At 36.9% G+C, this 72,089-nt stretch overlaps 1 protein-coding gene across 1 annotated transcript; it reads right to left on the reverse strand.

Annotated features, from left to right (window-relative positions):
- Positions 1-26,635: 26,635 nt before the first annotated feature.
- Positions 26,636-29,787, reverse strand: LOC149139225 (uncharacterized). The gene is made up of 2 exons (XM_089450649.1): positions 28,863-29,787; positions 26,636-26,880 (listed from the first exon to the last, which is right to left on the reverse strand). The coding sequence occupies exons 1-2, from the start codon at positions 29,785-29,787 to the stop codon at positions 26,636-26,638; spliced, it is 1,170 nt and encodes a 389-aa protein (XP_089306775.1).
- Between the last annotated feature and the right edge of the window lie 42,302 nt (positions 29,788-72,089).

Below are 72,089 nucleotides of genomic sequence, written 5' to 3' on the forward strand. Positions count from 1 at the left end.
GCATAAGTCTAGTAACTACAAGTCATACTAGCAATACATCACTAACCTCTGCTAGTCATGTTGGAGATGAGCCTTCAGCCACCGCAAGTCATGTTGGGGACATAAGTCTAGTCACTGCAAGTCATACTAGCAATGCATCACCAACCTCTGCTAGTCATGTTAGAGATGATCTTTCAGTCACTACAAGTCATGCTAGGGGCATAAGTCTAGTCACTGCAAGTCACACTTGGGCATAAGTCTAGTCACTGCAATTCATACTAGCAAAGAGTCACTAAGCTCTGTGACGCATGTTAGGGACTTTCCACCAACCACTGTCAGTTATGCTGGTAGAATGGATGTTGATCAGAAACCTACACGTAGAAGTTTCAAACCTAAGTTCCCTTGTAGGATATGGAAGGGGGACTATCTCACTCTTTTGTGCCCTGGTATTCCAGAGGTACAAAGGATATGGTCCAAGTCTGAAGGTTCTTCTACTCCTAAATCTGTTATGGTTTCTCAATAGTCTCATCAACCATTGGTTGATAATGTGTTGAGCCAGTGCAATCTCTGGCTGATTACACTCCTCTCTTGGGGGGTGAAGTGCCTAAAAACAAAGTCTATTTGATTTCAAGTACAAAGTATTTTGGCATAGGGGACACTCCAGTTTCTTCGAATGTTCCCCCTCCAAGTTCTAGGAGTGTCTTCTTTGATTGGGATAGTCTTGTCGAGCCTCGTCTTCCTTCCGCTAAACCTTTCCAAATAAAGGTTAGATTTAATTCCACAAACGTGTATCGATGTATGGTGCATGAAGGATCCTCTACAAGTATTATATCCTCCTTGACTTGGAAAGCTTTGGGTTCTCCAAAGTTGTTGATAGCTGATAGTCAGCTATTAGCCTATGATATAATACTTGGTGAATCTATGGGTGTTCTTCCTCAATTTCCTATTACTTTAGGTGGGAAGACTGTTTTTATCGATATGATGGTGGTTGATTGCCCTTTAGAATTTAATATGCTACTTGGGCATGATTTTGTCTATCCTATGAGTGTTGTGGTGTCTTCACTCTTTCGAGTGATGTGTTTTCCTCATAACATGAATATTATCACTATTCATCAGCATGCATTTGATAATCACCAATCTAAATCGAATTTACTATAGAATACCCCTTTGTTTCTTCCAAGTGTTTAAGTAAACTCTACCCTAACATAAGTGAATTACGTGGCATTGAATCCTCAATGTTCAATTTCTTTGGAGAAGGATCCGTTGAGCCATTATTTTACTTCTTGGGACTTGGTCCTAGCAGTTAACCGAGTGATTTCTCCTATGGGGACATGGGACCCCTTAATTTCCTCTTTTGATCCTTATAGTTCTCATGATTTCTTGTAGTTTAATTTTCATTCAGAGGAATAAGTTTTTGAAGCCATGAGTGTTAACTACCAAAGGTATCCTTGGGATGCACCCCGTGAGGGGGTTTTCTTGAAGAACCATTATGCGTAAGCCGTAAGGTTGTGCGGTTCCTTGTACTATATTGTACATATAAGGTACACATTTTCAAGTATTGTATTCTATAACACAATATTTTATATGAAGTTTATATATTGGGTGTATGAAGTTCTTGTCTAGTGTTCCTATTAATGTCTATAGATCTTGGAATAATTCTCCTTTGGAAAATTTTATGGTTGATCTACTCTAACAGGTATTAGTTCTTGAAACTAGCATATAGGTTAGGTTTTCCACTTGCATTGTGAATTTATCAGTTTCCTTTCCCATTTTGGCCTTAGGATTGACCTTGCTAAGATATGATGCAAAACCTTCTCATTGCTTAGAAGCGTCATGATTTGTGTGGTAGAGCCTACCTTATCATCGGTGCCATAATTATACCTTGTTGTCACTTGGCACCCATTCTAAACTTTTGTTTTTAGGCTCGGCAGTCCTCTTTAGTTGCACCATGACTTATGCATTGAAGCTTTATTCTCTTACTTCTTCACTTTTTTTTCTGGCTTTATACCCTAGAGACTCCTTTGTGTTGAGTTGTACTATTGCATTGCGTGTTGACCATTTGTACCTTTTTGCCTTAAGGCGACTTCACTTTGACTTGTGTTTAAGCCACCTTTTGGCCATGTCTTCTACAAAATCAACCTTGCAATGACTTAGCCTCTGCAATTTGACATACCATTTTACCCGTGGAAAGAACATTCCTTTGAGTGTCATTGACCAGTTTCACCACCTTGCATTGAGCATAGGAATGTTCCCCTCCCAGGAACTAGAGCATCTACCTTTTCAATGCTCATTCTTTCCATTGTTCTATGGCATTATTTTATTCCTTTTTAGGCTTCATAAATATGAAAAATACAAAAAAATATATATTCCAAAAAAAAAGAGCGGGAATGGGACATTATTTCCATATTTGATGGCAACTCTAGTCAGTTGTGTCTCCCTTGAGTAAAGAACTCAAAAACTAAGTCTTTCCTCCATTGGGATGGGCTTTAGTTTGACTTAGGAGAGCCTTAACCTTGTTATTGAGTCAGTACTCCTCTAATTGGTTATCTCTTCCAATCATATGGAGAGTTTTCTTGTGCCTCCTGCATGACAAACTTATACAAAGTTATTATATGCTACCATGAAGTCACAGTTGAATCGTGCTTTTGTTCAAGAGAAGTAAACCTGAGTCGACCTCTCTGCGATGTCTCTTGACCTAATTTTCTATCAGCCATCCCTAGTTGTTAGAGTCATGTTCATTGTCACATCAGCTATTTGGTCCTTTGGTCGTGCCGGTTTGAGAAAACCTCCATTGACTTCTTGCTGGAGGTTCTTACTCTTATCGACTATGACAAATTGTTGTGAGAGTGGATCTATAGTCACACCTTGGCCCTATTTTATTTATTGATAGGTCACCTTGTGCTTAGCATCGACCAATATCATGGGCCTTTGACTGAGTGGTTTCCCTTCTGTTCGACATCAGCTTTTATTCTCAGACATTGGATTCATGCAGTACCTTGGTTTCCATTTGACCTTCTTGGTCGATTCCTCGCCTATATGTTAGCTTTCATTATTCGTTGGTTCAGAGGGTTTCTATCGTGTGCTAGCTAAATCTTGTGTATGTCGAAAATGTGACTCAGTTGGGTTACTACATCTTTATTCATTCAATTCCTTCCACATTATTGGCATATAGGTTACACTCGCTCTATATTGATGAAGGATGCCTTAATGCCTTCATTCTAGTGGACCTTTTCCCATCGACTTTAGCTCATTGCTCTGGGAACAAGATCTAGAGACCATTTGGCAGTACCTTAGGGTTTGCAGTCATTAGTGGCAGACTCCTTCGCTATTGAAAGTGGGAAAACATCTTGTCTCCTGATTGATAGATATTTCCAAGTGTTTGACTACAACTCATTTATTCACACTTGTTAGATTGTACTGGGTACCTTGGCTCTCATCATCATTATTAGTGAGTAGTCTCGTGTTTTTTAACTGTATACATCAATGACTGGCAATCAAAATATTTCTCACATGGTCGACATCACAACATTTATTCCCATTGTGTAGAAATGTACCACGCGGTCAGTGAAGACTTCGGGTTTGCATCAGCATTTCTTGGTTCACTTGTTAGTTACTCCTGTTGCTGCTAGTTGAGACCATCTACCTTATATGACGTAGTTCATTACAAAAACATCCTATATGTTGGCACCCGAGTTGTAGTGTAGTACCATTTATTCCACCATTTGACTTGGTACTTTTTGGATCAGCTTTATGAATTCAGTGATCATCTTCATACTTTAGCATCATTGATTAGCTCTTTATATGTGATATTTAGACATGTACTTACTTGGATAAGATCGGATGATCCATTATGTATTTTCAGTTCCTTTATACTTGTATGCATATCGGATCCACTTTTGTACTTGACATGCAAACATGATTTACTATCTTTGAGCATGGGTATGCCCACCTCAAACAACAGTTTCTTTCTGATCTCTTTCATTGGCTTGGCCGGCTGAATTCTGGTGAACTCCTTCTCGGCCTCGACATGATTCCTTCTATACACTTAATACATTTCGGCCATCATGTACCCCTTCTGATCTCATATATTAGGAGACATCTGTTATAGCACCATTTATGATCCGAATTGGATCCTTAAACACTCTTAAAGATCCCTGAACTCTGTAAAACTCATCTGTAAGTTTCAAAGTATTATGGATGTCGAAGCTTATTAGAAATAACCTCTGAACAATGGAAATTTGTGGTCAGCACGGAAGAACGAGGACCCTCGTTCAAAGCACGCAGATCGTTGGCCCATGGTGGCCTTGCACTGGCACAAATTGACAAAGGGGAGGTCAAATCCAAAAACAGAGGCAGTTTCTGATATGCGGTTAGGGCTAAAGTGCTAATCGCATATCACAGGGCATCACCCTCAGTGAAGGAAAGCCCCCAAGCGCTTGGTCATGAGGAAAAGCATTAAACCATACAGAAATCGCTGATTCCGTTAGAAGGCGCGTCCCGCGCTAAAACTAACAGGATATCGGAAGGGCTTCAAGTAGTAAGCGGGTTCGACTGAGTCTCGCACGATGCCATACACTGAGTGACACACATCTAGTGGATGAGAGAGAAAACCGCTCACATCATGTAGGTAAAGGTCATGCTACTTACCCGCATGATATGGACGAATACCATAGGATCTGGAGGCTGTAGATCAATGATGGAGAAATGATCTAATGGATGACCAAATTCGATGGGGAAATAAGCTGAGTCATATAAGACTTGAGGCTCGGCATGACCGATGAGTTGGTAGGGGAATCAATTTCATAGGCAATCTTGGAGCAATGGAAATAACGACCATTCAAAGAGAATTGACACTCAGGTCATGTGGAAACAAGTGGCCACCTCTCTGTGAAGCGTTACACAGTGATGATGATGCAAAGCAGGGGAATTCCAGTGGACAGAGGCAGGAGATCCAGAAAGCCGGGAAGCGGAAATGAACAGTCAAGGAGCAGATTGGCTGTAAGCCATGAACAAACAGAGAGCAAAGGAGCTGGAGAAGAGGTAGAAAGAGAGAGAAGCAAATTTCAAAGAACAGAGAAGTTGAGCTGACCTGCAGAGTAAAGGTAGCATCGAGCAAACAGAGACAGAGAGAGTCCGAGAGTCCTTGAACTCCAGAGAAGGCTCGAGAGGTTCAAGCAACTATTCTGTGTATACTTGTTAGGTATTGAGTAGCAAATTGGACTCATACCACTAAGACCAGTTGAGGTTGAGATTTAGTAAGGGGAGTATATGTACTCTAGAGACTTGGGGAATCCAAGTACAATCCTACTGATCATCATCTATTAAGTGAGACTCAAATTAAGATCCTTGTCATAAAACTTTCCTTTAAGACACAATAGAAAGGCCACCATTGAAGGCTGGACCAGGAGACGTAGCCCAGGAGGATTGGGTGAACTGCTTATTAAATTTGTTGTGTTTATGTGTTTTCTTACTGTGTTCTCTTACTGTTTCAGTGTCTATGTATTTCGCAATCTTATCGATCCGTTGCATAAAATAACATAGGCACACCCCAACATTTGAGTCTGTAATACCTTCATTAATTCTTTGAGATCATATATGAGTGATTTCAGATCAAGTGGTATCAGAGCTCTAGGTTGTTAAGGTTACAAAAGCTTTTGCTAGATTTTGTTGTTGAATGCTAACTAAGATCAAAGCTTAAATTAGGAGAAGGAGAGTTGGTTGAAACTAACCCAGAAATTGGAAGAGTCTATCCTCAGAAGAAAATGTTAGAAGAAAGTCCCTTGGGACCAGACCCCAAATTTATAGATAGTTTCCTAGCCATGAGGTCCATGGTAGAGGAAATGTATAGGGACTTTAGGAAGCATAAAGATGAAGATTCATCAAGCTCCAAACAAGATAAAGGAGAAGAAGAGTCTCTCCTCCATGACCACTCAAAAGGCAAAGGGAAAGAAGAAAGCTTTCTCACACCTCCTAATAGCCCTGGACATAAAAATAAGACATCTTTTATTAAATTAGATGTTAAATTTGATTTACCAATATATGATGGAGAGTTGAATGAAGAGAAGCTGGCTAATTGGATCAGACAGATTGATCTTTATTGCAGAGTGCAGAGTATCGACTCAGACAAGAGTAGGATTCAGCTGGCCAGCCTATGCCTCAAAAGCACTGCCTTGGTATGGTGGGAAGGCAGGACACAAGTAGACATGAAGAAACATGGTAATATTCTTTCTTTCTAGAGTGAATTTGTTTCGGAAATCAAAAAGCAGCTCTATCCACTAGCTTACATGCAACAAGCCATGACGAGCTGGAAAACTGTTTGCCAATTGAAAGGGAAAAGTGTACAAGGTTACACCCAAGAATTTAGGAAAAGAGCATTGATTCTAGGAATTTCATTAGACTCACCTGAGACTGTTGAATTACATAGGTGGTCTACATAGCTACATGAGGCACATTATCCTCATGTTTAATCCCACTAGTATAGATGAGGTATCTGTTCAAGCTACGCATCTAGAAGCTAGAGGAAAGAATGGGAACCCAGAAGTTGGGGGATCATCCAAGCCCATTGCAAACAAGAATAAGGAGAAAAGAAAATAGAAATGGAAAGAGAGGAAGGCCAATACTACACAGAAAATCAAGTCTTCGTACACTCACTATAAGAAGGATGGGCATGATGATGAGCACTATTGGATCTTGCATCGGAGATGAGACCTAAGAAGTTCGAGGGCAAGAAGAAGAAGACTATTGCAGCTATTTAGAAAGATTTGGGGTCGAACTTAGGAGCTGAAACAACCATTGCAGCCACATGTATAAAAGGTAAAAATTCTGAAGCATCTACTAGTAATTTTGCACAATCTACTAATAATGAAGAAAATGAGAGAAAAAGACATGATCTTTTCCATATTCTAGTTATTTTCAAACATCAAAAGATTGATACTTTGTTTGATATTGGATCACAAGTAAATTTAATTTCTGAAGCAATTGTAAAGAAGTTGGGATTACTGACTAAACTTCACAAGAAACCATAACCATTAGGTTGGTTAGGTGATAAAGCACAACTACAAGTGACTAGACAATGTAAACTTAAGTTTTCTTTTGGGTCAGCATTTGTAGATGAGGTTGAGTTAGATACAGTTCCTTTGGATATATGTGAAATTGTTTTAGGAAGTCCCTACTTGTATGATAGAAAAACTATTTTCTATAGAGTAGAGAACAAGTATCTCCTCGTTAAATATGGAATCGAATATATTGTAAGAGCTCATAAGCTCAATAATAATTATACTCTCATAAACTCAGGGCAGATGAAATGAATTGTAAAGTCATGCAAACAATTTTTACCGATGGTTGTAAAGGAAAAGAAACCTGATAAAACCAATGTATTTGAGGGCTATGATGCTAGAAAGCAAGCTAATTTAGAAAAAGTTGTTTCAGAATATGATATCTTGTTTCAAGAACCTAAAGGTTTGCCACCCAAAAAGAAAATAGTGCATGATATTAATTTGCAGCAAGATGCTCCGTTGCCTAATATCAGAATGTACAAATTTTCCACTTTAGAGAATGCAAAAATCAAGAAACAGGTGCAGGAGTTGCTTGAGAAGGGGTTCATCAGACCTAGCACATCACCATGTGGGTCTGCAATCGTTTTGGTGAAAAAGAAAGATGGCTTGTGGATAATGTGCATTGATTACTGAGCACTGAATAAGATAACAATCAAAAATCGTTATCGCCTTCCTCGCATAGATGATCTATTAGATCAGTTAAAGGAAGCTGTTTATTTTTCCAAGTTAGACTTGCACAGTGGATATCATCAGTTCGGAGTTGCAAAACAAGATGCATGGAAGACTGCTTTCAAAACAAAGTAGGGATTGTATGAGTGGTTGGTTACGCCTTTTGGCTTAACTAATGCTCCTACTACTTTCATGAGAATAATGAATGATGTACTCAGGCCTTTTCTTGATGATTTTTTAATTGTATATCTGGATGACATTCTTATATTTAGCAAAATGTGGGAAGAACATTTAAAGCATGTTAAGCAGACACTAGATGTTTTGAAAAGAGAAAAACTTTATGTTAAACTCTCAAAATGTGAATTTGGCAAAACATCTTTGAATTATTTGGGACATATAGTAGGGGGTGTTGAATTGAAGATAGATCCCTCTAAGGTGGCAGTCATTGTAAACTGGCCTAAACCCAAATCTGCTACAGAAGTTAGAAGCTTCTTAGGAGCAGCACAATATTAGAGAAAGTCCATTTCTAACTTTTCCTTAATTGCAACTCCCTTACATGCTTTAACAGGATTGAACAAGGTGTTTTAGTGGGGAGGAAAACAACAAAAAGACTTTGACACCTTGAAAGAAAATATTAGTACAACACCAGTACTAGCACTACCCAATCTTCAAATACCATTTGAAATCCAAATAGATGCCAATGATTATGCCATGGGAGCAGTGTTGATACAACACAATAAACCCATGTGCTATCATTCTGAGACATTTAATTCTGCGGTACTTAACTATCCCACATGTGATAAAGAATTGTATGCATTAGTATAGAGTGTGAAAAAGTGGAAACATTATTTAATGGGCAAGGAGACAGTTATAAATAATGATCATCAACCACTCCAATATCTACACTCCCAAGCTAAGTTGCAGCAATCAAGACACTATAGATGGATGGGTTTTCTACAACAGTTTCATTTAGTCATCATATATAAAAAGGGCATACACAATAAAGTTGCAGATATGTTATCTAGACCAATTATAAACACATCTACTATACTTAAGCATAACTCAGTATTGCATGAGAGCTACAATGAACAATATGCTCAAGATATAGATTTTAAAGATGTATATGCAACTTTAAGTCAAGGAAAACGAGTGGAAGAATTGGATTATCACATTAAGGACCAACTCTTATATCATTGTGGGAAGCTATGCATTCCACAAACTAAAAGAGTAAAGATGATTTGAGAACCACACACTTCCCTAATATCAGGTCACTTTGGGGTAAGTAAAACGGTTGCACAACTACAAAGATTCTGCTATTGACAAAAAATGAATGAGACAATTTCTAGATATGTAAGAGGGTGTACCATGTGTGCTAAAAGTAAGCCCAGCAATAGAAAACTAGGCTTGTACACTCCACTACCAGTTTCTTCTCATCCCTGGGAAAGTATTTCCATGGACTTTGTTGGAGGACTGCCTAAATCTAGGAAAGGTCATGACTATTTATATGTCGTTGTGGATAGGTTCAGCAAAATGTGTGTTTTGATACCTTGGAACAAATAGATTACAGCTGAACAAACTACAAAGTTGTTCTTTTAGCATGTATGGGTTCATTTTGGATTACCCACTTCCATCATATCTGATCGAGACGCCCGATTTGTTGGGAAGTTTTGGTCGAGTCTGTGGGAACTCATGGACACCAAACTGAAGAAAAGCCCAAACTTTCAGGCACAAACAAATGGCTAGACAAAAGTGGTCAACATGACAATGATCTAGTTGCTTAGAGGCTATTGTAGCAAGCATCCCAAACTTTGGGATGAACATTTGTGTTATGTGCAGCATGCTTACAACCGAGCAAAACATTCTTCTACACATAGATCTCCTTTTGAGACCTGTTTTGGTTTCACACCAAGGTCTCCCTTGGATTTTGTCTTTGGTAAATACATAGTAGTTGGTGGACACAGTGATGTGGACAAGGCAACCAAGTTCATTGAAAAAATCCAAGAGATTCACCAAGAAATATAGGAACAACTGTAAAAGAGCCAAGCCAAATACAAGGCAAGGCATGACAAGCATCAGATGGAGCATAGTTTCCAAGTTGGTGATCAAGTCTGGCTATATATCAGTAAAGATAGAATGCAAGGTGAAGGTAAAAAGCTAAAGCCGATAAGGTATGGACCTTTCAAGATACTTGAGAAAAATGGTGAGAATGCTTTTCGCCTTGATTTACTAGCTTACATGCACATCTACTCAGTTGTTAATGCAGACATCTTGAGACTATTTGAGCCTTCATTAATTGAAGATCCCGAAGAGTAGAGACAATTGCCTTATATTGATGATCTTTTACCTGAATATCTCAATGAATTGCAGGAAGACACAGTTCTGGACATGAAGGTGAGGACGATGCACAGGGGAGATGTTGAGTACCTCAGGATTGGACTCAAGGGTTCAAACCAAGCAGTGCAAATTTGATAGAGATTGGACGAGTGAGCCAGCTATACCCTCACTTAGTCGATGCTTGAAAACAAAATTTTTGGTGGTCCAAAAGCTTTTTCAGTTGGGATAAGAACTCCCAACTTGGATAAGAACTCCCAACTTACCCTACTTCTATATATATTCCCATCCTTCTATATGGTTGGGGGTTGGATTTTTGAGTGATTCTGCCCTTATGTTGCTATAGTGAGTGGTTATCATCTGATGCATTTAGGGTGATTGGAGGTACATATTATGACAAGGATAGGACAAGTCAACAAATTGGAGGAGCTATTATACAATATCAATTGATACTTATGGTTGTAATCTCCTTCCATTTATATTAATGCAAAGAATTCATTATTTTGCTATATGTGATGTTGTTATTTCACTTATTTCAATACCAGGTTAATCTATTGAATGAAGCATTTAGATGATCCTGCATATATTTTGTAGTTTCTTGGCTTATTTTATCTGACTATGTAGGTTCTAATTTTTGAAATAGGAGATGGAATGGTAGCTTCCAAGCTTAAGAAGTAGCAAAGTGTGCGAAGGATTCCAAGTAAGCCTCGCCCTTCATCTATTTACTTTAAGGGAAAGCATTGGGTTCCTTGTCTCACTGTTGTTCTAAGCTAGCCATTGACCTAGGGGAGATACTTTTGTCTGCAATCATAAATATCATATAACAAATTTGCAACTCTGTTGGGAAGAAGAGTATTCCCTTGTTGGTTTCCTTGTCCATTGTGTTTGATTACCTCTTTGATAGAAATTTTGTGTATCATCCAACCAAGAAAAAACCTAGGAAGTGATTTCATTGAGTTGTTTTTGCATTATTTGTCTCAAAATCCTCTTTCCCAAGCCCAATGCTCCCCTAGTACCTCTGATAGAGCATTGCACCTCACCCAGACCCACTTTGAACTAACATTACAATGCACTGGTGCCTCTTCTGCACCAGTGTTGGTTCCTGTTTTTACATAAATTTGTGTGTGAAATTGGAATTCCCTATTGTGAAATTTCATATTTGTGCTTTCATTTAAAAAAAAAAAAACCCTGTTGCACACACTAGGGTCTTGGGTTGAAAACCCCAATAGAGTAGAGGGCAAACAACGACAAGAAATGCACAGATAAAAAATTTAAATGCTTATACTACTGAACTGGGAAGAAGTGACCTTACTCGAAGGTCCTACGTTTAGGCAGATCTCGTAGGGTTCAAACCCTCTACTTCCTCTGATGCCTTTGAAACCTATAAATTATCCAAGCAAAGCCTATACAACAACAGTAATAGAAATCCTATTATATATATATATATATATATATATATATATATATATATATATATATATATATATATATATGTTAGAAAATATAAAAAAATGGACGATTACACATTAATATAAGATTTTAAAACAAATCACAACATGTATCAATGCATAAACACAATAAATATCAAGAACATAACAACATTTCTTTATTGACATAAGCTACAAGAAATGTAGAAAACTACAACCTGAGTCTTCTCCATCTCCAAGCAGAACCGTCCTTCGGATCCATCCTATCCGGGCCTCAGCAATCTTCCTCCAACAACATACACAAGGATATCATAAGAGGGGTGAAGGATATCTCAAAAGAGGAAACAAGAGTTTCCTAAAGCTTGGGGAGTGAAGGAGGTACAGGGATTTCTTCAGATTGGATCAGGGATAAATCAACTATATATCAATATCTCCTCTCTCCTATTCTTAGGCCTTCCCATAGAGGTTTATTTATACTTCTCCAAATTTGTTTTTTCATTTGGGAAACAGTTGGGCCATGGGCTATAGTAGGTGAGTAATAGGTAAAACTCATAAACGCTGCCCAAAATTAAGGAGATTTATTATTTTTAAGTGTTTTAACACATATACTTGGGTTGGGTATATGCTGACCTGCGTGTACACACTTTTAACACAGGGAAAAATACCGTATAGGAAATAAAACATTGTTTTTTAGATTTTGGACCAAGTCTGGAAAGGAAGGGTTTCCCTAGGCCATAACGAGAGCATCAAATATACCAAGAGTGGTGAATGGTGCTATAACAATTCCCCCCCCAATCATTGCGGGGAGGGGGGAGTCTAAATTGTGTATAAGTGTTAATTTCCTTTTAGTGGCATCTCTTTTGATTTTTGGAATTTTCACCCAATTTTAGTTTGAGTCCTCTGTTCATGAAATATGAGATTACATTTGATTTCATTGGAATCTTCTTGTGTTTGTTTTGACTAATTCTCTTTCATAGATCACATTTGCATAGCTAGAATTCTCATTTTCACAGTTGGAAATGTAATTGTGCATAGATTACATTGGAATAGTTTTCAGGGGAATCGTGCATAGATTGCATTGCATGGCTTGGCATATTTTAATCCTTTGAATTGAATTGGAATAGTGAAATTGAAATTTCTAGTTAGGAACCTCTTGTTGGTTGCATATTTGATTGTTGAATCATTTTTTGCACCTCTTCCCTATGCTAGGTAGCTTTCATCAAAATTGAAAAGAGTTATTTTTTTCATATTAGTTGCATCATAGGTGTGCTCAAGTGACATCGAGTTTTGAGCCTTGAAACTAAAACATAATTGAAGATAAACTTTAAAATTCATCTCAGTTAACCTAAGGAGCACTTGAAACTTAATGACACACCTAGAGTTCTAGGCTAGAGACGTGTTTTGGTCGTTAAACATAGGAGCTTTCATTGTTTTCCAGTGTTGTATCCCAGGGGTGAAATCTCATTCCATGTATGTAAGTGTATAGGATCATCCTCCATGTACCTTCAGGTATATTGGATGGTGCTCCATGCATGATAAGTGTATCGAAATGCTCTGAATGAATGGTTACACATTAGACAACATTATTACAGACTGTACTCTCACATACCATTGAGTATATTTTGGGATTCCCCTATAGGTTTTTATCCATCCATAGGTAACTGATTCAACCACCTTGTATATCGTGATACACCGAAAACAACATTCGGGCAAACTGTTTGCACATACTTAAGTCCTTGGTTCGCTAGGGTGTATATTGCAGTTCATGTTGGCATTCTAAACCTTTATGCCTAGTTAGCCCTATGTTTTGTCTGTGTTTCTAATTTCTAAAATCAATTAGTTTACCACAAAAAAACATCCTCCCTATGGAAAAACTCGTTAATGGATCTTAGGTTGAGATTAATGGAAACAATTCCGAAGTCTACCAATTAAGGGAACCCCTCTGATGGGAATCATGACCCTTTTTGTTCTTTAAGAAATATTGGTGCTCCCTTTACGGGAACGTTGTCCCTCCCCAGATTTACCATTAGTTTACCAATTTGGTTGTTTTCAACCTGTATGGTTCTGAATGTACAAACTACTTCTCAACCGAGTTCTCCTCCACCTCAACAACATCAACTTCATGTTGATGCTAAAGACGACCCTTTTCCTTCTTCACATATTATTTATTCATCTATTTCTTCCTCTTCGCTTGGTGAAAGTCTTGATTCTAGTAACTAAGAAGCTAGGAAGAATAAGAAAAGGACAAAAAAGAAGAAGCAAAATAAGCAAGGGGGGAACTAAGCAACCATTTCTATAGATGCAAATAGTATAGGAAAATCTTCCAATCAGCCTTGTAAAGTTAAATTCCCTTGCATGTTATGTAAGGGTGAATACCTTCTAAGATATTGTCTTGGTGATCTCAAGTTATTATAAGTGGGGTCCATAGGCTCACATCAGCCTTTGTCATCAACTTCTCGAGATCATGCTAGTGAAAAACCTTCAACTAGTGATAGTAAGGTCCATGGGAAAAAGGGTGAAGTCAAATTTACCTGTAAGTTATGTGAAGGGAATAATCCTATTCACCTTTTTCTTTATATGGATAAAGCCTAAAAAGTGTTGGAAAACCTTACAACATCTCAGCCTTGTCTTCTAGCTAGATATCAAAATATTTCTCCCAATCCTTCACTAGTTGATGAAGTGGTTGATCAAAATCCAAATCTAGTAAATCTTGCTCTCTCTGAATGTGAATCATAAGAATCCATTCATGACCAACCATTAGTTGATAAAATGTTTGACTCGATTCCACCTTTAGTTGATCGTACCATGTTGTAGAGAGTGAATTTCATATTGCTTAAGTTCTTCTTGTTTCTTCAGATTCCAAAGAATTGGGGGGCAGTGCTCCAGTTCAATTGGAACAAGACGGAAATCCTCTCGGTCACAAAGTACTGGATAGTAGTTCTCCCATCCCTATAGCACAAGGGGTAACTCTATCATTCCCACAATACCCCCTCCAAGTAGCATGGTCACTTCCTTTGATTTGGGTCGAATGACAAGATATTGTATTTCTCCTTATGTGCCCTTCTAGATCATGGTATAGGCTTATAATGTGGTCATACCTAGCACAATCATAGATGAAGGTGCATCTTAAGTATTATGTCCTCAACTACTTAGCAAGATTTAGGTTCTCCATAGCTTATACCTATTACCTAGAATCTGTTGGCTTTTAACAAAGGAACCAGTCAATCGTTAGTGATTCTTCCTAAGCTTCCTATTAATTTTGGAGGAAAACATATCTATATCGATGTGATGGTATTCCAAGGCCCTTTGTATTTTAATTTAATCCTTAGGCGTAACTATGTTTATGTCATTAGATCTCTTGTCTCTTCACTCTTTCATGTGATGTGTTTCCTGCATGAAGGAAGTATTGTGACCATTGACTAACTTTCATTCATTGGTACTAATTTGAATCCCAATAAACCAACATCCTTAAATGGTCCTTATATGCAAGTGGTATCCCCCAGCACTTGTTAATTATGTGGAAACTTCATCCATGTGTGTATCTACTGATGATTTGGTAGGTGATATAGTGCATCATTTACTAGAGCAATTGGAGTCTGATCTGTCCATTGGATCCTTTGATCCATTCCAAGAGAATTATTCTCCCATATAATGAAAACCTTTTGGAATCCATGGCCTCTTCGTGATCATGATTAAGGTGTAGAGTAAGGTTCCTTTTCTTGTGTTAAGCTCGTTAAAAAATGAAACGAGCTCTTATGAGGATAGTTGTTTTACTATGTCAATCTCATTAAAAAGTTAAATAGGTTCATATCAGTATAGTTATTTTCCTGTGTCAAGCTCATTAAAAACTAAAACCAATCCCCTTTCAATTAGAGTCTTTGATTATATATCGTAAAATCCCAATAGATTCTTTCACTTGATCTCGTAAATGACCCTTCATTCCATCCACCTATTAGTACCCGACAGTCTACTTAGGTGCATGAAATGAAGCTTGGGTGGCATGTACCTCGAATTGATTCATTATGCTGGGGGTATGCAAGATTATTACAAGCATATTTTTTCTTTGTTTCAAGCTTGTGTAAAAATGAAACCAATTTCAAACATAGTTTCCCATGTTTCAAGGTTTTGTAAAACTAAAACCATTCCCATTTTACCCCTCGTGATTTCCATTTTTATCAACCTGTTGTTTCCCATATGAGCCTCGTTTTTCTCATTCCAATGTCACCATATGCTTCACTGATCATACGCTTTCACTCGATTTTTACCCTTTCCTTAGGAATAACTATGATGAGTGGTATTATTAGCCTACCTCTTAACCTTTGTGTGTTTTAATAAGTTCCATCATGATCGGAACCAATTGCTACCGTTTATATCACTCGTTCCTCCAGGTGGAATCCTCTTAAATCTCTTTTCAAACTCCCAAAATATGAAAATATAGTCAAGCACTTGTCTTTTCAAACCTGTAAAAGTAAATGAAAAGATGTATACTAAGTATAAGTTTAACCCTTTTCCAGATTGAGATTGACTAATTACAAAAAGGGAATACCTTAGTCGAACATGGCAAGAGCTTCTCTTGGGTATTGTTTTCTACCTTTTTTGTACCGAAGGGACTACCTATGAAAAGCAACATCTGGAATTTTCTTTTTCATATTTCTTTCAAACTCTCTAACATGAAAAATATGTCGAGTTTTACCTTCGTTGGACTTGTAAAAACATCAAACAATCATGGACTCGTCGATCATGACGAGATCAGACCACTCCTTGTTAGGGTTCATTAAATATATTCAGAGGGATTCATTTGAAGCATGAAATTATAGATCAAGCATGTTTTATCCTCCTCAAGCTTGTTAAAAAATAAAGACGTACTGACTAGTATGGTTGTGGAAATTGGTAAAACAAGGTATTCCTTTTTGCTAATGGCAGTGAGTCACTCTTGAACATGACACTCTTCCACTTCATCTCTGTGGCTGTTGGGTTGGTGTTGTGGTAAAACACAACCCCCCCATTTTTTTTTATTTATCTACTTCAATAATGGGGACCCTTTCTATTAATTTTTTGGCTCAACACCTTCTATGATTTTTATTAAGTTAATTATCCTGCAATTTTGTTATTTTTCATTCTTGTCGGATTTCCATTTTGATTGTTTCATTGAATCCAATTTATCACAAGCTTTCCAATGATACTTGTTTTGCTCCTTTTGGTCAACTAGTTTATAAATGGTATACCTTTGAAGTTTGATAATTTGTGTCACCTGGGTTAAAAAATGCATCAAATATACAAAATTTCATTTTTATAATTAATTTAGTTCAAAAATGCATTTATTGTAAATATTAATGTTTAGTTGATTTTCTATTAATCTTTAAATTTTTCTCTAATGATCTTGCTAAATAACTAAGCCAAATTGTAGTTCATTTTTAAGATTATTAATTACTAAGAGTGACTATAGTTTATAACAGGAAATCCAACTATAAATAGGCCCCAATTTACTTCAATATTCATCCCATAATCTCACCAATTCACAATTAATTTGGATCCCAAATGAAAAATATGAATTTTATTTTAATAAAAAATATAAATTTTATTTTAATAAAATATCGGGTCCTTCGCATTGCAAATATTTCACAATGAATTAGTTTTAAAAGCCCGATATGTTTATTCTTGCGATTGCGAAAAGTAAAAAAAAGAAAAGAAAGTCTTATGATAAATTTTGGAATTCGATTTTGAAATTCGAATTCATTCACACGTATGAATTAATATGGGATGTTAGATTAATTTAATATTAATTTAAATATTTAATATTTAATATTAAATTTTGAATTAATAAAGTTAATTAATATATAATATATGATTAATTAAATTAAATTAAATTAGTTGTATATATTAGTTAATTAATAATTAAGTTAAAATTAAATATTAAATAATTAAAATCTAATTTAGGATTAAAATTTAATTAACAAATTTTATTTTTTTAGCCCAAAAGTTCCAGAGTTCCAGTTTTTTTGACTTATCAACTTTGGAGACTTATAAATTGAATTTTACTTGACCAAATGAGGCCCAGGATGGCTCATTAAAAAGATAAAATCAAATAGAATATTTTTGAGGAGGCTTCACTAACAAATTTGATCATTTATTGGGTATAAAAAAAGGCAGAAGATCAAGCTCTGAATTTAAAAAAAAATCAATTTTATGAGTTTTATTTTCTGCATTTTCATTTGCCCAAACCTCTTCTGAATGCAAATCCATTTTTCAATGATATTCTTGTCCAATTAAATAATCACAGGCATTAATAGAAATCTTGGATTTACTTTTCAATTATTTATTTAATTGAATTTGATTAGATTTGTTTTAATTCCACATTTGGCATTTTGATTTTATTTTGGCATTTTAATTTTATTTCGATTTGCTTTTGTAGGAAAATAGTTGAAATATGAGGAGAAGAATATCTCAATCAATGAGAATGCTCCAACAATTGGATAATGGAATTTTAAGTAAATGAAAATTGATTGAGCAGATCTCTTCTTCAACAAACTTTCTTGTTAAGAATTCCTTCACAAATATTATAAGTAGTAGATTGCAAAATGTAATAAGGGCTCCTCTCTTCTGCAATTCTGGAATTCTAAAAGCACTTCTGTAATAGAGATTTAGAGTTGTAGGTGGGAGGAGAGGAATTTTAGGTCTAGAGATTATTGAGGTTTTTCTTTTACATTCTAAGTTATGTATAATGAATGAGTTTGCACTATTGTAGCTCTGCTTTTGAAAATAGAAGCTTATGTGCTATAAAAGACTGATGGAGACTGGACCTAGAGAATGGATTCAATAAAATTGGTATTTCAAATACTATTATTTTAAATACTTGTTTCATTTTATGATGACAGGAATGTGTCAATTTACTTCCATATTTGTGCATTTTTGTCGATATGGGTAATTTCTCTCAATTTTACGTTATTATGTATCTCTACTCTTATGGATTAAATTCTAATTTCTGAGTAACTATTTACTCTGAAATCTATCGTATAAAAAACCAATTCATCTAATAGTGATATGTTCTGAACTTCTTCCACATATTATTATTTAATTTCAAGTTACTGATTAAATGAACAATATCATTTTCCAAACTTCTTCCTGAGTGTTGTTGATTGATTATTTCAGTTAAGAGGTCTCAATAGGATGTGTTTCGGGATTCATAATGTTATTTAATTAAATTACTTCGTTAGCTTGAGATTCATTATAAATCAAACATATTTAAGTCCCAATTATTTAAAATTATCTTGCTCTTAATTGGGTTAGATCTATATCTACCTGATTGAGATAGGATTAAGATAGTTCATTTTTCTTACATCTTAGAATAATTTTGCATATCGATTAATTTCTACATTTTAATAAGTCCTCTTCACAAAAAGAAAAAACTTTAGAGTGGTTTAGTTGTACCATCAAAGCAGCTTAAGGGTAATTCTTCTTGCCTAATCAGTGTGAAGAATTGATCCAATGTCCCTTGCTATTAGCAATTAAAGGCATATTTAAAGCCAATAGAAATTGGGAAAAGGTAACTAGACCTACTTGAACCAGTTGGAGCCACTACTCCAAACAGAAAAGGAGCTACTTTAAGGTCCGGACCAGATGGTCATCCCCCAATGTTGAGGTAGACATTTTTGGCCTTCAACATTTTTGGCGCTAGAAGGAGGGCCTGAAACTTGTTGTCCATTGGATTCTTTTGAATTTTAACATTTTATTTAATCATGACGGCTCCTATTAAACTTCTAATTTGTAGTTGTATCCATGGACGTGCTTGTTTCAATACTCGACCTAAAGTGGCAAGACTCGTCTCTCAGTTAAAGCTTAATGGTAAGTGAAATTCTTCTACTTTTAATCATGTCTTTCAATTTATTCAAAATTTTTCTAATTCTACTTTTCGAGAAATTGATGAAGATATTTTATGTAGAATTTTTACTCTTACATTCTTGGCAAAATCCAGAAGCTAGTGTAAATCTCTTCCAGTTGCCTCTATTCATAGTTGGGATCAATTTGTTATAATTTTTATTTGTTGAGTTGACGGCTATTATTATGAAAAGGTATGTGATGAAATTGAATATCTAGGAAGGTTTGAAAATGAGTATGTTATTGATTTTAATATTTGATTTCATTTGAATTGTTTAAAATTTAAAGTGGGAGATAAACCTCTCGAAGAAGAATCATTAGATTGGCTTGAATATATTTTTTCTCTTCCTCCCATTCATAATCCTTATGAAATTAGTTCAAGCTTTGTTCCATCCCCTTTCAACATAAATAAGAATTCCAATATGGATGTGCAAATAAATTATGATGAAGTGGTCTCACAAAGCTTGGAAAATATTTCTATCCAAATGCAAGAAGACAACAACAACAATTTTGGAGAAAGAGCTGCCTTGAAATCTGAAAATTACTCTGCATTGAATTCAGAAAATAAGATCACAAATCAACAAGTACAAGGAGCAATCAAATTAAACAATAACACACAAAATGTAGTGCAAATTTCTGAATTCTTTCATGATGAAAAAATGCCAAATTCAGAACAGCAAAGAAACCTTCTTCAAGAAATCATGAGTACACAAAGGAATGATCTAGAATCTAAAATTTATAATGAACAGAATGTACAAGAGTTCTCAAACAGAGAAACTTTTGAATTTAGTATTTCTGATTCTCATTTTCCCCTTTATCCTGATATCTTTACCGATGGTAATATTTCCCCTCTTGGTATTAATGATATTTCAAAAAATACAGAGGCTGATCTAAATGAAATGCCAATTAGTTTTTATCAAGATAGAGAAACAATAATTGATCATTATTTTGGCATTAATAAACATGTACTTTATATTACTTCTTGTTTTTATATATTGGATGAGATCGAAGGGAATTCTAATAAATATCATGAAGTCATTTCTGATAATTATTCTGACAATGAAGATGTTGATTTGTATTCTTCTCAAGTTAATCCTCATGAGAAAATTTAAAACACATATGGGAATGAAGAATGCTTTAATTAAGAAATTATTCCAACTAATCATCATTCTCAAGGAGTAAATCATCTTCATGATTTCAACATCCAAGAAATCATTCCAATTTCTGATTCATATCATGATCAAGCTCTCATTCCTATTTATGTTCATAATTCTCTTTCTAATTCACAAGATGGAATTGGCAATCATTTAAATTCTATTATTCTAGCCAATCCTTGTGAACATTTTTTTATTTCAAAACAATCCTAATTGTGTTGTAACATTAGTTGTACCAATAGTGATTTTATGTTATTTTTGTTTCCTCACTTATTTTGTTTAAAATCAAATTTAACTTCTGATTTTATTTTTCAAATTTTTGATACTTTATGCTGGCGTATTGAACGTTGCACTATCAAACACTCAATTGATGCATTGCCCTGTTGGGAAATTGAAGTTTCATATTAAATCATGAACATAAAAAGCTATCAATATTTGAATTTCAATCGATGCTAAATTTTTATCAAAAGCTTCTATCTTCTCAAAGGCAATATCAACACGAGAGTGTATTTTTACAATCTGACCGACAATCTAATTCAATTAATAATATTCCATTGTATCTAACAGATTTCCATCCATTTTTCATTAACTCATTTGAAAAATATTTGGAAAGTTTTCCTTCATGGAAGATTGTTAATAGTTTAACACTTACACATAACACTAACAATTTTTTTCAGGCCTGTGAATCTAAAAGCTCATATCCACAATCTGGCTTGTTATCTTCTCTTTTTAATCTCTTCCAATCATTAATGGAAATCCATTCAGATTTCTATGATCCAATTGAAATCCAGTTGGAAAGGGAATTTCAAAAGAAGGAGATTTTAAATAAGTTGCTAACAATAACTATACATTCTACTTTCATATTTAGCTTTCTTACTTTAATTAGATTTGTATTTCTATTACTAATGTTTGAACTGTACATATATGCAGGAATTAAAATGAGAGAGTGGTTACATTGGAAATATGACTATACCTAGTCATTTTCATGTATATAGTTAGGATAGGAGTAGAATTAATGTAGTTAGTTTGCTTATATAGTTAATTTATTTTTAACAATTATACATATAAAAATAAAGCAAACAATCAACCCTTCTCATATCATATACATGTTTAGAGAAATATTTTCCTCTCATCGGAAACTTTTTTATTTTTTCTTCCCATCTTTAAATCAAAAATTTCTTGCAGCAATACCTCTACCCATGACTACATCTCTGCCTATTTCGAATAATGTCTTGACTAAATTTAATTGAGTATGCACTTGGCACACATAAGCTCAAAGCCACTTTTCTTTATTTTTGACACTTCCTTCTAAGATTCCCTTCTTAGATTGTTATGTTGAAAATTTCAATGATGCAAAAGCTTCCTAATATCATTGTCACGAAAAATATATGATTGTCTAAGCTCGCAAGCTTAATGCCAATTCGATTATTATTAATCAGTCTTACTTTTTGTTGTAAACACATGAAGTTCATGTTATCTTCCTCGGAATTTGTTAAAATGACCTTAAGGGTGTCCATTTTGCTGTGTGCACACATTCGAATGTGTGTTGATATTATTTCATAGTCAGTGGCTTTATTCTATTTTGATCTTTAGTTTATTATTTGATGTTGTAATATGCACCCTACTTATTTACTAAAGACATTATTGAACAACCACCTTAACAGTAAAAAATTTATTTAATTTAATTCGGAATGAGCAAAGGTAATAATTACTGTTGCAATTCAAAGGGGAGCATATTTTCGTTTACATTTCTGGTGAATTCTATGAATTTTAGATTTCCTGAACATGAATAACTGATTTTCTTTAAGATGATTGCACACTCTAATTTAGAATAAATAATGAGATGATTTTGAACAAAATATGAATTTTAAGAAATCCATGGAAGAAATTTAAGATTCATGAGATAAAATTTACAAACAATTTTCTTCCAGGTACAAATTCATCAGTTCATTTTCATCTGTTGTTGGCTTTTCCTTTTCATTAGTTTTTTTTCTTATTCTTGTTATGTTTCTTTTGCAAGTTTTCATTCATTTTCGAAACTTGAAGTAAGTAGCAAACCCATTTTAAATCTGCAAAAGGTTCAGGGACATTTTATTTGTTATTCATTAGAATTTGAGCATTCTTTAATTTTTCTTTCATTCATTAAAATATCCAATAGGCCTTTAAAACGTTATCGCAAAATCCATATTGGAATATTGAAACTTGACTTTCATATCACTTAAACTACGATGACTATACATTTGTGATATTCCCTTCCCTCTCATCTTCATCAATTCTTTCCTTTTAATATTACATCATCCATATCAAACTATTTGTATCGCAATATTCCATCGAAAGCAACTCTTAGCATTTATTGATAAAATATTGTTGATACACGACCTTTGATGTTCTTTTACACTCATTCTCTCACAAAATTCCACATTTATCATATCGTATATTGCATTTTGCATTTCACATATTCGATAGTTGACTTTTCTAATATTGCTATGTTCACACAATTCCAGACCCAATATAAAATTTAAATAAAGTTCATTAAAAATATTGTGTCTATTCAATCACAATAATGGTAGGGGCATAGGTTTAAAAGTCCCAATGTTCCGGATCCAATACGATATTAAATTCACATAATAAATTTATCAGGTCCATTCTTCATTGCACATAGGCATATCAACAATGTTACATCATGTACTTAAATTTGCTGATCATGATTTCTTTTGAGATCCAAAGTCGGTCCCACCAATTTTCCACATCATCCATCGCATCCCAGTAGTCGCAGGATAATATCGGCATTTCCAACATGGCCATTTCCCAATGTCCCAATATGCCGATATCGCAATTGCTTCATTGTAATTTTTATTATATATGCTCATATCACAATTCTGAATCTGCGATGTGTGATGTGCGAAGTCTGATGTGTGAGATGACTATTCCCCGATCCCCAATATAATAATTCTTTAATATTGTTGTTGCTCCATCACATAACATATTTTCACATAGCATATGTCCATATCACAAATTTTCCACTGCAACAAATATATCGCATTGTAAAACTCAAATGAAGCCTTATCTTAAGATTTTATGACATGATAGACTCTGCTACATTCCCCTTTGCCATTAGCATTCAATCATTATATCCCACATCGGCAAAGGTAAAAATCATGGATTGAAATTTAAGTATGTCAAAGAAACTTGCGATGCGAAACATTCGCTGAGGCATTGCGTTGTATAAAATATTTTAAGGCAATCTTTGGTAATCACTATGGTATTAAAGAAATTGATAGGAAATTTGCAACAAGGTTAGATCATTTTTATTTCTCTTATATTTCAATTTTAGATATACCACTCCATATTTAATATGAAATTGAAGACCTTCCCATCTATACATATAAATTTCATTATCTTGGATTTGGTCTTAATTCTAGACAATTTATGGAAATGTAATTGACAGGAAACTTACAATATTATTCGTTGCACTTCATTAATAATCATAATTTCATTCTTATTTCTAATGGATTTGTTTTACTTTTGATTCCCTGAACACAAAGCATTATCTCCTTATAGTTTACTGCTTGCTTTTCTTTAAATAAAACAAATAATGATTTTGGGTTATAATATTACGGTTACTTCAACTTCTTCAAGCTTTTGATTTTAATTCAAAGAAGAAGTTAGCTAGTATTAGAGAAGATGATACCTCAGAGGTAAGATTAAATGCAATTCTCCAATGGTAAGTTTCATATACCTACTTTCATTTATTTTCATTACTTTACTTTAGTTTCATTTTTTAAATTCTGCTAATATAAAAATCTTTTTTGCAGCTCTTCATAAAAGCTTTCAATCCTCCATCATATCAGATTTTGAAGCCCTATACTCTTTTCTTGGTTTGCTTTCAAGAAGAAGCGATAATTTTCGTCGAAAAAGGTACACTAGGAAGTTTCTGAACCTTTAATTTGTTTCTTTAAGCGTTCCTTTTATTAGAAAATGATTGAGATGATGCTTTGAAACAAGAAGATTGACACCAATTTTTTTTTTTTCATTGTGGCTGAATTTTATCATCACTGCCATCTGAAGCCTAAAACGCTTATAACCCTGCAAGGTAAAATTTATCTGAATCTCAACATAAGAAGGAATGGTTACATGATTGTTTTCCTTTTTTTGTTGAGACATTGGTATAAACATTCTTGTTGGAGTTTATCTTTTAAAAACTTGGATTTTCCATTCTGTTCTTACCTTTTTTATTTTTATTTTTGTATATTGATTTCATTTATCAATTCAGATTAGGAATTCTTTTCCTTTTATTTTCCAGTTTTGATTTTGGTGACTCTACCATAATTTATACGAAAGGCATTTTTGTTACCTAACAATGGTCAATATACATAGAAAAAGAATGTTAATAATCTACTATTGGTTTTTTCTTAAATCTATTAACAAAGTTTGTTTTTCTTATTATAAAGGTAGACATACATAGGGAAGAGATTACAAAATAAGAGAAGTTGACAAAGTATCATAAAATCTGAGAAATTTCTTTTCTCATCAAAATTGTAATTATTTTGAGATTTCAATATTTTATTAAGATCTTTCAAAATTCCATTATTAGTCAAGAAAAGTTATTTTTAACCAAGTAAAGACACTTTATAGCAAACACCCTTAACTCTGAAATTGCCATTCTTAACTCTTAAGGAGTAAATAATTCTCCCTGTCCAAAAATCTTGTTTTTCTAGAGTGTAATCCAAAAATATATTTAAACTTGAAAGATAAGAGGTCTCATCATGAGCCTGCTTACCATGATCACAGGGGAAAAATAAGTTGACATTACCAACACTGCTAAACAAATTAGAGTAATGGATTATGATTGTATACAATTATAAGACAGGGGGTCTCATCACAAGCTAGCTTATTCAATACAATTATAACCAGTGAATGGCATTGTCAACTATTTGGCTACCAAACCAGGACAATGGCTTTTAAGAACTAAAAATAAAAACAAAGACAATGAAAATAAACATATATAAATGGATTTATCTCTAGGTCAATAATTCTTAACTAGATGGGATTCTTAATCATTGATGATTAAAAGGTAACACTATCGAGGCTATAGATGTTTGCTGGCAGCAGTGGCTCTACCTGTGACAAATGAGTATATTTTAAAAGCTAAGTTGTAAAGTGACCTCTGCTTTATCCTTACAACTAATTAGAGACTGATATAGAGTTATGAGATATTTTGGTGTATGATGAATTTTAAGAAAAATTACAGTTAGATGATTCTTGTTTTTATTCAGACTAATGAACCTAGTCAAACATTTCAAAAATAATTCTCTCTTCTTTAATTAATTTTACTTTAATTTTAGGAAAATATCATTCATATAAAACATAGATAACTAGTTCTTCTCTCATGTGTAGTCATTGTTGTGGTAAAATATAACCCGCACCCCCCCCCCCCCCCCCCCCCCAATTTTTTTATTTATGTACTTCAATAATGGGGACCCTTTCTATTAATTTTTTGATTGTTTCATTGAATCCGATTTTTCACAAGCTTTCCAACAATACTTGTTTCGCTCCATTTGGTCAACTAGTTTATAAATGGTATACCTTTGAAGTTTGATCATTTCTGTCGCCTGGGTTAAAAAATGCATCAAATGTACAATTTTTTTTTTTATAATTGATTTAGTTCAAAAATGCATTTATTGTCAATATTAATTTTAGTTGATTTTTATCAATTTTTTATTTTTTCTCTAATGATCTTGCTAAATAACTAAGCAACCTTGTAGTTCATTTTTAGGATTATTATTATTATTTTTTTTTTTACAAATTCGGCTGCTAGATGTATTCAAAAAAAGATAGGGAGACTAAGCTCCAACATTACAAGAGTAGAGCTCATAGAATGAGCTTGCAGCTGTATTACATTGAAGCATTCCACTGAAATGCTTTCATATTCAACTTGAAGGGCTCTAACACAGGTGTAAATTTGGACAAACTGAAACAGAAGCAAACAGACTTTACAAAACATCTAATCTATACTTATGTGACTGATCTGTCGAGCAGTGGAGTCCTTCGGGTGGCTGTCAGCTTTTGCAATCTTTATGCTAGTGGAACTGGTACTTGGGGCATTGATCTTATCCATCATATACTTGAGAATATCAACAGATTCCTAAATATGCTCACAGGTATTTGTTAGAGCATTAAATTTCTCCTGCAGAGAAGAGATACGATGAAGGAAGAGGTTGAGATCGGCTTCATATTTGGCTGTGATTATCCTGGTAGCAGCCTCAATTTTCTCATCCAAGAGGCACTGATGCGTTCTGACTTTCTCAAGCTCTGCTTGCAAGTCACGACAATGGAGACACTCTTCACTGCGGTCCATCCAAAAAACTTCAAATCTGGCCTGAAGCGACACTGAAAGAAGGCTCCAACAAGTTGTACAAGTGACAAAGGGAACCAAAAGGAGGATCATAATAGCAGGGAAGAGAGCTGATGGAGGGCTCAGAAACTTGGTGGCAGGGCTAAAAGAAATTCCAGATGCTAAGACAGAGGATAATGCTGAGCGAAAGGAGGCGTGATTGAGCAAAAAAAGAATGCAATGAGGCATGCTGGCGATCCTTATCAGCGCAAAAAAGGAGGATCGGGCAGGGAGGAGCCTATGTAATGGAGCGAAGACAATAATAGATATCATAAACCTACTGCTAACCATGGGAACGAGAGTAGAGGGATCAATGAGCATGGAGAGGGGGGCTTGCGGATGAAGGGGGAGCTTCCCAGAATAAATAGCAGGCGAGCAGAGGCCCATAAAGTACCGGATCACGTGAAAGGAGCTTGGGCATTCATGGATTTCATAGTAGTAGCATGGATTTAGAGGTACAGCAGGATCTGCAATGAGATATGAGGAGATTTTCGGCGGTTTACGACAGAGGGCCTCGGGATTCCTGTGGATTTGGTCGGGGTACACTTTGGTAGAAACGCAGATCATTTGACATGAGAAATTTAAACCAATCATGAAAATCAAGGAAGGAATTGGTGTAAGTCTTCATTGTTACAGAGAATGCTTCCTTTGGACTGAGTGCAAGCTTGGTTGGCCCGTTTGTTAGCTTCTCAGTTGATAGAATGAAGAATGTGATAGAATTGAAATTCCTGATCATGGTTTATCAAGACTTTGCATCTACTAATGGTTTGCTGCAAGAAAATATTGGAAGCTTCCCTCTTGCTAGTAATTAAATTAATAATGATAGAAGAGTCGCTGAAGATGAAAGCTTTTTTGATTCCGTGAACCTGTAGCTGAAGAATACCTTGATAGAGGGCCAGAACCTCAGCTCTGTTGTTTGAGAGGATCCCCAATCCCTATTCAAAGGAGACTAAGGGCTCACCAATGGGATTGTAGATAACGCCCCCTGCTCCCGCTGCTCCCGGGTTTGATTTGGAGGCACCGTCAAAGAACAAGGAGTGGGTGTTACTTGAGCGAAGCCAATTGTTGAAGTCGTCCTGCTTTAATCGAATTTTCCATCTGTGACTGTTAGCACTGCCCAGATTGCTGTAGGATTTCACTGCTGGGGGGATGCTAATCTTGTCTATTAAGTTTCTTATGAAATATTTTTCCTCAGCCCATAGACTAGTTATGTCAATTTTTTTTGTGATCTTGGAAGAAATAGTTTCGATCGCTAGACTTTTTTCCTTAATACAAAGGTTCCTGATTGGGGTCTCTTTGTCTCTAAAAATCATGTTGTTCTGAGCGATCCAGATCCTCTATAAAAGAGAAAAAGGGAGGGCATCCCACACTCTCTTAGCAGGGTTATGTTTCATGGATTGCCAGGGGTAATTTATTTTCCAATTGTTTAGAGCTTCTCCAATGGATTGTTGAGGATTCCAGATGGGAGGCGCGGAAGGATTAATGATGCTCCAACAAGAAATTGCGAAAGGGCATGAGATAAATAGTTGCTGAATAGACTCCTCTTCTTCTCAGCAATTAGGACATCTGGAAGGTCCAACAATGCCTCTTTTTTTAAGATTCTCTGCAGTGAGAGTTTTTTCTTTCAAAGGAGTCCACATGAAGAATTTTACCTTAGGAATTGCTTTTGCTTTCCACAATGTTTTCCAATGTATCCATGTTGGCACTGGGTGTTCCTTGCTGCATAAATAATCATAGCCTGCTTGTATTGAATAGCTGGTGCCTGTGGGGTCCAATCTAAATTCATCCTTGTCATTTTTCAGAGTGGGAGCAATGTTGTGCAGATGTTTACGAAAGTTGTCAAAGTTTCCTTTGAGGCGTTGAGGGATGGGAGGAAAATTCCATCGCATCCAAGCATGGGTTATTGCATCCCATTGAGAAATTTGGTCTAAATTGCATATCCCTTTACTTTGGAGGAAGAGTATTATTGAATCCATACCTGGGAGACTGTTGATTGGCGGATTTCCCATGATTTTATCATTGCCGATGTTGACTTTCCTACCTCCTTTAGGCACCTTGGAAATGTTTTGCGCCATGAATGTGATGGATTTTTTACATAGCTTCCAAATCTTTGTGCAGTTTCTGTTGGGAATCTCAGCTGCAAGCAGATGCTGCCTTGGTTGGCTGAGGTATTTTGCCTCCAAGACATTTTTCCACCATTCTGTTTGGTTTTCAATGAGTCTCCAAATCAAATTTCCGCCAAAGGCTAAATTCATGAGAGTTGAGGATCTAATGCCGAGGCCTCCTTTCTCCTGGTTTTGGATGACTTGTTTCCATCCAACCAAGTTGAATTTTTTCCTCTCATTTTTCCCTCCCTGCGAAAGGAAGAATCTGAGAACATTGTCCATTTTGCGGAGAAAAGAAGCTGGAGCTTGTGCCAGAGAAAATTGGTAAAGGGGAAGAGAGGAAAGGCCCAATTTGAGGAGCACCAGCCGTCCAGCTGGATTGAGCCATGAAGTTCCCCACTTCTGGACTTTTCTTTTCATTTTGTCTAAAGTTAATTCCCAAACATCTACCCTTGCATTCCCTATACTCACCAGCATTCCCAGGTAGCTGAAATAATCCCAATTTAACTTGCAAGGAACACCAAATATGGTGGCAATGCTTTGAAGCATTTGAGCTGAGGCATTCCATCCGTAAATACAACTTTTGAGATGGTTAATCTGTCCCCCTGAGTATCTCATGAATTGATCTAGCAAGGATTTGAATCTTTGAGCTATGATTGCGGTCGCCCCTCCCAGCAGCAGAGTATCATCAGAAAATTGAGAATGATTGATGTTTTTCACTCCATCTTCAAATTTAATACCAGTGATGAGGCCTGCCTGCCTCTTATGGTCAAGCGCACAGCTGAAGGACTCTGCCATTAAGAGAAAAAGGTAAGGGGATAAGGGGCAGCCTTGTCTTAATCCTCTTGAGGATCAAAAGGAGGGTTCAGGTCTGCCATTGATAAGAGGAGCAATCCAAGGCCTAGAGATACAAGCTCTTATGATATCAAGAAAAGAGGAAGAGAAGCCCATTTTCTGAAGTACAGCAAAAAGAAAGGAATGCCTTACCCTGTCAAAGGCATTTGCTAAGTCCAATTTCAGAATGAAGCCCTTTTCATTCCTGGAATGACTTGAATGAATGGCTTCCTGAACCAAGAGGGTGGAATCTGAGATTTTCCTGTTAGCCATAAAGCCTCCTTGATTTTCAGAAATTAACATTAGCAAGAGAGGTTTGAGACGAGAAGCAAGGATTTTTGTGAAGATTTTATAGAAAGAGTTGCATAATGATATTGGCCTGAAGCGGGAGAATTTAGAAGGGCGGTTCTCCTTTGGAATGAGGGCCAGATGTGTTGAGTTTGTGTAGCCTCCTATTTTGCTTTTTCTCTAAATCCATTTGAAGTATTTTATGAGATCCTTTTTTATCAATTCCCAATATTATCTATAAAAACATATTGAGTAACCGTCCTGTCGAGGTGCCTTGTTGGGCTGAAGGCACCAAATTGCTTCCTTAATTTCTTCTTATTTTATCTCTTCTGTCAACCTTTTATTTAAGTCTGCTATGATCTTTGTTGGCAAATGCTGCAGGAGGTCAGCATAGTTTTCTTCCTCCCCTGTTTCAGTTAAGAGCTCCTTGAAATGGTCTGAGGCAACACTTTTGATGGCTGTTTGATTAGTGTGTTGGGTCCCTGCATTGTCTATGATGGCTGTTATGTTGTTTTTAATTTGCTAAACAGTGGCCTGCTTATGGAAGCAAGCAGTATTCTTATCTCTGCTTTTCAGCCAAGTCTGCCTAGATTTTATATGCCATTTTTCTTCCTCCTCTCCTTTGATACTGCATAACTGATTATAAAGATTTTCTTCTTGAATATTTTCAACCTAATGATACTCTTGTTTTTCTATTGTACAGTGAAGATCTTCAATTTTGGCTTCCACCTCTCGTTTTTTTTTCTCTGGCTCATTATACTGCGTTTTTGCCCAATTTTTGAGCGCTTTTTTCACATTTTTAAATTTGCTTTCCCATATAAATCTTGGAGATCCTTCAACATGTTGACACCAAGTTTGCTCGATCAGACTTTTGACTTCTTGGTAGTCACTCCAAATATGATTGTATTTGAAGGGAAGAGGCCCAAGAGGGCAGTGCGAATCAATAGCTAAAGTAATGGGATAGTGATCTGAGATAGCAAAGGGAAGAATGGTGGCGTTGACAGCTGAAAAGGTGGAAAGAAAGGAGATATTTACCAGAAATCGGTCAAGTCTCTCCATAATATTGTTGCTACCCAATCTGCGATTACTCCAGGTGTATTTACGATTTTTTGGAATGATGTCGATCAGATCACCGTGTTGCATTATGGTTTCCAGCTGATTTCTAAATGGGTCTGGAGTGAAGCTGCCCCCACATTTTTCATTGGCATGTAATATTAGATTTAAGTCACCCCCTAAGATGATGTTGCTTTTGTCTTCTTCTGTTATGTTCTTATTGAGGGAATCCCAACAAACGTCTTTGTCCTTATAATGATTAGGGGCGTAGACATTGAAAATTACAATCTTCTGTTTGCTCATATTGTTCCTCAACACTGTCTTTACCCAATGCTGTTCTATTACTTCAGCTTCACTGTTCCACTCTTCCTGGTGCCAAATAGTAGTAACCCCGCTTGAGGCCCCCCTGGATTCACATGTTCATCCTTTATAGCGCTTATGATGTTCAATGATCTTGTTAATTTCTGACTTTCTCTGTTTTGTTTCCTGTAATAAGATAATGGATTGTTGCTCTTGATTTATAAGATCCTTTAAGGCATTGGTTTTGGAGGGGTGCCCTAGTCCCCTTCTATTCCATGAAAGAATTTTAATCATTTCAAAAGTGTAATTCGAGGAGTTTCTCTCCCTCCCTTATCTTTGCTTGTTGTTTCTTTATCCATTGATCCTTGTATGTATGACTCTATAGGATTCTAGACTCCTAGAGCTATGTCTTTTTGTGCGTTCTCATCCCTGTGCTATTTGGAAGACTTTCTTCTCGGCTTCTTTTGACCATCAATAGAGGACCCATTATCCTTGGAATTGCTTCGAGTGATTCTAAGTGGGGGAGGATCTGATGGGAAGGAGGAGGGAATCACCAAAAGATGGGGAGAAGAGGGAGGCTCAGATTGAATCAAGGGAGTAGGGAAATCCTCAGGAAGGGAAAGGACATGAAAGGGATTGGAGGAGGGAGAGGAAGGAAGAGGATTTAGTTGGCGTGCAGAAGATTGAGGCGGTTGAGGGGAAGAAGGACTATAGTTTATAACTGGAAATCCAACTATAAATAGACCCCACTATACTTCAATACTCATCCCATAATCTCACCAATTCACAATTATTTTGGATCCCAGATAAAAAATATAAATTTTATTTTAATAAAATATCGGGTCCATCACATTGCAAATATTTCATAATGAAACAATTTTAAAAACCTGATACATTTATTCTTGCAATTGTGAAAAGTTAGAAAACAAGAAAACAAATTCTTATGATAGATTTTGGAATTTGATTTTGAAATTCAAATTCATTCACACATATGAATTAATATGGGATGTTAGATTAATTTAATATTAATTTAAATATCTAATATTTAATATTAATTTAAATATTAATATTTAATATTAAAATTTGAATTAATTAAGTTAATTAATATATGATATATCATTAATTAAATTAAATTAAAAATATTTGTATATATTAGTTAATTAATAATTAAGTTAAGGATATCGGGTTGGGGAAAAACCCCAAGACGAGGTCTAAGGTTCAAAACTTGGAAGCAGCCATGTTGAATAGCAATCGCCAGAAGCCGACTGTTCTAGTGGCTGAGAAGCTTGGGAAGGCGGGACTGAAGGTGCTTTGAACCTTGGCCAACGCGGACTGCTCGCATGATCTCACGCACGAGGATATGTGCACCAAGATCTCACTCGGCGACGCGCTCATTGTGAAGAGCGGCACCAAGGTCACACGCCAGGTCTTTGAATCCTCCCGCGGCTGGCTCAAGGTCGTCGGAAGGGCTAGAGTCGGGATCGACAATGTAGATCTACATGCTGCAGCTGAGTACGGTTGTTTGGTCGTCAATGCTCCCACTGCTAACACCGTGGCCGCTGCCGAGCATGCGATTGCTCTCTTGGCTGCCATGGCACGCAATGTGCCCCAGGCAGATGCTTCCATGAAACAAGGTCTGACACCCCCGATGGAAAATCGCCTTGGAAGATCTACTCTCGGAAGCACAAGAAGCCCTGGCACTGGGTCTAGGAACTTCATTGACTCTTTTCAGATCCAAATTTCTCAGCCTACAAGCAGAACCATCCTGCAATGGGTCAGTTCTTCAGATTTGGTGCTGGATCTCAAACTGGATCTAGAACGGCGGATCAGGATCCCTTCATACCTTCAGAGACTTCTCTTTCAAGGTAAACAACTTGAATACCTTCCTCCCCTCTCTTCTTTCGACATTTCTAGGAACAACTCTTTGGTGAACCCTTCATCTGAGAGGAGGTGCAGCGGGACAGTCATCCTCTGCTCGTCCATTCTCATACAAAGATGTAGTGCACTCTGAGAACCCCAAACCCCCGGAGGCCCTCAAACCTAAGCCCTTTCTGGTTGATAAGATAGAAGAAGTTCCCTCTGTTGAACTCAACCATGAAGATCTTGCAACCCAAATTCAAGAATTTGCAGAAAGAACCATCATTTGCAGATTTAATGGATTGTCGCCGCGATCTTAGGATCTCTATGCATGGATCCATGCAAACTGGACTCATCATTGTAATATCTATTTCTATTCAAAAGGTTACTTCATTGTTCTATTTGATAATAGTAAGCATTATGAAAATGCCTTAGAAGAAGGCCCTTGGTTCATGGGAAATGCGGGGCTCTTCTTGACTCCTTGGTTCCCAGATTTTGATCCAGCAACTGCAGTCATTACCAGGACACCTGTATGGATCATGCTTCCAAACCTACTTGCCCACCTATGACATACTTGTGTTTATAGAGCTATAGGAAACACCTTGGGCAGTTTCATTATGGGAGATTTCAGGCAGGAAACCAAAGGTCTCTACTCATATGCCAGAATATGTGTGGAGTTAGATTTGAGCAAAGGACTTCCAGACCAAATCAATCTCAAAATAAACGACTTTGTCTGGTCCCAGACGTTGGATTACGAAAATACTTCTTTCCGTTGCCACCATTGCCACCAATCAGGGCATTTGCAGAATGCCTTCCCATCTCGCTCAGAAAAAAAGAATAAGGATAACCTCTCCAAGCCGAAGCCCAAAATATGGGCTCCTTGCTCTCCACCTCCAGTCGTGGACTCTGATTCCTCCAACTTTGAAGATGAAGGTAGCGATGCGGAAACGGATCAAGCCCCTCACTCTATGGCCCCTTCCACTGTTGGTCCGACGCAGTCCTCCAATACAGCCACTGCTCAGAAACGCGTCTATTTGACCTCCTCCTCTGATTCAGAAAAGGAGGGCTCCGCTGTGGAGAACCCCAATCTTCAAGTTGTTATTGCTCATTCACCACACGATGGTTGGGTCGAAGTCAAAAAAAGGAAAGAGAAAAAGCTTCGTATTGAGGATTCAGTCTTTTCCTGCTTCCAACCATTTTTTGTAGCTTCTTGCTTGTTTCACCTCTTCTCCAGAACCGAGGTTGATTCCCATCATTTCCAGTTGCCGGGTTTCTGTCTCTATTGAATGTATCTTCTTGTACCATATTTTCGATTAATAGGTTTAGTCCAATTCAGGAAAAAAAAAAGAAAAAAAAAGTTAAAAGTTAAAATTAATTATTAAATAATTAAAATCTAATTTAAGATTAAAATTTAATTAACAAATTTGGATTTTTTAGCCCAGCAACAGAAATTCCAGAATTCTAGCAGTTTTGACTTATCAACTTTGGAGGTTCATAAATTGAGTTTTACTTGACCAAATGAGGCTCTGGATGGCTCATTGGAAAGATTAAATCAAAGAGAATATTTCTAAGGAGGTTTCACTAATAGATTTGATTATTTATTGTGTCTAAAAATAGGTAGAAGATCAAGCTCTGAAGTTTTAAACAAAATCAATTTTTAGAATTTTATTTTCTGCATTTTCATTTGCCCAAGGCTCTTCTGAATGAAAATCCATTTTTCAATGATATCCATGGCCAATTAAATAGTCACAAGAATTAATAGAAAGCTTAGATTCCCTTTTCAATTATTTATTTAATTGAATTTGATTAGATTTGTTTTAATTCCACATTTGGCATTTTTTTTTTATTTTGCCATTTTAATTTTGTTTTGATTTGTTTTTGTAGGAAACAGTTGAAAATATTAGGAGAACAAGATCTCAATAAATGAGAATGCTCCAGAAATTGAAGAATGGAATTTTGAGCAAATTAAAATTTATTGAGCAGATCTCTTCTTCAACAAACTTTCTTGTTTAGAATTCCTTTGCAAATATTATAAATAGTAGATTGCAAAATGTAATAAGGGCTTCTCTCCTCTGCAATTCTGGAATTCTAAAAGCACTTATGTAATAGGGATTTAGAGTTTTATGTGGGAGGAGAGGAATCTTAGGTTTGGATATTATTGAGATTTTTCTTTTACATTATGAGTTATGTATAATGAACAGAGTTTGCACTATTGTAGCTCTGATTTTGAAAGCAGAAGCTCATGCACTGTAAAAGACTGTTGGATACAGGAGCTAGAGAATGGATTCAATAAAATTGGTATTTCAAATACTATTATTTTAAATACTTGTTTCATTTTATGATGACATGAATGTCTTAATTTACTTCCATATTTGTGCACTTTTGCGATATGGTTAATTTGTCTCAATTTTACGTTATTATGTATCTATACTCTTATTGATTAAATTCTGATTTTTGGGTAACTATTTACTCAGAAATCTGTCTTATAAAAAACTAATTCATCAAATATTGATATGTTGTGAACTTCTTCTGCATATTATTATTTAATTTTAAGTTATTGATTAAATGATCAATATCATTTTGCGAACTTCTTCCTAGTTTTGTCGATTGATTATTTCAGTTAAGAGGTCTCAATAGGATGCGTTTCAGTATTCGTAATGTCAGTTAATTGAACTAATTTGTTAGCTTGATATTCATTATAAACCAGACATATTTAAGTCCCAATTATTTAAATTATCTTTCTCTTAATTGGGTTAGATCTATATCTGCGTAATTGAGATAGGATTAAGATAGTTCTTTTTGCTTGCATCTTAGAATAATTTCGCATACAAATGAATTTCTACATTCTAATAAGTCCTCTTCACAAAGAGGAAAAAAGTTAGGGTGGTTTAGTTGTATTGTTAAAGCAACTTAAGGGTAATTCTTCTTGCCTAATCAACTTGAAGAATCGATCCAATGTCCCTTGATATTAGAAATCAAAGAAATATTTAAAGCCAATAGAAATTGGGGAAAGGTAACTGGAGCTACTTGAACCAGTCAAAGCCACTACTCCAAATGGAAGAGGAGTTTCTTTAAGGTCTGGACTGGGTGGTCATCCCCCAATGCTGAGGTGGACATTTTGGCCTTCAACAGTTGGATAATATTCTTTTCTTCTAGTTATCATACAATTTTCAGAGCCTTCATTTTAGTTTTGGGTCAATGCTACCAACTCCATTCATTGTGTTTGTTGTGTTCAAGAGAAGCCATTCAATTGGTATCCACTATAATACTCTTAAGCCTTCATTTCATGTCTTCCTTTCCTGATCTAGTTCCATGTTAGCATCATTTTGATCATTATGTCTCAATCATCATACCTATCTCGTGTTGTTGATGGGGGATACATCAAGGCCCTCTTGTGATGGGTCGTTTCTTGTTGACATCAACACATCATCTAGGAAGTTGACTTAGAAACACACTCTTTGGTACCTTTTTTCTTGCATACATCAATGGAAAGTTTCCTCACTCTCGGTGACAGGTTTACATCAATGCCCTTTGACTGAAACATTATGTGTGGTGTTTGACATTAACTCATTCATTCACACCACACAAATTGTACTATAGTACCTTGAGAGCCATTAACATCATCAATAGTTTCTCACTTGTTTTTTAACACATTACATCATTGGTCGGTAATTACATGGTGTCTATCATGTTTGACTCCAGCTCATTGATTCACATGGTTAAACTCATATATTGGTTAGTTGTGTCAACAAGATAGAAGACCCTGGATCTAGTTTCCTCCATCCGGGCTATGATTTCAGGAGTTATACAAAGATGACAATGTAAGATGATCATATAGACAATCATCCGTTCATGGGTCCATTAGTTGCACCAATTGACACGTCTTTTGATCATTGTACATGCTATGTTAGCTTATGAGCTGAGTATGGGTATGCATCCCTCAGTAAACAAATATGTCATGTTGTAAATGTATTGTAACATATGAAGCCCATCAGTGGTCATTGATCTTGACTTGTCAGAAGGTAAAGTACTCCAGTCATCAATCATCATCTTTGACTTTTCACTTTAGTGAGCATTCTATTATAGGCCATTTTGTCACATCCGATTAGTGAGCCTCCTAATAGGATCAATCGAGATCCTTTTCCCCCTTGTCACCATCTTGCACAAAGCCCTTAGCATGTACCTTTCAGTTCCCATAATTTCTACCCTAAACTGCTTCATCTGAGCCAGTTTGAGGACCAAAGCTCCTTCTAAGCCTACTGGGGTCTGTTCACCTACAAGTTGCTCCAATATGGCCCACGTTGGTCACCAATAGGTTTCCCCCCTTTGCACTTGCGTTGGTTTTAGAAATCTGGGAGAATGATTGCGATTCCTTAAGCTTTCCCTTCTAGGAGTTTTCAGAAGTTGTTTCAACTACATACCTTGGATAAAACATTAAGATCTTATCATTCCCTACTTTTGAGTTTTCACCACTTATATTTTGATCCTATTCCTCCATCAAAGGTGGATATATTACCCTAGATTGGTCATTAGATAAGAACTCCCAACTTACCTTACTTCTCTATATATTCCCATCCTTCTATGTGGTTGGGTTTGGATTTTGGAGATTTTATTTTTTCCCTTATGCTGTTGTAGTGTGCGGTTATCATCTCATGCATTTAGGGTGATTGGAAGTGCATATTATGACAAGGAAAGGACAAGTATACAACTTGGAGGAGGAGCTCTTCTATAAGATCATCTGCTGCTTATTTCAATACCATTTTGATGTATTGAATGAAGTACTTAGATGATACTGCATAGATCTCGTAGTTTCTTGGATTTTGTCATCTAACTGTGCAGGTTCTAATTTTGGCAATGAGAGCTGGAATTGGAGCTTCGAAGCTTAAGAAGAAGAAAAGTGTACGAAGGATTCCACGTATGCCTCAATCTGTCATCTATTTACTTTATGGAAAATAATTGTGTTCCTTGTCTCTTTTTTGTTCTAGGTTAGCCACCGACCTAGGAGAGATACTTTTGTTTGCAATCGCAAACCCCGTATGACACCATTCCTGGATCAAAGATTTAAGAACCTCTTCCTTTCATTTATCTTCTTCTAGATTAAATTTCAAAGACAGTATATCATCTTTTTATGTCTTAAAGATCGTTTCCTTCCTTAACTTGAGCAGCTCCTATTTTAATTGCTTCTTCCCTTCTTCTAATTTCTCATAGGTTCCTTGTTTTTCTTCTAGTTGAAGGAATAAGCTATCTTTTCTATTGATAGCTTCTTCAAATTTTCTTTATGATAAGAAGATTCCTTGATATCATAGTTATACATACCTTCTTCAGTGCACTGTAGTTGTTCGTTCAGTTGACTATTATTCTTCCTCACTTTCTGTAGCTCATCAATGACACTAATGAGTTACCCTTCAAGGTCCACTACTCCTTTTTCCTCTTCCTCTTTAGAGTCCATAATACCTTGTTTCTTGGAGTTTGTTTCGAAAGCCATAAGGAGATACTTATTTGAGTCATTCACCAAATTTTTTTCAATATGTGACTCTGGTGCTGAGCTATCCTCCTTGGAGTAGAACCCATTTTTCTTATAGATATTTTTCTTCTGATTTGTCTGAGACTTGTTCCCAAATTTCTAATCCTCTTCCTTTTCAGCATTTTTCTTATAAGGTAATTTGGACAAGAAATGTCCAACTCTTCAACAGTCAAAACACATATATGGAAACTTTAATTTTTATTTTTCTGAGCCACTGTTATAGAAAGATTTACCACTCTTGGTAGATTTGATGCTCTAGTTATGGCCTAAGGCAACCCTTCCATTCTCGACTTGGTCCAAAATCTAAAAAACAATGTTTTGTTTCCTATACACTACTTTGCCCTGTGTTAAAAGCGTATACACGTGGGTCATAATATACCCAACCCACGTATATGTGTTAAAAGACATAAAAATAATAAATCTCCTTAGTTTTAGGTAGATTTTATAGGTTTTACCTATTACTCACCTACTATAGCCCATGACCCAACTGTTTCCCAACTGAAAAAACTAATTTGGAGAAGTATAAATAAACCTCCATGGGAAGGCCTAAAGGGGAGAAGAGATGAGATATTGATATTATAGTTAATTGATCCCTGATCGAGTCTGAAGAAATCCCCGTGCCTCCTGCATTCCCCAAGCTTTAGGAAACTCTTGTTTCCTCTTTTGAGATATTGTTCATCCCTCTTGTAATATCCTTATGTATGCTGATGGAGAAAGATTTGCTGAGGCCGAGACAGGATGGATCCGGAGGATAGTTTCGCTCGGAGCTGGAGGAAGACTCAAGTTATAGTTTTCCACCTTTCTTGTAACTTACATCAATAAATAATGTTGTTTTGCTCCTCATATTTATCGTGTTTATGCATTGATACATGTTGTGATTTGTTTATAAATCTTATATTAATGAGTAATCGTTCTTTTTTTATATTATCTAACGTATATATCACGAATATGATTTATGTTACTATTGTTGTATACACTTTTCTTGGATAACTTACAGGTTTCAAGGGCATCAGAGGAAGCATTGGGTTTGAACCCTGCGGGAGCTACCCAAATGTAGGATATACGGGTAAGGTCACTTCTTCCCAGTTCATTAGTATAAGCATTTAGATTGTTTTTCTGTCCATTTCTTGATGTTGTTTTCCCTCCGTTCTATTGGGGTTTTCAACCCAAGACCCTAGGGTGTTCCCACCCACAACATAATTGGCGACTCCATTGGGGACAACATTCTTGTTTTTCATAGTTTGGGTTGTTTCTTCTCAATCAGGGATTATTTTTTTGATTACTTTCTTTTACAGTGTTATTTGAATTATTAGCTTCCTAGGCATCAAGTCTGATCTTCTGGATCATGCCTTGATTTTTGTTTTCGTGACTGAGACTTTTATATGGATTTTTCTTGGAGTACAGTCGCGTACACCCGCTAGTTTCCTCAAGCAAACTTGCGTATACGCGATTTTCCGGTGTTTGAAATGCATGTGCATGCCTCTGTGTCTTTAAACAGTTGCATATACATAATTTTAAATTTATTTTTTTTAAAATCTTCTACTCAGTTAGGTCTGTTGCCTAGTGAATTCTGGTATTTTCTGGTCATCCACTCTCTGAAGAACTATGTTCTCTTGCGATTTTTCAATTTCAAATCTCTTTCTCGGTGAAAAGCCTAGCTAGCCTAGGATTGCTTTTTTAGTAAGGTTTCGATTTGTGTCTTGGTTTCAAGGCTTATGTCTGAAGTTCTTGGATGTTCCGGCTTTCCATAACAAGAAATTGGTTTCAGTTTCGTTTATAACCCAGAGTTCAAATTCCTTTGCTTTGCTTTTCCTTTTGGTTGACCTTGTTGTTTTTCATGATTTTTGAGTGTCTCTTTGGCAATCTTTGAGAGTCTTGCTTGACATTTTGTCAACTCACTGAAGTCTAGTATTACTATTCAGATTAGCTTGTACAAGTTTGTAGTCCTTCTAATTTCAAGTTTCATTTATTAATGAATTTTATAACTTGCAAAGTTTAAGGACTCTTTGTGCTTGTTTCTTGATCTTTGGAATTTAGTAGTATTTTTATGACCTCAAAAATTTCTTTGGTTTAAAAAAGAAAAAGAAAAGGCAAAACATAGTTTTAGCATTTCTCTTTCTAAGCTTTTGGCTTTTTGGTTTCTTTCATTTTGTTTCTGAGGAATTGTGATTTTTCTCAGTTTGTTTTGCTTGGTTTTGAGGGAAATTATTATTAAATTTTTTCCCACTTTATTGTCAAGTTGGCTTATTGATCTTATAGAGAAACACTTTTTCTTCTCGTATTAGCATCCATGCACAATCATTATAGTTTGCATTGCAAACATTTTAGTCTTTTTGTTAGCTTTTGAGTGTGTGGAATGTGTTTTCTGGAGAAAGAAAAGAAAAATTTGCTTGTACAAGTTTATTCGTAGAAATCTATAGAAATCCCTTTTCATTGAAGAAAATAACTGCATCCATATAGTTAAGTTTCTATTGGTTTCTTGTGCGTCAAAATATCATAAGTTTCACTCTCATTTTACCCGTGACTTAAATAACAACCTCTTTAAAATAAAGTGATTTAATAAAAAGATCTAGAACTTTTTAATTTGTCATTAACAAAACTAACAAGTTTAAATTCTTTAGGTCCTTGCAATAGGTGAGTGGAGAGTTAGCTCTCCAAGGTCACTCAAAAAATCAAACATAGAAGTTGAATAATGAGTGAAATATAGTGTCATTAGAAAGACCAAGAAAGCTCTGTGACTGGGAGTCAAGCACGAGGGAGAGTGAAGACAAGGAAGAGAGATACCCCCTCTCCTACTTGTTGGATCTTGCCTCATGACTGTTCCACCCAGATGTTTATACGAACTGGTGTCCATAATTGCCTTTCCTAGGGATCACATAGGTGGCTACAGAGGGGAGTCCCGTGGCACCTGAGGCAGATGTTGCATCACATTCATCAATACTTTTGGAGGGTACCCTTGCGAATCTTGGGTTATTGTACCGAAAAAGGCTTTTGTCTGGAGATCAGTGTAACTATTTCTGCTACCTTCACTAGTAGATTTGGGACGTTATTATTCCAAACTATCTTCATAAGGTCCCTTACATTGCTTTCTTGTATTTTTGTGTCAGGTCCTCATCACCTAGAGTAGAAATAATGGGAAGTTTCTTGATTGGTTGCATCCTTAGGGACTTTGTAGTCGAGTTATCTTTTCTCTTTAGATTTAGTTGGCTTTAGGTGTTTTTGTCATGTCACTTTTTGATCTTATATTCTAAGTGACTGAGCTACCACTCCACCGATCTTGAAAGGTTGTTGATCTTTCTTTTTGAAAGTTGTGGAGTTTCCTCTTTAAGGGAAAAGGTTTTGATTGTGCATCTCTCTTCCTTGGAAAGTCATTTGTACATTCTCGTAAGGGAAGGATCTCCTAATAACTCTAGTATGCCTCATATTCCTATGGAGACTAACCAAGGTACCCTTCTAAAAGGGGATCCTTGTACTTTTCATTTGTTTGGAAATGTTCGTACCCCATTGATGGGCACTTTGAATATTCCTAGATTGAATGTTGGACTACCAGTTTGGCTATGGTCCACTCTGAATATTCTAGATAGTCTTGAAGCTTCTCAGATGAATGATTTATTTCAAGGGCATCAAATGGGTGTTAATTGTTCATATTCTTTAAAAGAGAAATCTGGGATTCCTCTCTATCCTCCCTATTGTAATAAGATATCTAAGAAGAAGAGAAAGAGGAAGACGAAGAAGAACAATAATTCTATCCATTCATCACCAACCTCTGTAAGTCATGCTGGATATGCACCTTTAGCCAATGCAAGTCATACTAGGGGCATAAGTCTAGTAACTGTAAGTCATACTAGCAATACATCACTAACCTCTGCTAGTCATGTTGGATATGAGCCTTCAGCCACCATAAGTCATGCTGGGGACATAAGTCTAGTCACTGCAAGTCATACTAGCAATGCATCACCAACCTCTGCTAGTCATGTTGGAGATGATCTTTCAGTCACTACAAGTCATGCTGGGGGCATAAGTTTAGTCACTGCAAGTCACACTGGGGGCATAAGTCTAGTCACTGCAAGTCATACTAGCAAAGAGTCGCTAAGCTCTGCGACTCATGTTAGGGACTTTCCACCAACCACTGCTAGTTATGCTAGTAGAATGGATGTTGAATAGAAACCTACATGTAGAAGTTTCAAACCTAAGTTCCCTTGTAAGATATGGAAGGGGGACTATCTCACTCATTTGTTCCCTTGTATTCCAGAGGTACAAAGGATATGGTCCAAGTTTGAAGGTTCTTCTACTCTTGAATCTATTATGGTTTCTCAACAGTCTCATCAAACATTGGTTGATAATGTGTTGAGCTAGTGCAATCTCTGGCTGATTACACTCCTCTTTTGAGGGGTGAATTGCCTAAAAATATAGTTTATTTGATTTCAAGTACAAAGTATTCTATCATAGGGGACATTCCAGTTTCTTAGAATGTTCCCCCTCCAAGTTCTAGGAGTGTCTCCTTTGATTGGGATAGTCTTGTTGAGCCTCATCTTCCTTCTGCTGAACCTTTCCAAATAAAGGTTAGATTTAATTCCACAAACGTGTATCGATGTATGGTGCATGAAGGATCCTCTACAAGTATTATATCCTCCTTGACTTGGAAAGCTTTGGGTTCTCCAAAGTTGTTGATAGTTGATAGTGAGCTATTAGCTTATGATATAATACCTGGTGAATCTATGGGTGTTCTTCCTCAATTGCCTATTACTTTAGGTGGGAAAATTGTTTTTATCGATATGATGGTGGTTGATTGCCCTTTAGAATTTAATATGCTACTTGGGCATGATTTTGTCTATGCTATGAGTGTTGTGGTGTCTTCACTCTTTCGAGTGATGTGTTTTCCTCATGACATGAATATTGTCACTATTCATTAGCTTGCATTTGATAATCACCAATCTAAATCTAATTTACTACAGAATACCCCTTGGTTTGTTCCAAGTGTTCAAGTAAACTCTACTCTACCATGAGTGAATTATGTGGCATTGAATCCTCAATGTTCAATTTCTTTGGAGAAGGATCCATTGAGCCACTATTTTACTTCTTGGGACTTGGTCCTAGCAGTTGACTGAGTGATTTCTCCTATGGGGACATGGGACCCCTTAATTCCCTCTTTTGATCCTTATAGTTCTCATGATTTCCTATAGTTTAATTTTCATTCACAGGAATAAATTTTTGTAGCCATGAGTGTTAACTACCAAAGGCATCCTTGGGCTGTGCCCTGTGAGGGGTTTTTTGTTGGGTCCCTATAATACTAGTGATTACCCCATTACTATTGTAGTTATACCCCTTATTAATATTGTTGTGCCCCTATTGCCCCCATATTGTTATTACTGTGCCCCATAGAATCCCTCTATTGTTATTTTTGTGGCTTTATATTATTATTGTTAGGTCGGCTGGATTATATTGTGACTCCTTAGACTCCTATATATAGAAAGGAGGTTTTGTCATTTGAATCATCCAAGAATTGTTCATTTATGTAATGTAAAGGAGGTTGCCCGCTCGAAGTGGCTGAATTCTAAGGCGTTGATCTATCTTTTCTATCTTTTCTTGAGCTGGTTTCATAACATTTGGTATCAGAGCTTTGGATTCTAGGGTTTCGTTGCTCCAAACAGGTCATCGTGGCATTTTTGATATCACTTTTTTTCTGTGACGTTTCAGAAGTCACAAAAAAAACCCATTTGAGAAGAAATCGCGCTGAACCTTGGGTCCTAATTTCAGAGCTTTTTGCGCGATATTTGTGGAGATATGATCTGAGGAAGTTGGTCTTTTTGCAGACTCCTAAATTACATTCAAAAGAGGTGACCTGGGGGAAATTGTCATAACTTTCTCTCTGGGGATCGGATTGAAATTTAGTAAGAAGGTACAGAAAGAGGACAGACTGTAGTTTCTTGTATGCATGTTTCAGATCCAAAGGTCGAAACAGTGACTTGTGGCACGTCGTACAAGTTCGCTCTACTGAACTGGTGTATAAGCAAGTCACTGTGGGAGATTTCACATAACCCTTCCTTGGAGAATCCAATTTGGGTCAGACTTGTGGCATCGGAAAGAGGACACAGAGGGCTACTACAACTCACAAATTCAGAACTAGATGATTGGAAAGTACAGAGATACATCAGAGGAAATATCGAGCTCCTACAAAGTGAAAAAAGGTGTGTAGATTTTCTTAAATTTTTGCTTAAGCTTGGTTTGAAAATTTATTTTGAAGGAATTCAAAGGGCATAGTAGAGCATTATTATCGGTAACTGATGCCCCGAGGAAAGAAAATGTAAACACCTAGTAAGGAACCTGAAAGCTCTAGCATGACTCATGAAGAAGAGGAAGAAATGCAACATGATATATCAAAATTACAAGACCAAGTGCAACAACTGTCCCTTGCACAAAAAGGAACATAATCTAAGATGGATGGTTTAAAGAAAGATGTAGAAGCTAAGATGGATGGTTTAAAGAAAGGTGTAGAAGCTAAGATGGACTGTTTAAAGAAAGGCGTAGAAGCTAAGATGATTGATGTGGAAGCTAAGATGGATGATTTGAAGACAGACATGGACGAATTGAAGATAAATATGAATAAGTTGCTACAAGAAATGGTCCCTAAGGGTGAAAGGGTACTAAAGGAAACTCATGATGAGAACAAAAGAAATGTTAATCATGATTCCATAGATGCTAATTTTGGATCGAAGACTCACCATATTCCAAAAATCGATATGAGAAAGTTTGATGGCAAGGATCCTGCCACATGGATATTATAGATGGAGCAATTCTTCGATCTCAATAATGTGCAAAACACACAAAAGGTACGTATGGAAACTTTATATTTGGAACCAAATCAGTTTGTATGGTATCAATGGCTTTGCTCTTGTAAACCATTTATCACTTGGGCAATTTTTACGGAAGAATTGATAGCACATTATGAGGATACAAAAAGCAACACTTTTTTTAGCCAATTGATAAGTCTCAAACAAAAGGGTTCAATAATGGAGCACATTGAGGAGTTCCAAAAATTGAAAATAAGGGTAAAAGATATTCTAGAGGAGCATAAGATTGATGTGTTCATAGGGTCTTTAAAGGATAATATCCAACATGATGTTCACCTTTGGGAACCTGATTCATTAGAGAAGGCATTCAGGTTAGCAAGAAAAATGGAAAGCAAAATTATGGCAACCAAGAAGCATATCACTCACAACTATAAAGACGAAAGTGTTGTTGCCCCTAGTCTTCCACAACCTATAAGGTTGACACCACAACAATTGGAAGAAAAAAGAGCAAAAGGGCTTTGTTACAGTTGTGATAGCAAATACATTAAAGGTTATAAGTGTGTTGAGAAGAAATTATTCTACATAGATTGTGAAGAGGAAGAAGAAAAGGAGCAAGAAAAGTCAAAACAAGAGGATATACTCCAGGAACAAAGCCTAGATGAAGAACAAATAAATCCGACCATATCTTGTAATGCATTGGCGGGTATTACCACTCGTCCAACCATTAAGATAGAAGGACAAATCAAGAAGAAAAAGGTAATAGTGTTGATTGATTCAGGAAGCACCCACAATTTTATTCATTGTAAGGTAGCAAAAGAATTGAATTGCTTCCTATATCCAGCACCAGAGTGTCAAGTGATGATTGCAAATGGAGGAACAATAAATTGCTCTAGAAAGTGCCATAATATCAAGCTATCCATGGGAGAATATGTATTGACTAGCCCAATGCTTTCCATTCCAATGGGAGGTACTGATGTTGTACTAGGAGTCCAATGGCTACAATCCCTGGGTACAATAGCTTTTAATTTTCAAGAACTTTTCATCAAATTTTCTACGGAAGGAAAGGAAGTTGAATTAAGGGGTATTGCAGGGAAATGAGGAAAGATAATCAACTCTAATAGTATGAAAAAGCTTCTAAAAAAGGAGAAAAGAGGTGTAATTGCACAATTATGCTCGCTAGATGTTTCCACATCGGAATCATCTATTTCTCCAGATCTCCAAAAAGTCCTGGACAATCATTCCAAGGTATTTGAGACTCCCAAAGGTCTCCCACCTATGCGTGATCATGATCATGCTATTCATCTGATTCCAGGAAGTGTTCCTCCAAACATCAGGCGGTACAGATATCCCTATGTCCAAAAGAGTGAAATTGAACGTATGGTTGCAAAAATGCTAGAGGCTGGTATAATTCAACCGAGTCAAATTTCTTTCTATGCTCCAGTAGTATTGGTGCACAAGAAGGATGGATCATGGTGCATGTGTCCGGATTATAGGGAGCTCAACAGGCTCACTATTTAATATAAGTTCCCCATTCCTGTCATTGATGAATTACTGGATGAATTGCATGGATCAATTTACTTCACCAAGTTGGATCTTCGTTCAGGATATCATCAAATCAGAATGAAGACTGAAGACATTCCAAAAACAGCATTTAGAACTCATGAGGTTCATTATGAATTTTTGGTCATGCCTTTTGGCCTTACCAATGCACCTTCAACATTTCAAGTTTTGATGAATTCAATTTTCAAACCATTCCTTAGCAAATTTGTGTTAGTATTTTTTGATGATATACTAATCTACAGCAAGTCTTGGAAGGATCATGTTGAACATGTTGACAAGGTGCTACAACTATTGAAGGAGAAACAATTATATGCAAAAAGATCCAAATGTTTCTTTGGAGTCCAGGAGGTGGAATATTTGGTTCATATTGTATCTCATGAAGGAGTTAAGGTAGACCCTAGCAAAATTAAAGCCATTAAGGAATGGAAAATCCCCACATCCATAAAGCATCTGCGAGGATTTCTTGGGTTGACAAGGTATTATCGCAAGTTCGTTAAGAATTATGGGAGAATAACAACACCTCTAACAACATTATTGAAGAAAGATGCATTTTCATGGACTCCGGAACCAACAAAGGCCTTTGAACATCTTAAAGAGGCAATGTGCCAAGCACCGGTATTAGCTACACGGGACTTCACAAAAACCTTTATTGTGGAATGTGATGCTTCAGGAAATGGAATTGGTGTTGTTCTAATGCAAGATGAAATACCCATTGCTTTTGAAAGTCGTCCAATCAAGGGAAAGTTTTTAAGCAAAGCTATTTCTGAGAAGGAAATGTTGGCAATACTCCATGCACTTAACAAATGGCGAACCTACCTAATGGGTAGACATTTCAAGGTAAAAATGGATCATGATAGCCTTAAATACATTTTACAACAAAGATTATCCTCTGAAGAGCAACAAAAGTGGGTCACAAAGATGTTGGGTTATGACTTTGAAATCATCTACAAAAAAGGGAAGCAAAATGTGGTGGCAGATGCACTCTCAAGAAAGGATGAGGATGTGGAAGCATTGTTGTGCGCCATTTCTATTATCCAACCAGATTGGATAAACGAAGCAAGGGAGGAATGGAAGAATGACGAAGAAGTGTGGGCACTTATTCGAAAGTTACAACAAGATTCCAGTATGTCTGGTACATTTAGCTGGAAAAATGATTCGTTATGGTACAAATATCGCTTATACCTCTGTAAGAATTCCCAGCTAAAACAAAAGATTCTTATGGAATTGCACACTTCTCCCTTAGGAGGGCACTCAGGATTTTTAAAAACTTACCACAGGGTTAAGAAGGAATTTTTTTGGGATGGCCTTAAATCAGATATTCAAAAGTTTGTGGCTGAATGTTTGGTTTTCCAACAAAATAAAGTTGAAACAATTAAGACACCGGGTCTATTAAAACCTTTATCCATTCCAATCCAACGTTGGGAGGAGGTTTCAATGGATTTTATCACAGGTTTACCCAAGTCTGAAGGAAAGAGTGTCATCATGGTGGTAGTTGACAGACTTACCAAGTATGCACACTTTTGTGCATTATCACATCCATTTAAAGCCAGTACAGTTTCTACTGCATTTATGGAAACAATTCAAAAGCTACATGGAAACCCAAAGATTATTGTAAGTGACAGAGATCCCATTTTCACTGGAAATTTTTAGACAGAACTATTTTCTTGTCTTGGTACTGAGTTAGATCATAGCTCATATTATCATCCTCAATTTGATGGGAAAACTGAGATAGTAAACAAATGTTTGGAAGGATATCTTCGTTGCTTTGTATCTGATAAACAGACACAATGGGTCAAATGGTTGCCTCTGGCTGAATGGTGGTATAACACTTCCTTCCATACAGCAACAAAAATGACCCCATTTATGGCACCTTATGGGTATCAACCACCATCCATCACATCATATTTAAGAGAAAATTCTAAGGTTCAGGCAGTGGAACATCACATCGAACATCAACAACAAGTCCTCCAACTCTTAAGGGATAACCTCGTGTTGGCACAACATAGAATGAAACAACAGGCAGATCAACATCGCCGTGAAAGAAGTTTTGATGTAGGTGATTGGGTATTCCTACGGCTACAACCATATAAGCAAATGTCCCTCAAGCAAGCTAAGAAGGATAATAAATTATTGCCAAAGTATTATGGTCCATACAAGGTGTTGCAAAAGATTGGTACTATGGCATACAAATTGGAGCTTCCTGCAGCTTCTTGATTGCACCCAGTTTTCCATGTTTCATGTTTAAAGAAGGTTATAGGCCACAAGCTCTCAGTTCAAACAATATTGCCAGAACTTGATCAGGAAGGAAAAATTATATTGGAATCGGAAGCAGTCACAGAAACAAGAACTCGACAGCTACGAAATCATTCAATTTCAGAGTATCTTATCAAGTGGAAGAACTTATCCGCTAAAGATTCCACATGGGAGGATGAGAATTTTATGCAGAAGTATCCAGAACTACTCAAGTGATGAGGACAACACTTTTTTGAAGGAGAGGGGCATGTTGGGTCCCTATAATACTAGTGATTACCCCATTACTATTGTAGTTATACCCCTTATTAATATTGTTGTGCCCCTATTGCCCCCATATTGTTATTACTGTGCCCCACAGAATCCCTCTATTGTTATTTTTGTGGCTTTATATTATCATTGTTAGGTCGGCTGGATTATACTGTGACTCCTTAGACTCCTATATATAGAAAGGAGGTTTTGTCATTTGAATCATCCAAGAATTGTTCATTTATGTAATGTAAAGGAGGTTGCCCCCTCGAAGAGGCTGAATTCTAAGGCATTGATCTATCTTTTCTATCTTTTCTTAAGCTGGTTTCATAACATTTTTCCTGAAGAACTATTATGCGTAAGCCATAAGGCTGCGTGGTTCCCTGTACTATATTGTACATATAAGGTATGCATTTTCAAGTATTGTATTCTATATCACAATATTTTATCTGAATTTTATATATGGGGTGTATTAACTTCTTGCCTAGTTTTCATATGAATGCCTATAGAACTTGGAAGAATTCTCCTTTGGAAAATTTTATGGTTGATATGCTCTGACAGGTATTAGTTCTCGAAACTAGCATATAGGTTAGGTTTTCCACCTGCATTGTGAATTTATTAGTTTCCTTTCCCATTTTGGACTTAGTATCGACCTTGCCAAGATATGATGCAGAACCTTCTCATTGCTTATAAGCGTCATGCCCTGTGTGGTAGAGCCTAACTTATCATCGGTTCCCTAATTAGTACCTTGTTGTCACTTGGCACCCATTCTGAAGTTTTATTTTTAGGCTCAGGAGTCCTCTTTAGTCCTGCCATGACTTATGCATTGAAGCTTTATTCTCTTACTTCTTTGCTATTTTTCTGGCTTTATACCCTAGAGACTCCTTTGTGTTGAGTTGTACTATTGCATTGCATGTTGACCATTTGACCCTTTTTGCCTTAAGCCGGCTTCACTTTGACTCATGTTTAAGCCAGCTTTTGACCATGTCTTCTAAAAAATCAACCTTGCAATCACTTAACCTCTGCAATTTGACATACCCTTTTACCAGTGGAAATAACATTCCTTTGAGTGTCATTGACCAGTTTTGCCACCTTGCATTGAGCATAGGAATGTTCCCCTCCCAGGAACTAGAGCATCTACTTTTTCGACACTCATTCTTTCCATTGTTGATATAGCATTGTTTCTTTTTAGGCTTCATAAATATGAAAAAGACAAAAAAATATATACTCCAAAAAAAGAGTGGGAATGGGACATTATTTCCATATTTGATGGCAGCTCTAGTCAGTTGTGTCTCCCTTGAAGAAAGAACTCAAAAAATAAGTCTTCTCTCCATTGAGATGGGCTTTAGTTTGACATAGGAGAGCCTTAACCTTGTTATTGAATCAATACTCCTCTAATTGGTTATCCCTTCCAATCATATGGAGAGTTTTCTTGTGCCTCCTGCATGACAAACTTATACAAAGTTATCATATGTTGCCATGAAGTCACAGTTGAGTCATGCTTTTGTTCAAGAGAAGTAAACCTGAGTCGACCTCTCTGTGGTGTCTCTTGACCTATTTTTCTATCAGCCATCCCTAGTTGTCAGAGTCATGTTCATTGTCACATCAGCTATTTGGTCCTTTGGTCGTTCCAGTTTGAGAAGGCCTCCATTGACTTCTTGCTGGAGGTTCTTACCCTTATCTACTACGACAAATTGTTGTGAGAGTGGATCTATAGTCACACCTTGGCCCTATTTTCTTTATTGATAGGTCACCTTGCGCTCAGCATCGACCAATATCATGGGTTTTTGATTGAGTGGTTTCCCTTCTGTTTGACATCAGCTTTCATTCTCACACGTTGCATTCATGTAGTACCTTGGTTTCCATTTGACCTTCTTGGTGGATTCCTTGCCTCTGTGTTAGCTTTCATTATTGTTTGGTTTAGAGGTTTTCTATCGTGTGCTAGCTAAATGTTGTGTACGCCGGAAATGTGATTCAGTTGGGTTACTACATCTTTATTCATCTAATTCCTTCCACATTATTGGCCTATAGGTTACACTCGTGCTATATTGATGAAGGATTCCTTAATGCCTTCATTCTAGTGGACCCTTTCCCATCGACTTCAGCTCATTGCTCTGGGAACAAGATCTAGAGTCCATTTGGTAGTACCTTAGGGTTTGTAGTCATTAGTGGCATACTCCTTCGCTATCGAAAGTGAGAAAACATCATTATCTCTTGACTGATAGATATTTCCAAGTGTTTGACTACAACTCATTTATTCACACTTATTAGATTGTACTGGGTACCTTGGCTCTCATCATCATTATCAGTGAGTAGTCTCACATTTTTTAACTGTATACATCAATGACTGGCAATCAAAATATTTCTCACATGGTCGACATTAGAACATTTATTCCCATTGTGTAGAAATGTACCACATGGTTGGTGAAGACCTCGAGTTTGCATCAGCATTTCTTGGTTCACTTGTTAGTTGCTCCTGTGGCTGCTAGTTGACACCACCTACCTTATATGTTGTAGTTCATTACGAAAACATCCTATATGTTGGCACCCGAGTTGTAGTGTAGTACCATTTATTTCACCATTTGACTTGGTACTTTTTAGATCAGCTTTATGACTTTAGTGATCATCTTCATACTTTAGCATCATTGATTAGCTCTTTATATGTGATATTTAGACATGTACTTACTTGGATAAGATCGAATGATCCATTATGTATTTTCAGTTCCTTTATACTTGTATGCATATTGGATCCGCTTTTGTACTTGACATGCAGACATGATTTACTGTCTTTGAGAATGGGTATGCGCACCTTAAACAACAGTTTCTTTCTGATCTATTTCATTGGCTTGGTAGGATGAATTCTGGTGAACTCCTTCTCGGCCTCGACATGATTCCTTGTATACACTTAATACATTTTGGCCATCAGGTACCCCTTCTGACCTCATATATTAGGAGGCATCTGTTATAGCACCATTTATGATCCGAATTGGATCCTTAAACACTCTTAAAGTTCCCTGAACTCAGAGAAACTCATCTAGAAGTTTCAAAGTATTATGGATGTCGAAGCTTATTAGAAATAACCTCTGAACAATGGAAATTTGTGGTCAGCATGGAACAACCAGGACCCTCGGTCAAAGCACACAGATCGTTGGCCCATGGTGACCGTGAACTGGCACAAATTGACAAAGGGGAGGTCAAATCCAAAAACAGAGGCATTTTCTGATACGTGATTAGCGCTAAATTGTTAATCATATATCACAGGGCATCACCCTTAGTGAAGGAAAGCCCCCAAGCGCTCGGTCACGAGGAAAAGCATAAAACCATACATAAATCATGGATTTCGTTAGAAGGCGGGTCCCGCACTAAAACCGACAGGATATTAGAAAGGCTTCAAGTGGTAAGCGGGTTTGACTGAGTCCCGTGTGATGCCATACACTGGGCAACATGCATCCAGCTGATGAGAGAGAAAACCACTCACATGCTCATCAACAACATATAACCTAATCATCAAGCTAAATATCATATAACAACAATAAGTTAACCTATAACATACTCATCAATAACATATGACCCAATTATCAAGTTAACTATCATATAAAAAGAAGTTAACCTATAACATACTCAACAACAACATATAACATAATCATCAAGTTATCTAACCTAAAACGACAATAGCAATGCATAAAACCACAAGTTACTAGCATTCATGACTATCCGACACGTGCATATGATTACACTAATCAACTAACATCTATCATATATGTAACCATAACATCAATAAAATGAAAGGCATACACATAACCATAATGCATATAACAATCCTTAACCTACATACATACATGCCCAACATACAAACCTGTATGATGACATGTTCTTGCCTCAAGGTCCAATGCTGCAACTTCACTTTGATGGTATGAATCTCTTGCTCTATCTCAATCAATACATTAGAATCATAACATAATAAGTACATCATGATGACATAACTACATCCAATGACCTCACAATGCATGTATGACCTACCATACATGTATAACCATAACCATGAAAAAACATGGATAACAACATACAAACACCAACATGCATAACCAATGCATATAAAACCATACACTCATGGTGACACATCCCACAACAACACCACCAACCTTCCACATGGTGACATAACTTCAACCGTGATCAACACTATGCAAATGCAATAAGCACATAGACTTACAACACATGAAACACATATGAAACTGACATGAATGCATGACCAACACACTGCCCATCCAGTGTGAGGGGTGAACCATGCTCTGATGTCACTATGTAACTCACTCCTCCCACATCTACCCAAGTAAAAAGCCAACCAAGGTAAACATATGCCCATAATTTATTATGATGTGATTCAACCTCCTAAGTCATGTTAAGGAAGTGGAACCGATGGAAACCCACCATATAGACATTGGACATCAACAATAGGACTCCTAAGAACCATCCCAACCTTTCGGGTAACCATCCCCTGGGTCCCGCTAATATTTTAGACCACTTAACCTCTGAATGCTCCCATGATATGGGCCTGATAGTGTCCAGGAGGCTCTAGACGCTCACATGAGATGGCATGCCACCATCCAGGGACTATTTTTCTCAGTGTTGTGTCAACATTCCTCGGATTTGAGCCACTTTTTTAGGCCCAGAGCCCAGGTCACTACTCCAAATTCAATAATACCTTTATAAAAAAAAAAGTTAAAAAGGAAATGATGATACAAGTGCAATTACTTGAACAAGCCCTTGACTTCTCCCCTACTAGCCATGAAAAGAATTACGTAAAACATATAAAAAATATGTAATCTATAGGTGTAAACAACATACCTGAGCATAGGGGTCTCATACTTATCTGAGATTATCTAGGAAGCATCGATGCCTTAACACGCTAGCTGCAGTTTCATCCATTAGGCCATACATACATTTTTAATTCATTTACAAGTAAAAACATGATGAGAGCCATACATAGCCACTATCATAATACATGTGTATAATCAGCATAATAACAACATAAATATCAAGGAAACAACAACCATATAATCCACATATAAACCAGTATAATACTCATGATATAACAAGGAGAAATAACCTCATATTAATGATGTAGAAGCCAACATAGTATGGGACTACCACGTTCCACCCAACCGTAGACATGGCCATACCAAATCTCTTATCAGCGAATCACCGTCGTGTCATATTCCAAGCATGAATGTGGGATCTCCTAAAACACGCCAATCAAAAACCATCCAGGGCTTCCAGAGGCCAAACCACCTCAGCCCATCAAACAATGATTTCACCTCACAGTCGAATATCAAAAAACCATCACCAAAATTGGTCTCTACCCAAGCCTTCCAGGGCTGTAGAGTGTTTGTTCCAACCAAGGCTTCAGGACTAGTAACTCAACCCACAGTTGTCATCGAGCTTCCAGATCATTTTTCCAACCAAGGCTTCCAGGGGTAGTAACTCAACCCACCAAGGGCTTCAAGGGCATTTTTCCAACCAAGGCTTCTAGGACTAGTAACTTAACCCAAGTTGTTACAGGGCTTCTAGAGCATTTGTCCAACCGGGGCTTCCAGGAACTAGTAACTCAACCCAAACTAAGGAAACATGAGAGCCAACTAGAAAAAAAATAAATAAACCCACAACACCATGGCTATCGAGGAAGTGGAAAGGCTAGGAGAATCTATTAATTTTTAATAGGGTTATATTGTTCTTCACTTTGATAATTGCATTTTTCCATTAACACATTAAGTTCACCCCATAACATCATTACGTAATACATATTTACATCATTATTCATCAGCATACGCAACTATGTAGGAAGTGCAATAACATCATCATCAATGTAGCAGAACATAAAGGAACATAGAAAAAAAGCATGCTACATAGAGACACCGTGATTGGTCAAAGACCAAGGCAAAACCCACTATGGGGAAAACCATTGCAAATTATTCTTCTAATAGATCATTATCAAATGATTCAGCAATAGAGAATACAATGATCGATAGCTTCATAACAACTAGAATATCCATGAAATGCATCTAAACATCAAAACTCTAATTCTGATAACTGTAATGTAGTGTCACTGCGTGTAGCATCCTACTGAACATTGTTGTTACTGAGAAAAATATTAAGAATACTAAAATCTCATGTTTGATTCTCGCATGAAGGGAAGAGGAGCTATGTGAGTGACTATGGAAGACCTCAACACTCTCTCTGAACTATGTGACTGTGACTATGACAGCTCGAATACTCCCATACCATTATGTGTGGGTGTTTGGGGACCAAACTACCCTAGCCTCCCCGATGCTCCCATGAACATTCTATGCTAGCGTCCAATGGTCCCTAGAAGTTGTCATGACCACAATGTACCAACATCTAGGGAATAAATTGCTCAATTTTCTGCTAGCATCCAAGAATCAGAAAACCCTAACTTAGAGTGAACCTCACGCCTGTGATTTCAAACCCTTGCGCAAACTCCTTCCGACGAACCTATGTGAACCAATACAAAAGAGAAGAGGAGATAGCTTGATCAGATGTGTCCAAATGAGTTTGTCGTCTCCTCTATTTATAGGCTTTCCTGAGGGTCCACTTGTGGTTAAGGCTAACCCAAGTAGTTACACATGTGGTTAGGGCTGATCCATTCCATAATATATGTATGAATAAAATAATTAGGGTCAATTTTGGTCCTCTCAAAAAGAGGAATTTAATGAAATCATTATATTTTTCATCTGAGTTGTTCAAGATGTAATTTTAATTCAATTTATTAATTTTAACACTCCCTCTCAACTAGGGAGAATTCCACTTGCAAATATTGGACCATCGATCAACATGACATGTGTCCCATCTCAAATATCTCGTCATCTCAGATCATAAATGTACATCTCTCTCTTATTCCTTCTTATCCCTTGATTGTTCCTACTCATATGTTGAATACTCTTGAATCTAGAAGAAGAATAATTTTCCACCGGAGGGGAGCTTAAGTTACCTACCTCTATTCATCACGCTACAACCCTGAATCTCTATTAGTGGGCTACTACCTGGAATATATATTAGCGGGATACTACCTAGAATATCAGTCAATGGGATACTACTCGGAATATCTATTAGTAGGCTACTACTTGGAATATCAGTCGATGGGGCTACTACCTGGAATATCTGTCAACGGGCTACTACCAGGAATATCTTTTGAGGAGCTACTACCCGAAAATATTTGTCAAAGGGCTACTACCCAGAAATATGTCAATAAGATACTACTAGGAAATATGTCATCAAGAAACTACCTAGAAAAGTCATCGAGAAACTACCTAGAAATACAATCGGGCTACTACCTAGAAATATTGGCGAGGAGTCAAATCTATGACCCACATCATCATCAAAGAGCATGTCATTAGGTGGCACATCTCAACTTGGTACCACATCGGGGAGCTACTACTCAACCCAGATCCTCATGGGGGAGCTACTACTATGACTCCATATCTAGCAATAGGTGATATAGAGGAGCTACTACTATGACCCCATATCGAGCAATAGGTGATATAAGGGAGTTACTACTCAACCCATCCTATTATTTACTAATCTTCCCATCAATGACCCTGAATAGTTAAGTGGTAGAACACCTGCATCATAATCTAGCTAAGATGAGATACCCAACTTACCAAAGGTAAGGTTCTCATGCCTCTAAGCCTCCTCAACCATTGGCCAGACAAAGAGGGATAATCCCAGCAAGCCCAACTTGTGGGTTTGATTCCAACTAGCATATACTATAAAAAGACCAAGATAGGGTGAGATACTACTCCAACCCTATGGGTAACAGATAGGGATACCGCCATATGGTATAGAGTTCTCTCACTCCCAGTATCCCTCTATCTCAATTCCTTGCCCTAGGATCTCAGACAGCGAGGAAGAATATGGCTCAGTGTCCTCGATCAATGATGCTCTCAAGATACTCATATCATCGTACTTGTATCAAGTAATCAATATCTATCAGTAGAAGTTGTCTCCTATTTATACAGGACATCAAATCAAATATCATGTTAGAGCATAAATAATCATATATATCATCATCCTCCCCATCAAGGAGGTTCCGACCATAAGCCTAAGCTTGTCTCATACAACTGCATTGTCTCAATATATGAGAGTATCATGGTCCCAACTATATATATATATATATATATATATATATATATATATATATATATATATATATATATATATATATATATATAGATATATAGATATATGGGATTCTCTTCCAATCATATCCCAATTTTTATTATCGTAATGTATCCATGTCATATCTAGATCATTCCCTAACAACTCTCTAAGGAGCTTCTTCATCCTACTCATAGCTAGTCATTCTAGCAACATTGTACTCATCCTCGATTATGCCACGAAACTCTCATCAGGGAAAATATCAAACTAATGAAACACTCATATGTGCTCATATCATCAATAATCAACATCATCATATCCATACAATCTTATCTCATAGGAAGAATATCTTAGACCAAGAATAGATCATATCATGCAAAGATCTCGAAGGATTCTTGGCAGAAATGTGTGTGAAGCGGCTCAATCAAAAACTTATTCAGGTTCTATGCATATTATGTATATACAAATGGATGTTCAAAATGGAACATCAATGCTTCAATCAACTATCGAATGCCATGTCATGTTCTACAACATCTTTAACTTCAAATAAGAGTGCCCAAGGATTTCCATTTCCAATTTTCAATGTTTCCTCAATAGTTTCACAATATAGATTATCTTTTTCCAACTTCAAAAATAGATTCATCATGCCATGATACATTATTACAAGCTTCAAAATCTATCTCCCTCTTACTTATATCATCAGAGGCTTTTTACCTGACAATAGTTGATCATCTGTATATAAAAACCAAAATCAAAATCAAAGTCATACCTTTGAACACTTATGAGGTAAAGGCTTGGATCAACATATCATCCTGGCTTCATCAAATAACTATCAATGTGGACATATCTGGATCAGGGGAGCTTGCTTCATGCAATGCTCACAACAACCATAACACTTTAACAAACCGTCATACCCAGCCTTTCATTAATCCTTATTGTGAAATCAATTCAACTAAATCAACTCATCAAAGTTTAGAAGCCAGATCAATACTTATATAAAAAAGTCATCAATATCTCAGTGCTAATTATTTGAGCCAGATGAGAAGTAGGGATTTCATCAAGTCATGAAATCATCTATTATCATGCCAATAGATTGTCATCAACCACACAATATTAATCAAGTCATAGGAAGTCACTATGCTCATATATCATTGTTATTAAGGAAAATCATCAGTCATCAAGTAAAAAATTTAGACATCATGTCAATATTCGAATTTACTATCATAGTAAGATATATAGTCCAAGACATATATCAATCATTGATTCAGAGATATATGTCATCATCAAACATGATAAAACTCATATATATCAATCAACCAAAACATCTACAACTCTTGTAGAACTAACTTCAAACATAATGGCATATCTATATGTAAGTCATGGTCACATACAAACATTTAAACTTCCCTGATCTCATATCTTTTGGATATCTTCTACTTATCTATGGTACTGAAATCCTCCACGTGAAGATCTTATTTCGTGCACACAACTTCAATTTTGTGTGCATCAGGCATAGCCGCACCTATTGGCCTTCGTTTGTGTGAGCGAGGCTCAAACTTCTGTTGTAGATCAACAATGTCAGATACCCATAAATCATACTTCAATAGTACATATAATTAAAATGGAGAGATTCTCCCTCTGAATGAGAATCCACTTCATTCATCTTCTTTCATGTCATCAACCTGTCTTTATTAGAGTCATACAATAGTAGATCTATTAGATCATAGAATCAAACATATATCCATCATGGTCATAACATGCTCATGTCAGCTACTACATCATCACATCATGACATCAATATTTCATCAAAGGTTAGATTCACATGATAGGGATAGTAGACAAGTGTGACAACATACTTCAAAGATCATGAACACAATATCACTTCTATCAAGTCAATCCATCAAGTTAGGGTATTCAGTTTTACCATATGCCATAATTACTATAAAAAACATAACCACATTTAATAATAGATCTAGAGTATCAAACTCATAGTTCTATCATCAAAGTTACCATAGGACCAAGTCAGGTCATTCATTAAAAAATTACCAAAAAAACAAGAGTGTCAACACAATTTCATCATACTTATCACAATAATTATCAGTATCAATGAGGTAACCTTCTATAAGAGATCCATCAGGTCTTATGCATGTCAAGTGTCAAGAGTATCACTTAATAGAGTCCACATACTAGCCTTCTTCATAGAATCAGGATCTCCAAGAACAATAGATATTAGCCAAACCTCAAGTTATGCCACTATATCCAAGATTAGCAATAAGTAGCCTCATAGAATCAAGAAAATCATCATGATCAAAATATTCAATATCAAGTGCATTATTTCATCATAGGAAACATAAATCCAAATCTCTTTCATATGAAAGCATGAGCCATTTATGAAGGAGACCATGTGGCTTACCTAGTCATCTAATGTTATAGCTAAAACATAGAACTGAAACAATATACCTTTCATACCTTGTAGTTTTGAAATACTTGTTCACCTTCTCATAGGAAACTTGTAGTGCTTGTCAAGTACATATTTACCTCTTTTCAGATCTATCTTTTCTCTCTTGCATCTAAAATGATCCTCAAGAGGGATCTGCTTATCACATCTCATCAAGGAGGTTAAATACATCAATATACCCAAATACATATGCAGGAAGTATAAGAAATGATCAAAGCAATAATTAGATCCATAATTTTAAGTAATAGTAAAGACACAAAGAAACATCATAAGTCAAGGAGTACTTATCTTCAATAAGAGGTGATCCTCTCCCTCTTGAACCAACCTTCAAGAGTCATCACTATCCATAGTACACATAAGAATGTTGCCTCCAATAAACTTTATCAACATCCAAGTCATCAAGGCTTCATCAAATATGTCCCAAGTGCTTGAGCATCTTCACATAGACCATGCTAGAGTTTCATACATCAAATCTCAAGTCTTTTCCATAAACCAGGGTTTCTCTCAAACACTAACCATCAAATCCTTATGCACTAACTACTTACCATTTCCTTCATACCCTAGGATTCTTTTAGGTCTCCACAATCCTCTTCTTTCTTCCATCAAAAGTGTCTCTGTGGGGGTCATCTCCATGGATTTTATTCAACTCAACTATCATACCATGTTAATTTTCCACAACGTTATATTGTTATTTGCTTTGATAATTGCATTTCTCCATTAACACATTAAGTTCACCCCATAGCATGATTACATTATAAATATTTACATAATTATTCATCAACATATGCAACTATGTAGAAATAGCAATAACATCATCATCAATGAAAAATAATAGAAAGGAACACAAAAAGAAAAGCATGCATACGTAGAGACACTAAGATTGGTTGGAGACCAAGGAAAAACCCACTTTCGGTAAAACCCTGGCAAATTATTCTTCTTATATATTGTCATAAAATGATTTAGAAAAAGAGAGTAGAATGAACCATAGATTGATAACAACTCGAATATCCATGAAATTCATCTAAACATCAAAACTCTGATTCTGATAACTGTAATGTAATATCACTGCTTGTAGCCTATTGTTGAACATTGTTATCACTGAGCCAAATCTTCAGAATAATGAAATCTCATGTTTGATTCCCAGGCACAGGGTGGAGGAGCTATGCGAGTGACTATGGTAGACTTGGATGCTCTCTGTGAACTATGTGACAATTACTATGGCAACTCAGATGCTCTGATACCATTCTGTGTGGGCGACTGGGGACCAAACTTCCCTAACCTCTCGGACACTACCATGAACACTCTGTGCCAGTGTCCAAGGGTCCCTGTAGGCTGTTATGACCACTGTGTGCCAGCGTCTAGTGACTAAATTTCTCATTTTTATTACCAGCATCCAAGAATCATAAAACCCTAACTTAGAGCGGACCTTGCACCTATGATTTTAGACCTTTGCATGAACTCCTTCTGTCGAACCTATGCAAACCAAGACAAAAGAGAAGAGAAGATAACTTGATCGAATATGTCCAAATGAGCTTGAGGTCTCTTATATTTATAGGATTTCTTAAGGGTTCACTTGGGGTTAAGGCTGACCCAAGCAGTTACACATGTGGTTAGGGCTTACCCATTCCATAATACATGTATGAATAAAATAATTCATAACTCAACTTTTCTTGACCAAATTGGGTGATATTTAGGTCAATTATGATCCTATTGAAAATAGGAATTTAATGAAATGATCATCTTTGTCATATGATCTATCCAAGGTGGAATTTGATCATAGTTTCTTCATTTTAACAAAATCCATTGTCAATCTAGGCAATTCTGCATACCAATGACAGCTCATAACCAAGAAACCACATGCATGTGCCATGCATTCAAAAACTAGTGAGGAAAACATACATGAAACTTGGTACCTACAAGAAAAAATCATTGTAGTTTCTGATCCCAATGTCCTCTTGTGCTTTCTTGCTCTTCCTTTGTCTTCTTGCTGCAAAACTCCAAGTATGCCACACTCCTCCAAGAGTGCTCCAAGAAAAATATATCTATCCATGAGTATGAGAGAGAGAAAGAATAGAAGAGAGCTCCCCCAAAGCCTATCAAAAATCTTACCAACTAAACTTCAGAAGCATTTTTATCAATGAGGCCTCTATTTTCTTAATTTTCCATTATTTTCCTCCTCACATGCAACCTGTAACCTTTCACCTTCCTTTTCTCCTAATTTCCTTTATTTTCATAAATAAATGTGCCAAAAATTCCTTGTTGCCTTTCTAATGTGTTAAGTTATGGTATGTTCTATGCTTATAACAATTTACTTCTTTTTCTTATTATATTCCACCGATTAGCAATCACATGTACATAAAGTAAAGTGCAGATAGAACATTAAACGATAGACAGAAAACAAGCCAAGACAAGAGACACAAGATGTGGCGGCTAGCTAGGGACAAACCTCACAATCTGTGGGGAAACCCTTTGATCAAATCTTCTTTTATCTTCAATAATTCATCAGAGAGAAATAGTACAATAAATCTGATTCATATCAGCAGTAGCAAACCCTAGATCAGTAGCATCAGCATTAGCGGCTTCATTATCAAACTAGGCAGACCATATCTCACAAACCGACAGTCGGATTGACTTCATTCCACCACCAAAAGTTTTGGCTTCCAGAGGAGGTTCAGATGAACCTACAGCGCAGTTCAGATGAGGAGATCTTCTAGGCCACGCAAGTCAATCTTTACTTCTGCAATTGCAGCTTCAGTTTCAGCAGTTTCCGGCTTCAAACTAGGGCAGTCGATATCTTGCAAACCGTTCGTCGGATTGACTTCATTCCACCACCAAAATTTGTGGCTTTCAAAGGAGATTCAGATGAACCTACAGCACAGTTCCAAAGAGGAGATCTTCTAGGCCACGCAAGTCAATCTTTACTTCTGCAGTTGCAGTTTCAAATTCAACAGCTTCCGGCTTCACATGTGTGAGAGAGAGAGACCCATTTCAGCGCAGTAGAGAAGAGACTCATATCTGCGCGGTAGAGAGAGAGAGATGTGATGAGATGAGTGAGTCCAAATGAGGAAAATTCCTCTTATATTTATACACAATGTTGGTGGGTGAATACATGAGTTGTAGGTCGGCTTGATAATAATTCCATAATCAAAATAAATTCATATCTCCATGAATACTTATCGGAATCGGATGATATTTATATCAATCCTACACCTCTTGATGAGAGGAATCTAATAAAAATATTATCAGACATGAATAAGATGACCCACATGAAGTTTTTCCCTGGTTGCCAATTTTAACACTCCCTCTCAACCATGGAGAACTTCATCTGCAATTTGTCTATCGGTCGTTACTATTCATCCATCAAATGCACTTCCCTGTACAGCCTGACCCTTGCCCTGCTCTGCTCTGCCTATTCTGCTTTGTCTTGTTCTGCCCTGCACTGATCTGTACTGTTTTGTTTTGTTCTGCTCTGCTCTTGCATTTTTCTGTTCTACTCTCCTTTTGTCCGAATTATGAAGAAGAAGAAATGATCGAGGATGTATCATACTGACTCAAAGTCAGTCTCAGAGTATGTACCACTGGTCCTAGACCAGTCTCAACCAACCCAAAGTCAGTGTCATAGTGAGTACAACTCCAATGGTCCCAGACCAATATCATCCTCCACTGACTCAAAGTCAGTCTCAGAGTATGTACCACTGATCCCAGACCAGTCTCAACCGACCCGAAGTCAGCGTCATAGTATGGTACAACTCCTACCACTAGTCCCAGACCAGTATCATTGATCCCAGATCAATGGAGGTCATCCTAGCGTAGGGAGTACGGTAGTTACAACGATGCGTCCATCGGTACTACTATGGTCCCTAACTTCATTTCCCTGCTCATTGATCAGATGAGAGGTACTTCCCATGAGTCCCAGACTGCATGGGTAGGATGCCTCGACAGGAGAACTAATCAATCCTGTCCTCACAGGAGAACACATCAATCCTGCTACAATTGCCATGGAGAACACATCAATCCAGGCTGCCATGGAGAACACATCAATCCAGGCCTCATAGGAGAACACATCAATCCTGCTACAATCGCCATGGAGAACACATCAATCCAGGCCTCATAGGAGAACTAATCATCCTACTACACAGGAGAGCGAATCAGTTCCACAAGAGAGTGAATCATCTTGTCCCACAAGAGAGCGAATCATCTTGTTCCAGTGTGCACCACCAGGGGATGGTGAGTCACCCTGTGGTTGTATGTTGCTCCAGTAATAACCGCAAGCCCTCAGAGCTCCCAGAGCTCAATGTATGCAACATGCAGGACCCTTGTACAAGGGTTTCTTACCGACTCCAAGTCGTTTGGGAAAATCACAGATTAGATCTTTCCTCGGGGCTTTGACAAGGTGTATCAAACTGTACATCATCTTAATGCGATGGAGCCTCCTTGCTCATCAACTTACCATATCCAAGATGATGTCTATCTGCTGGAGCAATCGACGAATATGGGATTCCTCTATAATCGGATCCCACCTCTGGTTGTTATAGAGAATCACAGTGGTATCCAATGTAAATCCAAACAGCTTACTGAAGAGCTTTCGCAACCAGAATACCTCACACGAGGTTATGCTAGCAACAATATATCCTGCTTCGGCGGTGCTCAAAGCCACCGACTTCTGCTTCCTGCTTATAAAGGATATCGAAGCAGATCCCAAGGTGAAACAGCACCCAGAAGTGCTCTTACGGTCCACCACACTGCCTGCCCAATCAACATCAGTATATCCAAGTAGTCTCACATCTCCGGTAGTGTATCTTAATCCATGAGAGATTGTGTCCTGAAGACATCTCAGAAGATTCCTGGCATCAATCCAGTGAGGCTCAACCAAATATGAGCTCACAATGTTAACTACAAAACATATGTTCGGACGAAGGTTCACCAAGAACATCAATGCGAATGAGTTTTTCAAACTCAAAGGCATTTCCCAAGTCTGGTCCGACATCACTACCATATAACTTCTAAAAGTTAAGATCCTCGAGGTAGTCACAGGCTTGCAGTCCATCATACCGAATCTTTCCAATATATTTACCACATATTTTCCTTGAGATAGGAAAATTTCCCTTGGCTTCTGCCACACTTCAAGTCCTTGGTCCTTCATTTCAAATTCAGAAGCCATCTCCCTCTTACATTTGTGAATGACAGGGTTTGCACCTGTTAGAAAGAGGTCATCCACATACAATACCAGTATGAGAGGCTTGTCATCTTCAACCTTAAAGTAAAGGTTAGGATCGGCTTCACTCCTAGTGAATCCCAGCTTCATCAAGTAGCTATCGATCCTCTCATACCATGCTCAGGTTGCTTGCTTCAGCCCATAGAGAGCTTTCTTCAACCTGCATACATGAGATTTTCGATCATAAATCTCAAATCCTTTGGGTTGCTCCACGTAGACCTCTTCTTTGATCGAGCCATGCAAGAACGCAGTCTTGACATCCATCTGATGTAGGTTCCATCCTTGTGAAGTGGCAAGGGCTATGATCGAGCGGATGGTCGTATATCTAGCAACATGTGCAAATATCTCATCATAGTCTATACCTTCCTTTTGGGAGAAACCTCGAGCAACAAAACGAGCCTTATACTTTTCCGTGCTTCCATCTGCTGCATGCTTTATCTTGTAAAGCCATTTGGAAGTAACAATAGTCTTGTCCTGGGGTCTGGGAACTACTTCCCAAACATCATTCTTTATTATAGACTCATATTCTTCGGTCATAGCATCCTTCCATACTTGATGCTTGACGGCATCTGAGAATGACGAAGGCTCATTTTGTATGATCGTGCTCATGATGGTCAGGTATCCTTGATACCTATTAAGTTTCTTACTTTGATGGAAGGTTCCTCAGGGTGCAACATGTCCTTCAGAATCATCGAGTAACCCCTTAAGCCATGAAGGCCTCTTCTTAGAAGAGGAAGACTCATATGGAGGAGGATCAATCGGATCCATGGGTTCTTCTACATCAGGCATTGATTCATCATCCTTTTCTTTCGGTTCCCTGGTGTCGACTTCTTGAGAGCTCCTCAAAGTCGGAAGATTGATCACCTTGCTGAGAGCCATATCTTCGTCAAATGTGACATCATGACTAATTATGACTTCCCTTTGACCGACTACATAGATTCTATAGCCTTTAGTACTTTCACCATAGCCCACAAAAATTCCCTTCTTTCCAGATGCTCCCAATTTATTTCTTTTCTCTTTCGGCACATGAAATTATACAGGGCTTCCAAAAATTTTAAAATGAGAAACATCAGGTTTCTTACCGGTGAAATTTTCTTCAGGAGTCTTGGAACCCAATGCTTGATGAGGGCATCGATTTTGTACATATACGGCAGTGTTTGCAGCTTCAGCCCATAGAAACTTTGGAAGTCTTTGATCATGTAGCATGGCCCGAACAGCTTCCATAATTGTGTGGTTCTTCCTTTCCCACCACACCATTCTGCTCAGGAGTATGTGGTGTAGTAGTCTCCCTCTTAATGCTAGCCTCAGATGTGCCTAAGTGAACCAACTGTAATATATCAGAGGTCTTTCTTTGGCTTGAGGGGAATGGTCCCCTTTTGAGCTTTCCTTCAGCACATCTCGGACATACACCTTCTTTCTCTACTTGGAATTCGGGCATCCCTGTTACCATTTTTCTTACATTGAGTATAGCTTTATAATGAAGGTGGGCAAACCTCCGATGCCAAAGTTCGGACTGAAGAGTTGTGTCACAAGACATGACACCTAGCGGACTTCCATCGACCTAATATAATGAATCAACACTAAACCCAAGAGTAAAGGCATCTTTAACATTATTTTTCCATATACATACCTTGCCATTGCTGAAGGTTACCTTGTAGCCTCTGTCTTCCATTGCCAAGATGGACACTAGGTTCCTTTTGAGGTCAGGTGCATTTAATACATCCTAGAATTTCTAGCCTTCTTGAATGCTTGTTCTCTTCCTTGATTCCCAGCTCTCCTCTTACCTTTGCTGTTGAATTTGTCATTCCTTTGATTGTCATTAGAGGGATTTCGAGTTGCACCACTGCATACTATACCATGCTTCTCTAATCATGATTATCATCATGCTGCCCATGTCCATGATTTTATCCATCATAATGCTGCTCAAACTAGTGTGCATCATCATCATGCTATCCTATATGTCCATGATCTCATGTTGCCCTTTATTTCCATGATCTCATCCATAGTTTTCCCATTGTGAGTGCCATTTCTCTGTCAGTAATAGTTTCCCCAATAGATAGGAGATCGTTCTTGATCTCGGTGATTCTTAAGAAGTATGCTTGCATACTTTCATCTTTACCCTTCTTGATTTCCCTTAACTTATTTCTAAGAAACAAAACTTGATTTGCATCATTAACTTTAAATAAACTCACCAGTCTGTTGTAGATTTCCTTGGAGGTGTCTAGATCAGAGATGTAGGCCACCAAGCGCCTGTCGATAGAGTCCCGGATGATCTTCTTTGTTTTGACTTCTACATTTTTCCATTTGTTCCAGGCAGCAGCAGATGCATTTGATGAAGGCTCAACAATATTGCCTCTTACATGGTCCAGCACTCCTTGATCTTCAAGGGTTAGATCGATAGGCATCTTTCATCCGTGATAGTCATCTTTCTCACGGAGCTTGTCTTCGGCAGGAAAGAGTGTTGAGGATCCCATAGTTCTTTTAGGATAGCCTTGCCAATCTTCTCTTCAATGATTGCTCTTGCTCTTGCTCTTGCTCGGGCTTTGTCTTCACCTCAACTCTGATACCATGTTAAGTTATGGTATGTTCTATGCTTATAACAGTTTACTTCTTTTTCTTATTATATTCCACCGATTAGCAATCACATGTACATAAAGTAAAGTGCAGATAGAACATTAAACAATCGACAGAAGACAAGCCAAGACAAGAGACACAAGATGTGGCGGCTAGCCAGGGACAAACCTCCCAATGTGTGGGGAAACCCTTTGATCAAATCTTCTTTTATCTTCAATAATTCAGTAGAGAGAAATAGTACAATAAATCTGATTCATATCAGCAGTAGCAAACCCTAGATCAGTAGCATCAGCATTAGCAGCTTCATTATCAAACTAGGCAGACCATATCTCACAAACCGACAGTCGGATTGACTTCATTCCACCACCAAAAGTTTCGGCTTCCAGAGGAGGTTCAGATGAACCTACAACGTAGTTTAGATGAGCAGATCTTCTAGGCCACGCAAGTCAATCTTTACTTCTGCAGTTGCAGCTTCAGTTTCAGCAGTTTCCGGCTTCAAACTAGGGCAGTCGATATCTTGCAAACCATTCGTCGGATTGACTTCATTCCACCACCAAAAGTTGCGGCTTTCAAAGGAGGTTCAGATTAACCTATAGCACAGTTCCAAAGAGGAGATCTTCTAGGCCACGCAATTCAATCTTTACTTCTACAGTTGCAGTTTCAAATTCAACAGCTTCCGGCTTCACATGTGTGAGAGAGAAAGACCATTTCAGCGCAATAGAGAAGAGACTCATATCTGCGCAGTAGAGAGAGAGAGATGTGATGAGATAAGTGAGTCCAAATGAGGAAAAGTCCTCTTATATTTATACACAACATTGGTGGCTGAATAGATGCGACTGTTGGGCTTCTGAGCCTACATCAGTTGTAGGTCGGCTTGATAATAATTCCATAACCAAAATAAATTCATATCTCCATGAATACTTATCGGAATCGGATGATCTTTATATCAATCCTACACCTCTCGACGAGAGGAATCTAATAAAAATATTATCAGCCATGAATAAGATGACCCACATGAATTTTTGCCCTGGTTGCCAATTTTAACATAATGCCTTTGCCAATTTCCTTTAGCCATAATAACTTAAATGAACACCCACGCTAGGATATATTTCCCAACATTCAGCTTGGAATACGTGTACCTTAATCATGGTCTTATTTTTCCTTTATTAGCTTTTACTACATGGAATTTTTACTAGGGTTGTTGCATGCCCTTCAAAAGTCTAAGTCTTCCTTTGAGTGCACTCCTTCGACTCAAATAAGTGTTCCCTCCCCAAGAACATGAGTTCACTCTGAAGGATTTAAGATTCACTCTTCATCCTTCCCTAATGTGCCATGCACCCTCGAGACCCTTTTAGTGCATGAGAGCACTCTGAAGACATGAAGCTTCTCCCATCAACCTTCAAACTTGTGCCATGCACCCTCTTGGGCCTCTCAAGCACATGAGAACACCCCAAAGTCTTGAAGCCATCATCCTTCAACCTTTAGGAGTATTCCCTATGATCTCCATCTCTCACTTGAGCCCACATTACACTTGGGAAGCCCGAAGCCTTTCCCTTCATGCTTCGGACTTGCACCATGTGCCCTGCCTTTGATTTTCTCCATCTCTTTACTGCATGAGCATGCAAAAGCCCTAAAGCCTCCTTCTCTTAGCCCTTCATCCTTTCAAAGTGCATCATGTGCTCATAAGATCCTTTTGTCCCTTTTGAGCACACTAAAAAGGCATGAATAGAAAAGCTTCATAAAACATGGTAGAATAAGATTTTTTCAAACTGATGGTTTCTTGTTATAAGTGATCACAGATATAGGTATTCTAGGAACAACATGGAAAGAACACATGAGGGATATCAAGAAAAGATAACAAACAATGGAAGTGTAGAAAGAACAAAGAGAACACTTGCATCTTAATGATCAAATCACTCCAAAGACTCCATTAGATCAAAGACCCTTTGGAGGGTAGAGACATCAACGATTGAAGTTTCATAAAGAACAAAGATAAAAATGGTAGTCATGTCAGCACTAGAGAAATTCCATGTCATAAGTCACTACTAGTTCCAAACATCAAAGATAGTGACATGTCACATTCTCATCACAGGATGATGTAGGAGTCATGATGTATTGTTTTAATCATTGTAAAGACAAATAAGTGTAAGTTAAATAGTCATGGAAGTCCAAAAGACATTTAATACAAAAATTCATATGTAATTCCAAAAGCCATTTGGAATTCCAAAGGTTGTAGAATTCCAAAGGCCACTAGAAGTTAGAAAGTCAAAAGTAATAAGGATGTGAAAGGTCATGCCTCAAGCTATAAAAGGATCCTAAATTCTCATGTAAAGGACTTTTAACCTTGGATTCTCCCACAAGGAATTAGAGAGATAGAGTTAGTACTTCTGGGTAGCAAGTAGCGGCTCTAACACTCCACTATTGGAGCTAGTGGTGTTCATTGTATTTGTGTATCTTAGGACTTTTGCTTGATATTGAAGTTATCCAGGCCATCACATTTTCACACATGGATTGTGAATTTTTTAATAATATTCTTTGAATTTTTCATTAGAGTAAATTTAAGCCTAAAAGTGGCCTCCTAAGGAAAATAATAAAATAATAGTTAAAATAATAAAATAAGAGATGAATTTTGCAGGGAAAAGAACAACACTTACTTTTGGCTTATCTCATTGTAGGTTTACTCAAATTTAAAGTGTAGGCACTTATTGGATGCATAATTAAATTCCACTTCCGATGAGTACCCATTATGCGTACTTTTGAGAAGACTTGCATTGATAAAAGTTAAAGATACATTAAAAAATGTTTTGTAAATTGCACTTCCAATGAGTACCCATTATGCATACTTTTGAGAATACCCACATTGATAAAAACTGAAGATGCATTAAAAAAATGTGTTCAACACATTTTTCTAATGCATCTTCAATTTTTATCAGTGTGGGTCTTCTCAACGATATGTATAATGGGTAATCGTTGCAACTATAATTTAATTTCACGTCAAACGAGTGTTTACAATTGAAATAAACTATAATGAGATAAGTAAAAAATACAATTAAAAAAAGTACTTTTTCTTATTTTCCATCCAAAATATTTACATGTACCTCTTTTTAAATTTAAATCATTTTGATTTTTTCACAGATTATGACATGGAAATTACATGAAAATTTCATGGGCACTTTTAGGATGAAATTTCCTCTAATGAAGTTCATGTTTGCTTTCATCTATACCGGAGTAATTGAACTATTTCTGTGACTTCAATGATTACTTGTTGGAAATGTGTTGTAATTCTTATAATGATCATCACATCTATGTGAAATACTTCACTTAATGTTAAGTGAGTCTTTCTCATTTACAGGTGTCTACATTAGGGTAGTAATATTACTTCTCTCTCAGAGGCTCACTTTATTTTATCCTCCACTGTAAGAGAACCTCGATACATATACAATTGAAAATTCACAAGGTGCACTTTCTTTCTCATTCAAAAGGAAATTTTTACTTCTCACTCATGATAACATCTAAAGCTAAGGCATATCTTTAAGGAAACGATAACTGGGTCATATTTTATTTGGGACTCCTACACCAAATGTGTGAGTTCTAGTTGGGACCTTATATCGAGGAGATCCCTTGTATGTTGGTAGTGTCCAACACTGTCAACATGTAGCTAGTGCATTACACAGGCCAAAAAACATGACTAACCACTTATAAAAAATGTTCCTGGTTTTGAAGGCAATCTACCTAGTATATTCTTCTTTAACTCAAACCTCATGATATCTAGACTTTATGTCCTATTTGGTAAATTACTTTCATTTTTGTAACTGATCCATCAAATCATGTATCCTAGTTAAGGGTAACCTATTCTTGAGAATGAAGTTTTTCAACACCTTGTAATCAATACACATCTGTTAAGTCTTATACTTGTTCAGTACAATGATGAAGGGTGACCCACATGCTTATGTACTCAGTTGAATGACACCCTAT

This window comes from Pinus tabuliformis, chromosome X, assembly GCF_031772625.1.
Source record: "Pinus tabuliformis cultivar Carrire ecotype Pingquan chromosome X, CPIR1, whole genome shotgun sequence".
Lineage (NCBI taxonomy): Eukaryota > Viridiplantae > Streptophyta > Pinopsida > Pinales > Pinaceae > Pinus > Pinus tabuliformis.

Excerpts from the sequence above, each read along its gene's own strand:
- LOC149139225 (XM_089450649.1), bottom strand. The coding sequence starts at position 29,787 with ATGGCAGAGTCCTTCAGCTGTGCGCTTGACCATAAGAGGCAGGCAGGC. Across the intron at positions 26,881-28,862 it reads GCCAATCAACAGTCTCCCAG|TGTCGCTTCAGGCCAGATTT; the intron begins GTATGGATTCAA and ends GCCTTCTTTCAG.